General features: G+C 46.7%; 2 protein-coding genes across 5 annotated transcripts in view; one reads left to right on the forward strand and one right to left on the reverse strand.

Annotated features, from left to right (window-relative positions):
• LOC117731342 (semaphorin-3F-like) overlaps window positions 1-16,431 on the forward strand; it is an 18,434-nt gene extending 2,003 nt beyond the window's left edge. Inside the window, exons 4-17 of one of the 4 annotated variants that reach the window (XM_034533625.1) lie at window positions 196-285; window positions 2,006-2,099; window positions 4,080-4,199; window positions 4,417-4,556; window positions 5,468-5,582; window positions 9,960-10,029; window positions 10,152-10,296; window positions 10,503-10,725; window positions 11,814-11,902; window positions 12,110-12,151; window positions 12,856-13,013; window positions 13,320-13,402; window positions 13,657-13,790; window positions 15,924-16,431. In XM_034533625.1, coding sequence (XP_034389516.1) covers window positions 196-285; window positions 2,006-2,099; window positions 4,080-4,199; window positions 4,417-4,556; window positions 5,468-5,582; window positions 9,960-10,029; window positions 10,152-10,296; window positions 10,503-10,725; window positions 11,814-11,902; window positions 12,110-12,151; window positions 12,856-13,013; window positions 13,320-13,402; window positions 13,657-13,790; window positions 15,924-16,379 — 1,959 coding nt within the window. In that variant the 3' untranslated portion in view covers window positions 16,380-16,431. The remainder of the gene's footprint in view (window positions 1-195; window positions 286-2,005; window positions 2,100-4,079; window positions 4,200-4,416; window positions 4,557-5,467; window positions 5,583-9,959; window positions 10,030-10,151; window positions 10,297-10,502; window positions 10,726-11,813; window positions 11,903-12,109; window positions 12,152-12,855; window positions 13,014-13,319; window positions 13,403-13,656; window positions 13,791-15,923) is intronic. The other 3 variants (XM_034533626.1, XM_034533627.1, XM_034533628.1) reach the window with 3 other exon arrangements.
• Window positions 16,432-24,645: 8,214 nt separating this feature from the next.
• On the reverse strand, window positions 24,646-58,583 carry LOC117731175 (caM kinase-like vesicle-associated protein). The gene is made up of 11 exons (XM_034533351.1): window positions 58,457-58,583; window positions 34,336-34,433; window positions 34,044-34,175; window positions 33,101-33,175; window positions 32,436-32,574; window positions 30,560-30,680; window positions 30,374-30,449; window positions 30,091-30,227; window positions 29,851-29,929; window positions 28,240-28,327; window positions 24,646-28,062 (listed from the first exon to the last, which is right to left on the reverse strand). The coding sequence occupies exons 2-11, from the start codon at window positions 34,428-34,430 to the stop codon at window positions 27,673-27,675; spliced, it is 1,332 nt and encodes a 443-aa protein (XP_034389242.1). The 5' UTR covers window positions 34,431-34,433; window positions 58,457-58,583; the 3' UTR covers window positions 24,646-27,672.
• Window positions 58,584-60,948: the final 2,365 nt, after the last annotated feature.

Genomic DNA, 60,948 nt, shown 5'->3' on the forward strand with positions numbered 1-60,948 from the left:
TACACACACACCCACACACGTCTATATGTTCCTCATGCACTTCCATCCTATTAACATCAGCAATATTGGCTTTGAGGAGTTTCTCGCTCTGCCCTGAAGTTAGGACGGATTCAAGAGACCCACGTGGAGGTCAGGGAGGCCTGAACCTCTCCGGCGGCGTAACATCCAGCCTGTGCTACTGTCTCCTGTTTTTAGACGTCCATGTATCTGCAGATGGCCCAGGCCAGAGGAAGGGCTAGCCGCGCAGCTGAATCCATCGCGGTGCACGAGACACTCGGACTCAAGGTGCGATATGGCCCCCGCTCACTGCCCGGGCTCGCGGTCACCGGCGGCATGCTCACCAACTCTTTGTGTCCGTGCACATCACATGTCACCACCACCACCACCCTTAACTTGGCCACCACTCGCTTATCTCCGTAACATTTGGCATGCATCTTTTCCAGTCCGTGCACAACCTTAAAGTCTTGTGTAATGTAGGATTTGCATTTAATGTCATCTCATCTCATTTTTCCTTCCCCCCCCCCCCCCCGGACCCGTCATTGTCCATTTGTGCTTTGCATTTGTGTTAAATGACATATTTTGCATGAGAGCGGGGTTTTCAAGTGGAAATGGCTTCTCGGGGCTGCAAAGAAAATTAATTCTGTTGACTTTTGCTCAAATTCAATTAAAAAACGCTTTCACCGCTGCTCAATGCATGGCATATTCTTTTATCTTTTCTTTTTAAATGAAGCATATATTTAGCAGCGCTCACGAAACAACAGATAAGCGAGTCATTCATCCCGCTTATCTGAGACAATGCAGGATGTCCCACCCCATCAGCCTCCACCGCGGCGAGCCCTCCTCCACCTCCTCCACCTCCTCTAGGAATGTGGTGCAGTCTCTCCCACAGAGGCGGCAGGACTAGTCAGCATCTGATTTGACCCACTCCCACAGCGGGCTTTGTTAGCCCAGAGCAAACAGCAGCCATCTGTAGCCAACTAGCTGCGCGGCGAAGGAAATAAAGGAGCCGCATACTCCGACATGTCTGCGCTGTTTGAGCTCTCTGAAGAGACTCTTGTACGACATGAAGGTCGAAACCTTCGGTGATGTGCGGCAATTTTAAATGCTGTTGTTTTTTGTAAATCTTTTTATTACAAAATATGTCTATTTTATTTTTTTTACAGCGTGCTCCGGGTCACACGGTTCCCCTCTGGCGCACATCAGTGTTCGTGACCTTTTTTTTCTTTTACGCGTCAACATCTGCCGTGGCTTGGGAGTGAACTGCCGGCGCCTCCTTATTCGCACGAGCGGTATTTTTAATCAAAGACGAGTCGGGGATGGCACGAGGCCACGCGTGATCCAATGGAGTGGGGCTTTGGCACAGCGCCACATCGCGCTCTCCTGCTTTTCGTGCTGATAGACGGTGACAGAGAGATGTCTCCATCTCTGCACCCGTCGGGAGTTAAAAATATAGGGATTGGCCCGTGAGGCGTGGCTACAGGACATGTCATCGCATGCCACTGATTCACCCCCTCCCCCCCACCCCCCACCGCGCTCTCATTCGCATATTCCTGCCAATTACGTCTCCGGTGCGTGTGTGCATGTGTGCCACTAGCAGCGAGCGTCAGTCATCCAGCCACCGTCCCAGGTGTGTTGTTTCTGTGCTGGATTACAGGTGTCAGCAGTGCACAGCCACAGGCCCCACGAAGCTGAGAGATGTTTGGCATGCAGCTTGTTATGCCGAGCGAAGCGGCCCCGCGACACATTGTTCCCCCGCAGTAGAGCGCCGTACAGGAGGATTCCAATGTTCCTTGCTTTCCCCACCCGCATGTATTTTTCTGTATGAACGCACGCTCATTATTCTAATACTGCCATCTCCCATCAGGCCGCAGTAGGTCCCACGGGAGTCAGAGGGAGCACATTCTCTGCTTCACCCCCCCCCCCCCCACAAGGGAATCACAGCGACAAGATCAAAAGTGACGAATTTATTGCCGTCCTCCATGTGATTTCTTTTTTTCCATTTCAGGAAGAAATCTTTCATTTGGAGCCGGGCAAAGTGGAATCTGGGAAAGGAAAGTGCTCCTACGACCCGAATCTCAACAGCGTGTCAACTTTGATCAGTGAGTCTCTTCTGGGTTTGGTCACCTGAGGGTGTAGAACATATGGCTTGTTCATCTTTTGTTCCTCGTCCCTTCATACGGACTTCTCTCTGCTTCACATTTAGATTTTTGCCAAAGATTTTTATGGTCTGCCGTTGAAGAAGTCACGTAGTTCAGAGTCCTGTCCATCCTGAGCCTGTTTCCCACAGCGAGCTGCTTCAGCGTAATCATTAATATCCTCAGGAATATGTTTCTGTTTGGGCCGGAGATGCACATTAATATGTGGCTTCAAAACAAAATACTTTATATGTTGGGAAAGCTTTGATCTTCATTGCCATGTGTAAACAGTTTTATTTCCCACAGAGCCGGCGTTTTTTAATAGTCAAACAGTCATGCGCTCGCATAGTTTGCCATTTATATTTACAGACGGGTGACAAATGAAAGGGGGACATTTTTTTTTTTTAGGAATGCAGACTCTTCCGAATGAGTCTGATGGGTATAAAAATAATGTGGAAAAGAAAAGAAAAAAAACATTCATCGAGTTGAAAGAACGACGCTCGTTTCCCTCTCGGTGGAAAAATCGATGGCGAGGAGCAGCGAAGCAGAAAAAGTCATCGGACCCAAAATATCACGGCTCAGCCGAGCTTATCGCGTGTTGTTGGCGTTACCGAAGGCGGTGTCCTCTGGCCCTCCACCCAAGGGCACTCAGTGAGCCCCAGACCGCGCGGTGGGAGGCGATCTTCGGGGCAGCGGGGTGTAAATCACTGGCGACGCTTTCCCACATTAGCGCCCGTGAGCCGGCTGACCGGTATGGAACCGGTACTGTCACCCAAGATGGATTTGTCTCCCACTTCCACCAGTTATCGTCACACGAGGGGGACAGTGTAGTTAGTGTTGATAAGGATTGAGAACCCACGACAACAGAGAATAGCTCGGCTCTCCGCCGCATTAGACATCCCGTCGCCCGCGGACGTTTTAATGACGCCTCATCAATCTTCATGTAGCGCTGATGAGGACCATGACATTGACTGTCATGGTGGCGGGGACAGTGTTTTCTTGTTTCCTCCGGCTCACTCCTTCCCCCGGAGGCCTCTGACAGTCACACCTGCCGCCCGGTGGAGCCCTCACGGCAGCTGGAGGAGAAACACCTGACCTTCCTGTGGCTTAACAAGGCCGAGCACATGGATGTGCTCATATTTTACGTCTTTATGGAGCGCTGTTTTTTTTTTTGGCAAAGCTTCTTTTTTTTAAAACGTGTCCCTTAAATTCTTCGCGGTTTTCCCACAGAAACGTCCTGGAAAAAATGATATAATTTATTTCCAAAGACAAGGGGGATGTTTTCAGCTAACACAATGTGCTACATGAACATATTATGATTACGTTTTAGGATATACTGTATATATATATATTGGGATATTTAGCAGCGTATATCAGAGTTTAGAGCTTTGTCCAAACCAAACTTGGTTATTCTTCATCCTCAAATCCATTCTCTTGTAAAAACTGTTTGAATACAACTGTAATCAGGAATCTGTGTATAATACTGAGGCTAACTAGCTCTACCATGCAATATACCAACAATGCTCCAGATTATAATAGTCATCATTTGAAACGTGCTTCTGTTGACCTCTGTGTGAATAAACATTAATGTACCTCCGTTTTCATTGTAAGCTGCGTCATGTGACATTGACATACCAGAATGTGAAGAGCCTGACCGGGTCAGGATTAGTGAGCTTCCATTTTCACCTGTAATTATTAAAAAATGGCATCGTCCTTTTCCGGAAACCTTCCTAACAAATTACAGATGCACTATCAGTTCCTTTCTCGGACATTTTAAAGGAACATTAAATATAAATAAGTAGATGAAGACTTTGTCCCCCGTGAACCTTTGCGTTGTGGAAAAAGAGTCCCGAGAAGTCGTTTTGTAAATCTTCATCTCGAAATCAAAAAGTCGAGGGCGTCGGTGCGAAGTCATTTCACTGAACTGTTTCCTTTCTTTCTCAGATGGTGAACTGTACGCCGGCGTCTATGTTGACTTTATGGGGACGGACTCTGCCATCTTCCGTACGCTGGGGACAAAGACCGCCATGCGAACGGATCAGTACAACTCCAGATGGCTCAACGGTACGCGTCCTCCGGCTTGCGAAGCCTTCCGGCTCCGTATCCAAACGGGGGGGGGGAAATGAACAAGATGTGTTTAGAATCCCTCACCTAGTGATAAACAGGAAACGCTCCAGAGTTTATGAAAGATTTCAGCCAGATGTTTTCCCCCCCTCCGCCTGAACATCTCACCGCCTCTTCTCCCCCCCCCCCCCCCCCCCCCTCCCTCCCCCACCCACAGACCCCACTTTCATTCACGTTCACCTCATCCCCGACAGCGCGGAGAGAAACGACGACAAGCTGTATTTCTTCTTCCGGGAGAAGTCCTCCGAGATGGGCCAGAGTCCCGTGACCCAGTCCCGTATAGGACGCATCTGCCTGGTGTGTACACAGTGAGCAGCGTGTTTGTTTTTGGGGTGTAAACATAATGAATAGAAGAAAGAATACCCTGCAACAATATGAAAGAAAACAGGCCCGGAGGCTCCCGAGGCCAACGAGTGTTTGGCCAACGCTGACATGCTGGAATCCACATGTGTCTTTAACCTTCCTGTCTACAATGCATCCTTCTGTCTGGGGAGGTTGCCCTCTGACCTCTGACCCCGCGATCTTCTGACCTCTTCTCCCCCGGTAGTCCGATAACACTTTAAAGCTTTAAGTGTACATGGTGGCAAATAACTCACTGCCTTTTAAAATGCTCTCTTTTGGAGACTTCCTCCACACAAAAAGCGGAGCGACTGACGCTGTTCACTTATGGATTCCCGTGCATATGTGAGCATTGCGGTCGGGGTGCGTATGAGCTGTTCCTCCCTTGTGATTATTTGAGGGGGTCAGGTGCCCCCCTCTCAGTGGGCTCCGTCGGGCCTCCCGGGTCTTGTCGTTTCCTGCTTTGCCACACATCTGGACACCCTTACTGCCACTCACTGCACACAGAAATACACTGTACATCCACCCCCTTTAGAGTAGAATCATACAATATACACGCGCCCTCTAAAGACGCTGATTATGGAAGAGGAATCCAAAGCTCATACTGGTCCCAGCTTCTTTCTTACTGGGATAGATTCTGGCCTCGCTCCATCACACAGATGGAGGAGTCTGAAGAGGAGGAGACGGTGTTTACCATCTCGCCGCCCTTCCTCTTCGCTTCCCGGATATACAGTATAGTGTGTGTGTGTGTGTGTGTGTGTGTGTGTGTGTGTGTCTGTGTGTGGGTGGCTCCACCTGGGTTTGTTTGTCAGTAGGGAGGATGTGACTTCAAGTGAGTGACGGAGAAAACTGTGCTCTTCCAAATACAGAATGATGACGGAGGCCACTGCTGTCTGGTCAACAAGTGGAGCACCTTCCTGAAGGCCCGGCTCATCTGCTCGGTGCCGGGCGCCGACGGCATGGAGACGCACTTCGATGAGCTCCGTGAGTACAGAAGGGGGGGGGGGGGGGGGGGGGACAGACTGAGACTGCGCTGTGGTTCCTTTTTCCCCGTTTTCAGTTGAAGTCACGATCTACGGGTCACTCCGTGTGGGTTTATTCTGCGTGTCATTTGGTAAAATGTCAAATCGCTTTTACGACCGAAACGCATTTATATTCACGGAGGTTTCATGAATGCTCTTATCCTTGTTGTTGTTGTTGTTTTGTTTGTTTTCTTAGTCAAGAACTTTTGTCACGAGCTGAGAGAAACTGCATCTCTCCTTCGGGCAGTTAATCATTTTGACAGTATCGAGTGGCGAAGAGAGAAAAAAGACAAAAGTGACACGGCTGGATTTATTTTCAGACATATTCATTTTCAGGCTCCTGTCACGTATGATCACATCTGAAAATATTAAGTCGAGAATACTCCGCTCAGACTGCAGGGTCTGTTTCTACTGCAGCACCTGCCAAGAGTGTGCATGCACGCACGCACACACACACACACACACACACACACACACACACACACACACACACACACACACACCACAGCCCATATGGCAGCCCACTCCCATCCCTCGGCCCATACAGCGTACTGTAATGAGAATGACACACATGCTCCACCGTAGAAGTCTTTTTTCTTTCGAGACGTCTTAAACATCTTCTTTTTTTTTTGTTGGTGTGCGTAGAAGAAGGCGGCGGATCGGATGGCGTAGCAGGAATGTCTGTGAGTGTGAGACTATTAGCCTCTCCAGAGGGAAGCTCTTTCCCCCTTTCTGTCTCGCTGGTTTAAAATAGAGCCAAATAGTGATAGGGGACTGATGCGTGAGACAACTGTTGCTCTTGAACTAATCTCAAGAATGAAAAGTGCCATGCCCGTTTTTTTCTTCTTTTTTTCGGTGTCTCTTGATGTCTTGACACATTCATAGCTTTTATCTCAAACTGCCTGCGGTCCTAAAAAGCTTCTTTTTTTTTTTTTACTGGTGACATTTTATTTCATCCTGCTATGAAAAAACTGAAAAAGGGACAGGCTCCAAAGAAATGTGTTGTGTGTGTGTGTGTGTGTGTGTGTGTGCAACGAAATGATGTGAGAACGGGTCTGAGTGTGAATGGGCCCACTTTGGGGTTCTGCTGGCCAGGTCAGTGTTGACATGGGCGTGCTGTGAAGACTGGCTTTTGTGACGGACTTGGAGAGGCGTCAGTGTTTGGCACTGTTTGGCTGTGTGTGTGTGTGTGTGTGTGTGTGTGTACTAAGCTGGTGAAGGCCCAAGGACAGGCATGACAGGGTGGACATGCCCATAGAGAAGACAGCACATGTCAGTGTTGCAGAGCCAAGGACTCCCGGAGGGGACAGCGCATTTGGAAATGATTGAGTTTCATGCTAATGGCTTCAGAGTGTGTGTGTGCAGAGGGGATTTTAGGATTTCTCAAGGTCAAATTGGTCTTTAACTAGCACATTGATTGTTTGTCATTGAAGGAATAGTTGGACACTTGGAGAAATGTGTCTAAAGTTCACTCATTTTCACATCATATATGGATTATTTGATCACTGCAAAAATAACCTAAGGACAGTGCTATGCTATCTATTTGACCCCATTTCCTGTATCTATGCTAAGCTAACTGGCTGCTGGCTTTGGCTTCATATTGACCGTACGGATAAAGGGTGCATCAATCTTCTCGTCAAACTCTTGGCAAGAACGCTTATAGGCATCTTTCCCAAAATGTAAAACTTCTTCTACAGACTACATATGGCAAGTCGTCAGGAGGCAGTGTAGATGCATTACACTGCACAGCCAGTTCAGAAAGATCAGGTAGTCACGCTCCAGTGAATAGATTCATGCAACTTTCTTTAAGAGTTTTAATCAAATTACTCTACAAGTCAGCACTGGGAAGTTTGTTGAAATATCCAGGTGTTGAAGTCCTATGCAGAAAGGCATTATGGTAAAGCACGCCTGAGACCTGGGGAGTTTTTACAGTTGGAATAAAGCCCGATTGGCTCTACCTGAATGACCCACGGTGATTTAAAACACGTGTTGAAATGTTCTTTTTTTTCTTCTTTTTTGTTTTACTTGAAGAGACAAGAATGAAAAAAGCTCGTAAAACAAGAAGCTTTAAAACAAGTCAATAATCGATTAAAAGGCAGAGAGCAAGCAGAACATGAAACGGGATGTATGGCAGCTGAGATTTTATTGCCATTCAAACAGGAGAAACGCCGGCCGTGGAATATGGAACCTTTTTCTAGCTGTTATTACCACACAAGGTCCCCCGGAGCGAGTCATCGCCGCCCCGTCACAAACACTTTTATTGCAAAGCACATAGCTCCTTTTTTTCCACGTCTTCATGAAGCCTTGATCTGTTCTTAGCTGCCGTCCGGACGGCTCTATCTTGGCCTCGCCGGTACCTTGTCCGCACGCTCGCACGCTCACGTGTTCTTGCGTGCGGATCGCGTATTTTCTGCCGAACAACAGCTGTATGCCTTGACAAGGATCGTCTGTTGTGTGACACCCGTAGCAGCTCGTCGTGCCGCTTCCATGCTAACCCATGACCGTTCCACCGCTCCGGCTGTGGCAGCTGTGGAGGATGGCGTGGTGGTGGTGGTGGTGTGTGTGTGTGTGTGTGTGTGTGCATGTGTGAGTGTATATGGGTGTAGCTTCTGAGAAATAAGCACAATGTGCCTGCTATCTCTGAGCTTCATCCTTTTCCTCCAGCAATGAGATCAGGGCTGCAGACAGTCCCCAGAGGAAGGCTTGACTGAGCAGACTCTCTAATGTGGACATGGACCAGAACCCGGCAGCTCAGATTCAAAGGCAATGCTCACTCACTCCATGTATCATTCTATCTGCATAGCAGGCTGACAGATGATTTCTCATGGTGGTCGATATGGTACCGCGAGTGCATAAATCTTTTTTTGCGTGGATCGGTTCTCCTTCTGTTTCCACACTTCACACCAGCTCTAATAACCATATTTTTTAGCTTGATCCCTCCGGCTCTCGCTTGTTGACTCTCTCACAAGTCACGTCTTTCCTTGCGCAACTAGGCCGGGAGCGCATTCTCTGTTTCTCACCGACGGCCCTTGTCCTATTGTTGGCGGTGAACGACGCCTATTGGGACATGTATTTAGGTCAGGTACCGAACAGGGGAGAGACTTATCACCCATCACATTTAGCTCCTCTCCTTTGTTGCTATGGACCTCCCTTCAGTATCAGCAAAAAAAAAGGATTCTCGTCCAAATGTCAGAGCGTTGGTGATTTGGAGACCTCCAAGAACTGGCTTCGGAGCGTGCGATGCAGATGTCTTTTGGCAGAGAAGAGACGTTTCCGATGAGATGAACTGCGGGGGCAGCAAGAGGACAACCCCTGCACGTTTAAAATGTTCGTCTCCTCGGGCGCAGTCTCAGGTGTTTTCAGCGCTCACCTTTCGAGACTGACGGTAAATAGCGTCGCTCTGTGTCTGACGCTGTGATTGGTTGAGGTGACGCCAATAAAACCTTCGCCGTGCTAACTTTCCCGAGGCCACGGTTCAGTTTCGATCGCTGTGGTTTTACGCCGACTGTTTCCGTCTTCAGGGTATGAGAACGGCTGGAGGGCTGTTAGAAGGGGCTCACTTTTTTAAAATTTCTGTGATGCATATATTATATTATGCACAAAATGGCCGCGGATGTGATCTATATCTGTGTATTATTGGTTTTCTATTTAATCTTGACTTCAGGTCATGCTTAATTGAGCCGTTAGCATTGGCTGTAGAGTCTACAGCCATGCTAACGGCTCAATAGCAACAACGGCTAACGACCACAATAGCTCATAACAAGACTAACAGTCTACAGCCATGCTAATGGCTCAATAGCCACAACGGCTAACGGCCACAATAGCTCATAACAAGACTAACAGTCTACAGCCATGCTAATGGCTCAATAGCCACAACGGCTAACGGCCACAATAGCTCATAACAAGACTAACAGTCTACAGACTGTTAGTCTTGTTATGAGCTATTGTGGCCAAGCTGATGGCATTTAGTCGCCCACGTCCACGCAGATAAGCAGCACAATGCTCACATGACCTTTACTCTTTTGATGCAATTATGGATTTCTGGGACTCTCACAGAAGCATAAAGACATAACAAAAAGATCACACTTTGCTCAGTATCCAAAATCCAGATGGTGGTTTTCCATGTGTTTTCAACAAAGATGAAGTTTCAGCCTCTTTTTGTAGAGCATCAGTCCTTTCTGATGAGGTGTAACCTAAAGGTCTCCTCTGGCTAAGAGAGGGTTGGATTGACTGAAAGCTGTGTAAATATTAGTAAAGAAGTGCTTGTGCTGTGGAGCGTGATGTTTCCTTCACCCGGGTTCTGTTTGCACTGACATGATTTCTCTCGACTCTCTTACAGGAGATGTTTACATCCAGCCAACACAGGACACAAAGAATCCCGTGATATACGGCGTCTTCTCCGTCTCTGGGTTAGTGTGCTATACCGGATACTGTATATGAACAACACCTGTAACGGGCCTCTGTTATAAGTTGTTTTTTAAATATGTTAAACACTTCCTGACCTTTCTCTGCCCTGACTTTGCGCTCACAGCTCCGTCTTCAAAGGCTCAGCAGTGTGTGTCTACTCCATGGCTGACATCCGCATGGTCTTCAACGGACCATTCGCCCACAAGGAGGGTCCCAATTACCAGTGGGTGGCCTACTCCGGGAAGATCCCCTACCCCCGACCCGGCACGGTGAGTTTTCACATTCACGCTGACACGTGAATCCCACAGCAATCTGGCATAACACCAGTTTTTTTTCTGCTGACACAGACCTCGAACGGAAGCCATTTGAACCTGTTGCAGGCGTCAGCATCACCACGTGTGCTTTTCTTTTCTTCTGTGACGATGTCAATTATTATTTTTCATGGGTTTTTTGAACGCTTCTGTCTCTCTTTCAGTGCCCCGGGGGTACGTTCACCCCGAACATGAAGTCCACGAAGGACTATCCAGATGAAGTGATTAACTTCATGAGGAATCACCCCGCCATGTACAACGCCGTGTACCCGGTACACAAGCGCCCCCTGGTGGTTCGGACCAATGTGGACTATGAGTTCACCACCATCACTGTGGACCAAGTGACAGCTGCAGACGGCAACTATGAAGTGCTCTTCTTAGGAACGGGTGGGTGTTTTGTGGCACAATTGATTTTTGTTTGATGGAAACGAGGGGAAAGAGACAAATATTATATTACATTACAGCTTAGTTAGGTTTTTTTCCCCACATGAAGTCAGTCCGAACACATTACCCTTTGATCAGAGTCAGAAGGATGAATGACAGTGTCAGTGAGAAGCTGAATAATGAAGAAAGAAATCCCATGTAAGTGGAGGCCTTGTCTCCCCTGCAATCATTTATCATGACAAGAAAAGCATTCTTTCCCTTTTGTGCTCAAGTGGAAATGGAACCAATCAAAGGGTTTGTAGCTCACTCTCTTCATGTGAAGTAAACAACAGGAGATCTGTACCTGGAGGGCAGGGGTGGATCAGCAAGGGGGGGGGGGGGGGGGGGGGGGGGGGAGAAACAGGGGGTAAGGAGAGGAGAAGGAGGGGTGGGGGGGGGAGTACAGTTAGGACATCCATCACCCTCATCTCGCTCGCTGGTGTAAGATACATTATCTGTCTGTCTCTCTGCAAGGCCTTGAACCTTTAATAAGGCCCCAGTGTGTCGGCAGCAGCCACCACACAGGATGCAGCCCTCACGTGTTGCACTCGACGCCCTTTGTTCGTCCTCATGGGGAGGAGGGCGCTGGGGTTTGTGTGCCGCGGGAGGGCCGCCGTAGAGGAATGTCTGTCCTTTCAGCCGCTGTCAGAGGCAGCCATTCAGCTCAATGCAGAAGTCATAATAAATCTCAGAGGAATGCCGAAATCAAACATGCCAGGGAGGGGCCAGGGGGATGTCTTACGGCATCCAGATGAACGGCTCAAGGCGAGGGGGGGGCGGAGGATGACAGAAGGGGTTCGTCATAGTGGCGGCGGTGAATAACGCTAAGTGGAACGGAGCCTCGTCGTCATTGAGTAAAAAGGTTAAATCGGAGAGAGAGAGAGAGCCACGTCACGGAGGTGAAGAGTACAGTGGAGCCTGTTGATAGGTGGATTATCCCCTTGTTGGAGGCCGCTGAGAGAATCCGATGGGGCAGCCGAGGGGCTGTTGACAGGCGGAGGGGTTGTGAGGTTGCGGGTATGAGGCTGACGGGTGTACGTTGTGGTCCACAGACAAGGGAACAGTACAGAAAGTCATCGTTCTGCCCAGAGATGACCTGCAGACGGAGGAGCTGGTCCTTGAGGAGGTAGAGGTTTTCAAGGTGAGCTTCCAGACCTCCGCACTTCTATCCCTTCTTTCGACAATGCATCACACGGCCTTCTTTGCACAACCCATCTTTGTTTTCAAACTCACACCTTCCCCCTTTTGTCACGAGTCTCTTGTCCTTCCTGGTCGTCTGCATTTTGCTTATTGCTCTCTCCATACATATCTGTCGACGTCCTCACGCTGTGCTCTTTTCTCCATCAAGGTCCCGACTCCAATTACGACGATGAAGATCTCATCCAAAAGAGTAAGCGTGATTGTCTTAACCTTTTGCTCACGCAGAGAGAAAAGAAACCGTCTTCCAAAGAAAGGTCAACATGTGCAGCTGTGCTTCAGCGTCGCTTCCCGTCATAATTCATAGTAAAGCTGCCCGAGGGAGACAATGAAGAGAGGCATATGGGAAAGACGCTTTCAGGGTGTCTTGTTATCTTTCAGCGTGATTAAAATACGCGGCCTCGACTGCATGCTGTGACATCGTTCCTCAGACGGAGAGGTCGTGTTTCACACGGCGTGCCAGAGCGCCAGATTCCTAACCGCTGATCGTAGAGTTACGATGGCAACCCGATAGATATGAGCTGAATATTCTCCCAGGTTTACAGGTTTACACGTACTGCATGACATCCATCTGGGTCTGTGAACGTCTTTGTGTGGGAGCGAAAAATAATGGCCAAAAAGATTGTAATCTCATGAGCCACTGAAATCTATATTTTTAAGGTTTCACAAATGCAGAAGAAAGGGAGCTTCTTGAATTATCGCAATTACATATAGTTTTTGAATTTAAAATACATATGTCGCGTGGAAATAAAGATTCTGCACAACTTGCAAACTGACTTCTTGAAAGTTTCGATAAGGACCGTCATTTGCCGTCATTGGGCTCTGGTTGCCAGCCGTCCTTCCCGTGTCCTTCTTGTCTCGCGTCTAACGCCGTGTTCTCCGTCCTCCTCTCAACAGCAACAGCTGTACGTGTCCTCTGCCACCGGGCTGACCCAGCTGGCCCTCCACCGGTGTGACGTGTACGGCGAGGCCTGCGCCGACTGCTGTCTGGCCAGAGACCCTTACTGCGCCTGGGACGGCAAGTCCTGCTCGCGGTACTCCGCCTCGCAGAAGAGGTGAGCGCCGACTCGCCGTGAGCCACGCCGACCTCACCGCTAACCGCTGACTCAATCGGCTCGTTGGATGACGTGTTTTAAAATTGCACATAGTCTATGGGTAAAGTGTGGTTTAATAAATCATGCACTCGTGGTATTTTTACAAGTGTGACCGGCGAGCGATGTAAATGCACGGGCTTGTCATGACGTAATTGGCCGGCGGTTTAAACGGGACGCTTTAATGGCCGCTTGTACTGTCGAATGGCTTCGGATGGCTTTGCGGTGGCTTTATGTTGTTTTTTTCTCTCTCCTCATTCGGCAACACTGGTCTGACCCCTTTAGACGTAGCCGGCGGCAGGACGTCAAGTACGGGAACCCCATCCGCCAATGCCGAGGCTTCAACTCTAACAGTGAGACCACCTTTTTATTCTACAGTTTTCTTCCCGTTGCTTCTAATTGTTTATTAATAACGACACGTCCTATTACTGCTGCTGCTGTAATGACCATGTTCTGGCAGCTTCATGGTAATCGGTGACAGGACTTCGATTCGCCACAACTGATGTTCTGGTTGTAAGGAGCTCATGGTAATGAGTGTTTTGGTTGCTATGGAAATGAAATCCCACCCCTTACTCCCTCTCTCTCTGCCCCCACCCCCCCCCCGCAGCCAATAAGAACACTCTGGAGATGGTGCAGTACGGGGTGGAGGGGAGCAGCACCTTCCTGGAGTGTCAGGCCCGCTCTCCACACGCTCTCCTCAAATGGCATCTGCAGAGAGATAACAGCGACCGCAGGAAAGAGGTGACGCCTTGGGGTTGTTTTTTTACACCAAAGAGTTATGGAAGTGTCGTTTTACTCAAATTCGTATATATATTCATGCAATGAGAAGCACAATATAAACCCTCCTGAGCATTTCCACGGATGAACGGGACAAATGTTGGAGGGTTTTCCATCGGGCGGCGCCCGGCATTTCATTTCAGTTGAGATTGATGAGGTGGAGATTTAAAACGCAGTACGACACATTTGAGAAATGACCCCGGTGTCATTCTTCTTCTGATTCCCTGTTAACGAGATTAAGCGATTCAGGCTCTGATTGGACGACTGTCCTCGGGCCCAAGGGAAGGACACATATAGCCCTCTGCTTCGATCTATATCCCCGAGGCACTAGTTAAAGTTTTATTGTGACGCCGCGTAGTGGTGCCGCCTCTCTTTTATTGACCATTCTGGTGGATGGGCTCTATTCCCACAGGCAGGGCCGACTTAGCCGCTGCCTTGCTCTTCTGATTCTGAGCGGGTCCTTATCAGCTTCCTCGGTGTGGAGAGAGAGTGAATCCTCGAGTTACAGTTTGATCCCATTGAAATCTATAGTTTTGCTTAAGGATATTAATCCACCAGACTGACTGAGAAAGTAGGGATGTAACCAAATACCTTATGTTAAGTCTTTGTAGGAGTATCCCCACCCCTCCCCTTCACTGACTTTTCCCTTGATAGACTCACTTTTGGACACTCCCCATCCGTAGTGCTCACTCAGATTTAAACCCAGAGACGTCATGTACATGCACAGGTGTCAAGATCTGAGATGTCCTGTTAGGATGGACGCTCCGTATAACTTCTGATCTCGATAGTCAAAAAGAAGGTGCAGACGGTTTTAAGTTCAATACTCATTCACAAAACACTTTTTTAAAATCAGTTTTTACTCGCTGTTATTCATCTCATGATCAATATTGAAGCCAGGCAGCATGACAATAGGTACGCTGAAGTTAGGGAATCAATGTGTCAACAGTGTAATACAAATGATGCTTTATTATTTGATTAATTTAGGTGCATGGTTATAAACTTTAACCTGTGTGTTTTGTTACTGCGCACATATATTTATATATATATGCATTATTAGTAGGATAAACCATTCAACACAGAAAATTAAACAATATAGATGTTTAACAACTCTCTGCTCAGCCTCACCCACTTCCAGCATAAATCCATACAAATACAAATACAGATCTGTGTGTCACTGTACCCATGGTGCACAGGAGACTTTACCCAACTTTAGCCATGGTGCACAGGAGACTTTACCCAACTTTACCCATGGTGCACAGGAGACTTTACCCAACTTTAGCCATGGTGCACAGGAGACTTTACCCAACTTTACCCATGGTGCACAGGAGACTTTACCCAACTTTAGCCATGGTGCACAGGAGACTTTACCCAACTTTACCCATGGTGCACAGGTGACTTTACCCAACTTTAGCCATGGTGCACAGGAGACTTTACCCAACTTTAGCCATGGTGCACAGGAGACTTTACCCAACTTTAGCCATGGTGCACAGGAGACTTTACCCAACTTTAGCCATGGTGCACAGGAGACTTTACCCAACTTTAGCCATGGTGCACAGGTGACTTTACCCAACTTTAGCCATGGTGCACAGGTGACTTTACCCAACTTTAGCCATGGTGCACAGGTGACTTTACCCAACTTTAGCCATGGTGCACAGGAGACTTTACCCAACTTTAGCCATGGTGCACAGGAGACTTTACCCAACTTTAGCCATGGTGCACAGGTGACTTTACCCAACTTTACCCATGGTGCACAGGAGACTTTACCCAACTTTACCCATGGTGCACAGGAGACTTTACCCAACTTTAGCCATGATGCACAGGAGACTTTACCCAACTTTAGCCATGGTGCACAGGTGACTTTACCCAACTTTAGCCATGGTGCACAGGAGACTTTACCCAACTTTAGCCATGGTGCACAGGAGACTTTACCCAACTTTAGCCATGGTGCACAGGTGACTTTACCCAACTTTACCCATGGTGCACAGGTGACTTTACCCAACTTTATCCATGGTGCACAGGTGACTTTACCCAACTTTATCCATGGTGCACAGGGTGTCACATCACAGGTGTTTTCACGAGCTGTCTTTTTCTCCTCAGATGCGCTCCGACGGTCGCATTCTGAAGACGGAGCAGGGTCTCCTGCTGCGGTCTCTGCAGCCCTCTGACTCCGGCATGTACCAATGCACGGCCACGGAGAAGAACTTCAAACACACGCTGGTCAAGCTGCAGTTGGTGGTGCTGTCGAGCCGGGCCGTCAACAACGTGCTGGTGGAGGGCGGAGGAGGGCTGGCGCTGTCCTCCGCGCACTCCAGCAGCACCCAGTGGACCCCCAGCACGGGCCAGTACAAGGACCTGCTGACCATCCTGAGCCAGCCGGAGATGAGCCTGATCAATCAGTACTGCCAGGACTACTGGCAGTTCGGAGACCCGCTGCTGGGCGCCCTCAAGGCCAAAGACCTGAAGGAGCTCAAGGAGCAGAAGAAGCCTCGCAACCGCCGGCATCACGGGGAGGGGGAAGAGGAAGAGGAAGAGGAGGAGGAGGTAGAGACATGAGGAGCCCAGTTTTGTGTGTGAAACACCCTCAACCCCCCCCCCCACCCCCCACCCCCACCACCACCCCGTGAAAACGGGGAGAGACTCATTGAGAGTAGCGAAACGTGAAAATAAATCCACAAAACCCATTAAAAAAGCAAACTGAAAATAAAAAATTAAAGAGGCTTTCAAACAGAAAACCCCCACATCCATCAAAACAGTAAGATATATGATACACAGTATTTATTGTAGGTTGTATATAGTATCATTCTGTGGATTTCTTTGTACTTATAGAAAGAAAAAAAAAACATGCTCTTTGTGTATAGGTACCTTTGGGGGCAAATAGTATTGTTATTATTGATGTTGTTAATTTTATTGTTGCTGTTACTGTCATTACAGAACTCATCTGTCAGCATCATGTGACCTTGGCGACTGTTTTGGAATGTGTTATCAGGCGTGTAAGCTGTAACGGGGGGTGGGGGTGTGTGTGTGTGTGTGTGGGGGGGGGGGGGGGGTTGTGGACGAGGGGTGACGGGATCTCTGTTGTTTCTTTGCTCGCTTTGACTCGATGCCGAGGCTCTTTTTATTTCTGGAACGCCCCTGTGACGCAACTCCCTCACGGCTGCACGCGGACATGGACTTAAATATTGCAACGGGAGCATCGACACATGGTCCCAGTTACTGGGGGGGGGGGGGGGGGACCCAGATGTACAGATGAGTATTCAAATGTTCCCCACCTGGTGCGATCGGGCCTTTCAATAAGGAAAACGGGTGCTCCTCGCACCCATTCATTCTATTTCCTTCCTCGTTGGAGGACTGATTGTAAAAATTATCCAGCATTGTCGCTGCTATTCAGCCCGGATACTAATTTTGATTTTTTTTTTTTTGTGGAAAATCTCAATTGTTCTCCGGCTTCTTCTGGCCCCCTCAAAACACTCAAGTTTAAAGATACATAGTTGAAATAAGGAAGCATCAGATCAGGGTTTTGTTTTTAAATAATTTTTTTGGTTATCAAACCTACGAGGACACATAGTGGTTTTAAAATGCAAAACATCCTTTGAGCTGAGATTGAGGTGCAATAAAGGGTCACGTTTTGCACAAAAGGGCATTATTCTTTTACTTTGAGGGGACATCGGCCCGGGGGCCGAACGCAACAAGCACACTCGAGCAAGTTATAGTCGACTTCTGTGAGGAACAAAGAAAAAGAAGAAAAAACATTTAAAAAAATAAATAATAATCCAATTGAAGATGAAAGAGGTGCTCAGACCAGACAGCAGCCGTCTGAGCACCCGACACATCTGTCGTTCTTCCTTTTACAGTCACATGTGAAAAAAAAAAATGAAAAAAAAAAGATTTGCCCGTATACACAACAGAGCATTGTAACAATGTTGTGACACTAACCAAAATATTGGGAAGCTGGCTTTCATTGTGTGCATGAACCTTGTATTCGTACTGTAGTTCTGATACCGTGTGGTCCTCTTTTCTTTCTGTTTTTCATCTCTCTGGGTGTGCAGTGTGGGACGTTCTCAGTGCACGTGACGGGGAAAACAAACGCTTTAAAGAAGCCCTCGCTACAAATGTACCCCGTATTAAAAGCATGGTGCATCTTCTCATTGACAGGAATATAGATTTTTGATTTGGAGCGCTTGCATATGCGCGTGGACAGCACACAATGCCTCATTCCATGGCACATTAATGACATTTAATTTGATGAATGGGCTTTTATTACAAGATGTGTGACGGTTCTATTGATCAGAATTGTTGTGCTCTATTAAAAGCATTTCTCCAGCAAGCCATTTTGGATTTATACAAATATATGATGGGGAGGAAAAAAACATCTGGAATAAGGTGTATCATTGTGATATTTCAAGGCTTTTAATACGCCACGCCTGGCTCTGGTGTGCAGGCTGTTTTGAATGCCTTTGGGAAGATGCATCTATAATTCATACGGAGGTATCTCTATCTGCTCCTCAATGTGGGATGTATCTGTCTGCGTTCCCAGAAATCAATCACACTTCCTGGTTGTCTCCTCCAAAATGAGACCAGAGAAGAAGAACAAAAAAAAAAATGCAAAGACAGGTTGTACAATTTGTTGGTATTTTTCAAAAAAGAAAACAAACAAAAAAACGTGTCTGTAGTTTTTGAGTGTTTTTTTGTTGTTGTTTTATTTTTTGCATCATCAGACTTTATGGAGAGAAAAAAAGAAGAAAAAAAACTAAATGCACAACGGTGATGTTCTTGTCTACTTGTGTAAATGACTCTTTCTTCCCTTTCCATTGTTGTTGCTGACTAATAAATTAAAGCTCTATATTTTATAAGACTGGAATGCTCCCCCCCCTTCATTGTGATTGATAAAACTGAATGTTTTCCATTGTTCTGCCCAGAATCCCCCTGGATCCTTGGAATAAAGTTGTACCTGTTAAAGAGACATGTATGCACATTTGTATAAAATATACGCATTGTATTTGTATTTGTAATGAAGCTATTGGAAAGTAAAACACTTCTATCAGAGTGTCTTCATTACATTACATATTACACATTAAATATCCTTTATCTGTTTTTAGTTTCTAGAGACGTTCTGCTGACTAACCTCTAGGACTAATAGGACTAATATTGGTTATGCACGTTCCTAATCCGCAATCAGTTAATATATTCAGATGAAGCTCGATCGGTACTTAAAGGTTCATTAAGTTCAGTGCTTGGAGGTAATCAGACTATAGTTGTGGGAGATTGATCGGGCTGTAAATCAATACTAATTTCTCAACAAGTTGACCAGAGGCAGACATTCAATTATTTGAAAAATTACAATAAACACACCATTTTTTCCTTTAAAAAAAGAACAGAAAAACGGTGTCAAAAAGAAATGCTGCCGACAAAACGGTGTTATCATTATGTATTTTATGATGTATGCTGCGTTATACTTATCTCTGTCCTTTCCAGGCTACCATTAACTGAGCCGAATGGGAGTTCAATCAGGAGAGACGAGTCGGATAAAGAAAAGATCTTTGTTAATTATTAACAGATGCTCTGTGATGATAAAGTCTTGACAGAGTCGTTGGCGCTTGGACTCTCCGGGGAGATTCTGGGGATTCTGGGGGGGCGATCAAGGGGCGATTACTCCCCCCCCCCCCCCCCCCCCCCCCCCAAAGCATGATGTCATACATCACATCATGGTTTACATCACTGGGCCGCTTGAATAGAACAAAGCCATCATTTAGGATTTTGTTCCAGGGGCGGGGGGGGGGGGGGAGTGGCCCGGGAGTTACCGTCAGACCGGTCCACTCGATGCATCGCACGTATCGACCAGTCAGTGGCCGACTTCACGCATGTTTTTTTTTAATAACATTCGGATCCACCAATTTGCCTGGATGGTCACATGGGATCAAATGATCCCGGAGGTTCTACCGCCCAGTTCGTAGCATCTTCGCTCGTCCCTTTCGATCCTCGTTCCATATTTCCATGAAGACGTAGCGCCTTTACGCCATCCTTGCTTGCTTGCTACATTATGCCGCCATCACAGGGGCAGAATTGGGGGCGCGCGGCCGCGTGGAAGAGGCTCATGGCGGGCACAAATGTCTTTAGTGGGAGGCGTATATCGCAGTACTTCTTCAGACAGGAAGGTCAAAGGGTTAACCTCACGTCTGGGGATCCCGGCCACTGGGAGGAGAGGAGGCTCACTTCTGGAGTTTTCCTAAAAGCACCATATTTTCTCTCCACCTGATCCAAAAGGCTTTATTTTTTTTTAACGTTTATTTAGCTAACGAAGTAGGAGGCCCAATAAAGGAGCATCAACATCGTCACATCTGGAGATACGTGGTTTTCCCTGGACAGGAAAGATGAAAAACTGTCATCTGAAAAGTAACGAAGGCTTTATTCGTGGACCACATCCATACAACTGCTGGACCACCTCGATACATATGGCACTAAATCCTCGTCTTCATCCACATTGTGAACATATTTGTTTTGATCTGATCCAAAGATGTCACGCTCAGCTACAGATCTACTTTTTGGATTCAACAAAGTTGAAGATGTAAAACATGTCCAACCTATTGATGCATATCAGAATCAGCTTTATTGGCGAGTTTGACTCCGGTTACGCGTACGCTCTCGTCGTACATACCATATTTAAATATAAAAAGACATTAAAGACAACAGGGTAGCAACATGTATGTACAATATAAAAAACAACAACAGTGACAATGTCATGAATCCTCCTAGCTTCTCCCCATAAGATCCTTTAGTCTGTAGGTTCTCATCACGGTGTGACTTAAGGCCCACTTCTGATGGTTCAATGGAAATAAATCAAATGGTTGAATGCCAAGGAATGTGTGTTTTGGAGTGTGTGCAGAGCAGGTCTGGCTCCCCCCCCCCCCCCCCCCCCCCCCCTTCAGTTAAGCCCATCAGAGTCTCTGCACCTCATCAGAGCCTTGAAGACCCCTGAAGAGCCCATGAGTGACTCACGTCCTCCCACAACCATCTGGGTCAGGAAAGCAGACATGATTGGATATCAATGTGTAGCATGCAAAGAAAGTCTCTATTATGCCACAAAATCAATGGACTCTTAATGAGATTCGACTGATTTGGTTGATTTAGGCCACTTTTCCCATGGAAATGATCAGGAAATGTGGATCACGTCTCTTTCTCTTTCCATTAATCTTCATAATGGACTATAATGTAATACATAGCGTGATGTCTTGATGCTAAAATGGTTCTCGAGCGTGAACGTTTGGGCAGCAGAGAACAAACCGGGACGCGAAGGAGCAACGGGGGAATAAATGTTTGCTGGATTCTCGGCTGCTTCATAATTCATCTGAGTTGAAACACAATTTTTTTCAGTCTAAAAAACACGAAGAAGGCAGCGATGCAAAAAAAAAAAAAAAAACGTGTCGCGTTCTCGAATTCCGCTCGAACGAATTGTGAATAAAAAAAAAATAAAACAATCGGAGTGCAGCCGGCGTGCGTTTCCTGCGTTCCGGAGGCGTTCTTTTGGTTTTGGGGGCCTCTGAACGCGCTCTTCATGTAACATGAGCGTCACAGAGGTTATGCCGCAAAGAGATGTTCATCTGCCCGCTGACATATTGGAGATGTGGAGATGAGAGCAGGTTTTGGAGGCTCCTTTCCCCCCCGTAGCATGTGGCTTTGTTTCAGGGCAGAAGGAGGTCAGATGGTTGGGCAGAGCATCACAGGGCTTTCCAGGCATCAGATGACATTTGGGATTTAGAGAACTCTGTCGTCCCCTTTTTCTTTCCTCCCCATCATAGACAGAGCTCTGTTCCCCTTCTTATCTGATCCCTCTACCAAGGAGCGGCAGAGCCGACGATGGGAGTCAGGGTGGGACGGTCCTGGACGACCCCCCTGAATCATATCTGCATCATCACCCCGTCACTTCGAATCCAGCCTCCTCCGGATTCAACCAGATTGGTTTTCAGCCACTTTCCGAATCAAGAAAGTGGCTGAAAACCAAGAGGCTGATGAGCATTTAGGAAATTCCATGTACGACCCAGAACAAAAGGGTTGACCCCGGCCCGAATCGGATCACGTCGCCATTCTTCCCAGTGCAAACCGAGACGTGTGTTTCTCTGGGGCGTTGCCTCCACGGTGGGGGCAGGAGATGGTATCTGGCTTCTTCAGACGTGGGATCCAGCGCCGTCTTATCGTGGAGTCCGATCACGGTGTAGCTCAGAAGCAGCTCGTGGGACACTTGGTGCATTGTGGGAGAAGAGAGGCAGAAGTCTGGCACATGGAACTGGTTCACGGGCGTCCTTCTGAAAACGTGGCCCCCCCCCCCGGGTTAAAAATGCCGGACTCCTTTGAAGGCGTGATGAGCTGACATTATAATTCCATGCCCCCCCCCCCCCCCCCCCCCCCCGACCTTGGATCAGTCACAAACAGGCCTATACGAGTTATACAGGGGAAAGATGGGGACAACACTGCTCTCTGTTGCCGCGACGCACTCACAACAGGAGTCCTGCTGACAGCTGCAATACGCGTCGTCCACCAGCAGATGGCAGGATGCAACAGTGTCCACTGCACTGTTCCTCCTGTGCCCAATAAACAGGGCCATAGAAAATACTTATTATTCATAGTAGAAGGACTCCTGTGACTGATTGTGTTTTGCTGTTATCGCTGGTTGAGGTGGAGCTATATTATTCTTTTTATTCTTACTTTTTAACTAACTCACAGTTTAGTTTCATGGCTTTGGAGGGTAGTTTTACCTTTTTATTACTAAGGGTGTCATGAGATGATTTTGGTCTTGATAATAATAATTAGCGTACTAGTTTTACCTCTTTATGACGTTGGTTTCTTTGATAAGGGACAGTACACATTAATAAAAACATTTGCAAATAGGCTATTTTTTTCATCTTTGGGCCTGGAAACGTTACATAAAAGAAACCATTGGCTAATAATAATCAATAACCTTCTAAAACCTCATTCAGCTTCATCTGTTTCACAACACAAAACTTGATTACTGGAGGCCGATTTTGCTATCGATGCTTTTGGATTTTAATTTTATTTTTTGTTCTCCACACCGACCCTGACATTCACTACAGTGTATTTCCCCTGCTGGACTTCCGTGGCACGCAGAAGGCTGAGACAGTAAACCGATAAGGGGGAGCTGTTGCGATTGATTGTTTTATTAATCACTCGCCGATGAATCCATATGCTGCACACCGCACCCATTCATCACTATCACACGTTACCGGGAGCATCGTCATCAGTTTGATTCGGACGCATGAGAGTCACCAAAGATGGAAACGTCAATATCAATGCGCGGAAACACTTACTGCAAGCAGCGACGCTCAAACCCCGAATAACTTGTGCTTGTCGAGCATTTCTCTATCGATTTGGCAACCGAATATCTATATTGCTATATTGCTATATTTCCGGCGAGGACACACGCGCCCATCAGCAGCCTTTCATCTCTAGACCGCCGGTTGAAACCAACCGTTCTTAATGAAGTCCTCCAACGACACGGAGGCACAGTTAGGATCCCCCTGAGCCCCCGATGAGAGCACGGGTGGCTGCACGTCTTTGTACAGTGGGCATGAAGAAGACACTCCCCCCCCCCCCCCTCCCAGAGGGCCTAGAGAGTGAGCTCTCTTTATAATAAAGTGTCTTGGAAAGTGTCACCAAACGGCACCGCTGTGCCCGAACCCGAGTTCACACCCCACCAGGATGGCTGCTACAAGCGTGCTAATTGAGAGTGTGTAACACAGATGCTCTTCCCCGGTAGTGGGGGGGGGGGGGGGGGGGGTGACAAGCAGGCTGCTACCCACATTTCCTCCTTCTGTTTCATGGATTGGAGGTCTATTCATACATTGTTATATTCATGTAATGTGTTTATGTAACTCTGTAACTCTGTTCATCTCTACACATGACATCTATTCATCTGTCCATCTGAGGAGAGGGATCCTCCTCTGTTGCTCTCCTGAAGGTTTATTCCCTTTTTTCCCCCTGAAAGGTTTTTTTTCTGTTTTTTTTCCTGATCCAATGTGAGGTCAAAGGTCAGGGATGTCGTATGTACAGATTGTAAAGCCCTCTGAGGCAAATTTGTAATTTGTGATATTGGGCTGTACAAAATAAACTGAATTGAATTGAATTGAATTTCCTCGAGACGATCCTGCAGATCTGACAGAGCCATCCTCTTTTTTAAAAAAAAGAAGAAAATAATGTATGCACCCAAATGATGAGGATTGGCTATGAATAAACAGATGATGTTGAATTGTTTTAATTTTTTTTTAACCATCAAAGTCATCAACTCAGTCGAAGGAGTACAGTACAGAGCTCACGAATGCAAGACAGGACCTACAGGTGACCACTGGTCCTGGCGAACACCACATCTACAAATACACCTGTAAGTGCACGGCGAAAGGAACAGACATGGAATATTAAATACAGTGAGGAATGTATTGTGTTGGGGGGGGGCATTGCTTTAATCTGTGTAACAGTGTTTATTCGCCATCTAAACAAAGAAAACAGACGACATGAAATAATCTATTCACATAAAAATCAGATATTCTTCAGTGTAAGCCTCTATACTTATAATCTAAATATATATGTATGTATGTATATATATATATATATATATATATATATATATATATTAAACAATGTAAGAAATTATATTGTGTTATATTCTGAATGACTGGTCCGTCTACCAATCTACCTATAGCACAAATGGAAAGTAGATTCATGTATGAATAAAAAACAACAAAGTCAAAATTGAAATTCTACAGATTATAAATGTGAACAGTTTTATTCTTTCTTTCTTTCTTTTTTTAATCTAAAATGCACATTTTCATATAAATTCACAGGCGTTGACAGTCGACAACAGATTGGATGGAGTCAGAAAAAGTGGCCGTGCATATTATTATACTTTGATTATGTCATCCAATTATTGACACTGGGGCTGCTGCTTGGTGTGACCAGGGAGTGAGACCCCCATGGGGTCAGTGTGTGTCAGCTCAGGACCTCCAACACATTCTCACTCCCAAACTCGACCGGGGAGTGAGACCCCCATGGGGTCAGTGTGTGTCAGCTCAGGACCTCCAACACATTCTCACTCCCAAACTCGACCGGGGAGTGAGACCCCCATGGGGTCAGTGTGTGTCAGCTCAGGACCTCCAACACATTCTCACTCCCAAACTCAACCAGGGAGTGAGACCCCCATGGGGTCAGTGTGTGTCAGCTCAGGACGTCAAACACATTCTCACTCCCAAACTCGACCGGGGAGTGAGACCCCCATGGGGTCAGTGTGTGTAGCTCAGGACCTCCAACACATTCTCACTCCCAAACTCGACCAAGGAGTGAGACCCCCATGGGGTTAGTGTGTGTCAGCTCAGGACCTCCAACACATTCTCACTCCCAAACTCGACCGGGGAGTGAGACCCCCATGGGGTCAGTGTGTGTAGCTCAGGACGTCCAACACATTCTCACTCCCAAACTCGTCAAATATCGACACTTGGTCATGTGAGCCTCGAACTACGACCCTCCAGCGTCGGTTACGGACGTGTCAGTTGATGCTTGTTACATGCAGAGTTTTCCTTTTCAAAATAAACATCCAGTTTCCATCCGTTACATTACGCCGTCGTTTCAAAAATAAAACTAGTTTTACTCAAATAAGAACATTTGTTAACGTAACTTATAGAGTCGAATATGTGAGTTACGGGAGAAAAGTAAGGTCCAATATGTCAGCGTTGACGGGACACCAAGGTCAGTCTGTCTGTTGGACCCAATTGTCCACCCTGACCTTCACACCGATGACCTTTGTGAGTGAGTTGAAAGCCTGTTGGCTCCCATGCAGACACTAAAGGGGGCCTCGTTGCACTGTCATCAGACCCCCCAGGGGGCACTGATGGCGTCGGTATTTGACGAGTTATCACACTCACATGACAGCCGCCATGTGTTAGTTTAAGGGACTTCACCACCCCCCAAAAAATACATATTTTTCCTCTACAAAAAAGGTCTGTAGATTATCTTGAGTAACCAGATTCTGAGACTCTGAGCATCACAAGCCGAGTGCCACGTAGAGCCGATATAGTGAAGAGAAGGCAGACGTCTCTACAGCCGATATCTCCAAAACAATCTGGATTGATGAATAGCCCTCCAGGTAGGAGGCAAAATATGTATTTTTTGATTTTGGGGTGCACTGTCCCTTTAAAAGGACCCTGCTGGGTATCAAGGACTATAGACTTCTACTTACAGGTACATGGACTTTATCGAAAGGACACCAGGAATCACAGTTTCTGCAGCCGTTCGTATATATTGCTAAATTTCCCTCTAGAGTGATGACAGAGAACTCCTTCTGTAGCTCATTATTAGTGCTTGAGAGGACCACGTGGGGACAAGAAAGGAAAATATTGTTATTACTGTTTATCAAGTATAAGGAGAAAAAATGCTATCAAATACATGACTGAAAGAGTTGAAAAAAAACGACGACAAAAAGAAAGAAAGAAAAAAGAGAGATATGGCAATACAAATATAAATAAATAAACAATGTGTTCAGAAATGCCCAATAAATTATTCACATATTTCTTTAAGTACAATACAGGTCAGTTGGTGAAGATGACCGTCATCACCGGAAAGTCAAAATGTTGCGACCTTTGAAAGCCGCATGTGGTCAGTTAATGCACATTTCGATTTACAGTTACAACCAAATATTAAGACATATGAGTGAATATCCTAACACAATCAAACCAAAGCAAATAGCAACAAATAAAATTAAAAGTACACTTTCGTTGAAAAGCTACACATTAATTTGGATGCATAGAGCTCACATGTAATGAAGACTGTTTTTTTTTCCCGTTTTTTTTTTTTTTTTTCTTCATGTAACTTACATTGACAGCAGGGGTGCTAAAGGAACAGTCGCAATAGAGAGCATAATGTAAAGTGTGCTTTTGAAAAGAGCGTTTGGCTTCGGCGTGGCCGGAGGCGAGAGGCGAAGGTTCTGCGGCCGGCGATAAGACGAGAGCTCGGCGGCGGCGGCGGCGCATCTTGATCCACCGAGTGGTCAGAAATGTCAAATGAACAGCAAAAAGTGAGAATGCATGCTGTTTTGGCTACTTCTACAAAGGTCTCTATGTACAGGATCTTTACACTTAGAGCGATGAGGTTCTTTCCTGAGCAGGAAGTTAGCAAAGGAACATCGTGTGTGCGTGTGTGTGTGTGTGTGTGTGTGTGTGTGTGTGTGTGTGCGTGTGTGAAGCTGCCGAGTTCAAAATGCAGTACTGGGCATGATAACTCCCAGTCACCAATCGCAGTCATTGTTCAACGTGCAATGACCGGTTGGGCGTAGACGAGAACAATTAAGAAAGATAACAATGACAGGAACATGTGATCTTCTCCGTGTGTGAGGACCAGCTGAGTATCACGGTTTACGAGGTCTAAACATTTCAGAAACAATAATTTTTCTACCGATTCTAAGAACAAAAAGCTGTAATTACAAGAACGGCAGAGAGAAGTTCCCCAAGATGGCTCGTTAAAAAGGAATCAAAAGCCGTTTTTCAGCACAACTACGGGCTCCTGTATTCTCTTATCACGGAGAGAAAGAAGAATTAAAGCTGCGAGCTCGACAGCAAATCTGTTTGCCCCTAAAGATTTACACAATCGGACAAAAACACCGGATGGTCAGTGAAAAAAGACACACGGCGGGGTCAAAAGTAAGCAAAGATGATGCTAATGCTGCAAGTGAGAGAGAAGCAGAGTCCGTGTCACCATGCTAGCAGCTGGTGTACAGTGTGCGGGAGGACCAGAGGTCACGGAGGGGGGAGTTTGGGGAAGCGGGGCTGGGGGATGAGGGGAGGTTGGTGGGGGTCTAACCCTGCTCGTCCCCGGCCTCGGCGGCTGCACGGAGCGCGGCCGAAGCCTCCCCGTTGCACCGCGTCGTGGGCTCGGCCTCCCGCGGCGCCGGGCTCGGATGCTGCGGCTCCGCGGGGGCGGCGGCCTCCGCGGCGCCAGCCTGCGGTGCCGGTTGGCTCGTCTCCGCCCCGGCAGCAGGGAGCTCTGTGACGGGGAGCTCTGTGACGGGAGCGGGAGCCGGGGCCCCCTCGGCCTCCGCGGCGGAAGACGAAGGCGCGGAGGGGTCGGTGGCAGCCGGCGGGGCCGCGACGTCCGCCGGGGCCCCGGCCGCGGGGCCGGTTGCCTTCGAGTCGCTCTGCTCTGGTGCTCTCAGCCTCTTCATGATGGTCGTGACCCGCACAGCTTTCTGTAAGGAGGAGGGACCACAAGCTGAACTCAGACGGGTGCTGTGACCTGAGAACACCGACCGCTCCACCGTTATACAACCGCGGCACCACTGAACGCTCGCTCCGCGTTGGAGGGTCGCACAACCTCCTGTCGGCGTGAAGGAGACTTCCCTGGGAGAGACGACTGAAGGGCTTACCTTCCATTTGGCTCTGGCGAAGTTCTTCTCAATTTGTGCGCACACGTTTTCCTTGATGTTCTTATCTGAAGCTGCACCACCGGAGATCCTGTAGTAGAAAATGGGAAAGAACAGAGGGTTTTATGCTATCTTTGGATGCTTCGGGCTGCTGCACACAGTATCACTCAATTTGTTGTTCATTTTTCAAACTGTCAAACTGCCTTTAAGGATTATTGTTGATTATGTGTCAGCTTGAGCCTTCTTCTCCTAGTTTTTGTCCCCGTGACCATCGACTTGTGTTCAACATGCATACTTAACTGGAAGTGCCTCTATCAGAAAAACTAAAAATAGATGAATAGATAGTGTTCTCGACACAATAATATGAAACGTCTGGCTAACGGGCGCATTTGAACCACCTCAAAACTCAATGAGGTGTCCCTATATAAGAAAAGGGTTTTTCCTTTTGCCAAAGGAATGATTGTCTCTACTGGAATGCATTATTGTGGTCACACCGATGCCACTTGAAAAACAGCACTGTGCGGCTGTGTGTGGCCGTACACGAGCAAAACATCCGCCTGCTAACATGCTCACAATTAAAAGATGAACATCGTGATGTTTACCAATTATGATGTTTGCCATGTTTCAGCAACGCGGAGAACTGTCATCAGCCTGGAGCTTCACATTCCCTCAGCTTTGTGTAGCTTTATAGCTTTGTGTAGCTTTATGTAGCTTTGTGTAGCTTTATAGCTTTGTGTAGCTTTATGTAGCTTTATAGTTTTGTGTAGCTTTATGTAGCTTTATAGCTTTGTGTAGCTTTATGTAGCTTTATGTAGCTATATAGCTTTGTGTAGCTTTATGTAGCTTTACAGCTTTGTGTAGCTTTATAGCTTTGTCTAGCACAAAGCTATAAAGCTACACAAAGCTGAGGGAATGTGAAATTTCAGCGGTATCGGCCGCCGTTTCCTGCCTAAAAGGTCTATAAACCTACCGTGCACTAAAAGCCCCGACACCACACGGCAGACACACGCAGTGAGTAACTAACTTGTGAACACGGCAGAGCACTCGGCGGCTAAAGAGCCAGCTACTTCCTGCGTTGGCAGAGACCAAAAACAGAGCTAAAAGAAAGTGAATATTACACTAACATTCATCAGGCAGAAAGAAGTCGTGATGATAGGTCAATGCTGTTTATTGTTGTTGTTGCACGTGTGTTAGCATACTAGCATTAGCTAATTAGCACTTAACACTGAATGTCATGGGAATTTGAATATTTGGTAATACATTTAAAATATACATTTTGAACTGATGATGTCACTGGTTAAAGTGTAAAGGGATCATTTTTTATGGCAATCCGTCCAATATTTATTTTCAGAAATTCGAGGCATTTCCATCTCTGGAGCCACACGAGGTAAGCCGCTTTGGCTTATTGTTTAATAAAGTATAAATATTGATATGTTGTGGTAAGTTGCCGGGCAGATAAATGCTCATTAAGAAGAGCGAGTAGCCTTTTTAGAGGCCTTTTTCTTCTCAAAGCGATTTCAAGGGACCAAAGAGAAAGAAAGCAAGAACGCAGTCTGATCACACTGCTCTGGATTAAAAATGGTCTGCACAATATATCAAAGCTCTGCCGCCTACCACTCGTGGTTTATAGCCTCCTGGGCTGTCAGTCTCAGGTCTTGATCCACCTCCATCAGGCGAGCAACCAGACTCTTAGCTGTCAGAGACAAAGAAATCACACAGAAGCATCTCAAGGGTTTGTTCTCCTGATGGACATGAAAAGAAATTACTTGTGTTTCGGCCACTCTACGGTCACAAAAGGAGAATTCGACATGTTTACCCGGCGCGAGTCGTTCACTGTGTTTGTCCTGAAGGTACCTGAGTCTGAGATGTCATCCCAGTACGGAGAGTCAAACTCATAATCGCCTGCCAGGATCTTTCGGAACAGGTTCTTGTCGTGGTTTTCAAAATCGTCGTCGTCGGTTTCATCGTAGAAAGGAGGGTTGCCCGACAGCCTGAGGTTGAACGACAAGAATCAGGAGTCAAAAAACATCTATGCACCATATTTAAAAGAAGCGTATTCGATAACGTCTCACGATGTGCGATCTCGATCCATATCAACTGAGTCCCGGTGACTTTAAATGAGGTGTAGATGACTTACAGTATGTACATGATGACGCCTGTCGCCCAGCAGTCCACAGGCTGGCCGTATCGCTGTCTGCCAACCACCTCCGGAGCTGCAACCAGAGTACGGAAAAAAAACCATCGTCAAAGGCGAGTTGGAAAAAGCCGCATCGCGTTCTCCACGACGTGTTTATCTGCCACATTTGTCGATTTACATTCTCACCCAGGTACTCTGGTGTCCCACAGGGGTCTTTGATGAGTCCGTTCTCCAGCTTGGCGAGATGGAAGTCGCTGATGACTATTTTAGAGTGCTTCAGGCGGTTGTAGTAAACCAAGTTCTCCAACTAAAAAAAAAAAAAAAGAAAGAAATTGCGTATTATAGTATCGACTTTCAGTTGTGAGATCATTTTTGTTAACAGAACTATGATGAGGAGACTGGAAGCATCTAAAAGTTTATTTATCTGATTAAAAAAAAGAGAGACATTCAGTAAAGCTAAATGCCTCCACCAGGTTTGATGTATTTCCACATAAGACATGTATTGATTTTCTTTTGAGCTGACATCCCCATACAGAGAGGAAGCGAGGTACAGGAGCTTATCCAGGTTTTTTTTTTTTTTTTTTTTTTTTTCAATGAATAGTAATCACATCGCCGCCACCTTTTTATCTTTTACTCAATTATAGCCTTGAATCAAGCTCACTTTTGGGATTTACGTTGAACGCGTTTTCAAATCATACGGATATCCCTTTTCATAATAATATTGTGCGATTGTGTTCGTCATCACAAACATCTGCCGCTTACATTTCCCGTATATCCAGTATAGGCTGCGATGATAAAATGCGGCCAGTTCTTTTACGTTCTTTTATTCATGAAATGACTTTTCGCTCAGTAACATTTCGCTGTTTTTACATTCATAAATAATTGCTGACGACCTGGGAACATAGTTGCCTTTTTAATCTTCATATTGCGACATAAACACGATCCTGGTAATGATCCATAAATACATATGGATCTTTGAGAGAGAGGAAACAAACACTATTTTTGTTTGTTTGTGGTGCGAGAGGAAAGCGCATGAATGTATGTATGAACTCGAATGGAAAGCCATCCAATAGTTTTTTTTAAGTGGTAAACCCATCCTCATCGCCATCATGAAACATTAAAATGAGCTCAGATAGAATGTAATAAAACAATCTTCTGTCTTAACTTCACTAAAAGTGCTGTGTGGCCGGCATTTTCTACTAGTTTATGATCGGAAATTATCAAACCTGCGGCCCATAATCCCATTTTGTTCCTTTGGTTACAGTTTTATTAACAGTGAGGTTCCTATTACCTTGAGGTTCCTATTACCTTGAGGTTCCTATACCTTGAGGTTCCTGCTACCTTGAGGTTCCTGTTACCTTGAGGTTCATGTTACATTGAGGTCCCCGTTACCTTCAGGTTTCTGCTACCTTGAGGTTCCCGCTACCTTGAGGTTCCTGCTACCTTTAGGTTCCTGCTACCTTGAGGTTCATGTTACATTGAGGTTCCTGCTACCTTTAGGTTCCTGCTACCTGTTACCTTGAGGTTCCCGTTACCTTGAGGTTCCTGCTACCTTTAGGTTCCTGCTACCTTTAGGTTCCTGTTACCTTGAGGTTCCCGCTACCTTGAGGTTCCTGCTACCTTTAGGTTCCTGCTACCTTTAGGTTCCTGTTACCTTGAGGTTCCCGCTACCTTGAGGTTCCCGCTACCTTGAGGTTCCTGCTACCTTTAGGTTCCTGCTACCTTTAGGTTCCTGTTACCTTGAGGTTCCCGCTACCTTGAGGTTCCTGCTACCTTTAGGTTCCTGCTACCTTTAGGTTCCTGTTACCTTGAGGTTCCCGCTACCTTGAGGTTCCTGCTACCTTGAGGTTCATGTTACCTTGAGGTTCCTGCTACCTTTAGGTTCCTGTTACCTTGAGGTTCCCGTTACCTTGAGGTTCCCGTTACCTTGAGGTTCCCGCTAACTTGAGGTTCCCGTTACCTTGAGGTTCCCGTTACCTTGAGTTTCCCGTTACCTTGAGGTTCCCGTTACCTTGAGGTTCCCGCTAACTTGAGGTTCCTGCTACCTTTAGGTTCCTGTTACCTTGAGGTTCCTGTGGACAATGTGCAGGGAGTGGAGGTAGGCGACGGCCTCCAACACCTGGCGCACCACGTTGCTGGTGTCTCGCTCCGAGTAGTAGCCCTGGTCCAGGATCCAGTCAAACACCTCTCTGCCCGTTGCACTGTGGGAAAAGGAAGGCGTTACCTGTCTGTTGTTGAGTCATAAATGGCACATTTATCAGTTTGGAAACCCTCCTGCCATCCTCCATTTTTTCTCTCATTGTAATTTTACCATGTATCTCTATAGCGAAATAACAATAACAGTTTTTGACACTATTACACAACACACTCCACCTAATGAAGGAAAATGGTTTTAATCACTTCCCCATGGTATGTTTATTTATTTATTTTCAAACCCAGAATTCCCACAAATCAAGTGGAGTATCGCGTATATTTACTACATCTATGGAAATGCATAAAATTCCCCCGAAACGCACGCTGATGAGAATGGAGCAGCTTGCGAGCAATCGTATCTGAATATCAAATGAGTGGAGTTCAGAGCTCTTTCTCGTATCTACAGGGCCTCCGGCTACAACAGCTCATTCCCCATGAGCGTATCATCAATGCATATACAGTTGGCCGGGCCCCGGCTACCAAGAAGGCGAGCAGAGAGCCGTCCCCCCCCCCCAGACAGACATCTGAACTCACAGCTCGAGGAAGAGGAAGTACTCTTTTTTGGTCTCAAAGACGTCCACGAGCTGCAGAATATTGGGATGCTTCACCCTGAGGAGATGTGTCACAAGAGAGAGAGAGAGAGAGAGAGAGAGAGAGAGGAGTCACACAGGAGATGACGTCTCCATCGTAATGTAAAGACCTGCTCTAACGCTCGTGAGTGACACGCCGCAGTCGTCACGGCGATACAGAGAGAGGGAGCACCGCTGACTATGCCTTGGGAAACATAATGGTGAATTTGGCCCCTAAACGGTGCGATGGTTCAGGCTCAACGGGGGTTTGTTCCTGCACGGGAATCCCCCAGGAAGGCAAAAGGCTCCCAGAAGAAGTGTCTGACATCACTTCCTCAATCATACACAACTCAAGAGGTTCGTCAGTAAAACGCATTGCATTGTGGGACTCGTGCACGTCCTTTCGAATCTTTGGACATGCAGTAGCTTGGCTTACTTATTAGTAATAATAGTACTGTGTTCCTCTACAACCTGTTTTAATTCCATAAGGAGGAGGGGAGCAGTTTGTCAATAAGTTAATGTAGAAAACATGCACACTTTTAAAGACCCTCTACAGACATATTTCAAAACATAAAGAAATCCTCTGCCTGGGTTTGTAAAAATATTATTATTATTATATTATATAAATTCTATTATATAAATATAATAATTTTAATTGTTTAATAAGGCCGAGGTTATGCTAATATGGGCGTTACCTGAAAAGTTACATCGTCACAGGGAAACTGAGATAAACAACAACAGTTTGAGTGTCATCACTCAACGGCGTTTGTTTTCTCTCTTTTGTTTTCCTTTTCTGGAAATTGATCCCTGTGAAATTAATATTTAGGAAGATGAAAGAAAAAAAAATTATTATCGCAAAAACCAGTCATGCACTATCGAGAGAACATTAACCACGATGCATAACTTACATCTTTAAGATGAGGATCTCGTTCTTCGCGGCCTTCCGGACTTTCCGTCCGTCCTTCTTCAGGAACTTTTTACACGTGTACATTTTCATCGTCGTCTTGTCCTTGGCCCTGAAGATCTCACAGAACTCCTCCCTGAGAAGAAGCAATTTCCTTTATGGCATTTACAGGGTTATAAACACACACACACACACATATATATATATATATATATATATATATATATATATATATATATATATATATATCCTGAAGGTTTTCTCCATACAATGCATGCAGTTGTTGAGATACTCACGATTTAACGATCTGACCCAGGTCATATTTATCTGTCACTTCCGAAGGATTGTTATAATCCTTCTTTTCCCCGATGGTTATACAGCCAAACGGCATGACCTGAGGGGAGAGGGGGAGGGGGGGGGGGGGGAAAAGACAGCGGATTGAGAGAATAAAACGAATATCTACACTTCCAATCAAATTAATCAAATCAGGACTTACCCCCCCCCCCGACACCCCACCTGGCTGATCATTTCTCCCCTATCGGGCCTCACGCAGCATAATATGACACCGGATGATGACTTGGCAGAAAGGAAATGTAAATACAGTCCAGTAATGCTGAGAAAGCGTTTCAGAAGAGAGAGCCAAAGAGCCAAAGAGGCAAAGAGCCAAAGAGGCAAAGCAGTGGATTGTGTGACTGAGCCGTTCATGATCCGGACTGAATTCAGGGCAGAGCCACAGAGGGAGGCTGAGCTCTAGAGCCCACGCTTATATAAGTGGAATACAACGGCGAGGGGAATGGTTTCGGTTAGCGGGGAAGCTTCAACCCTTCGGGGGTCAGGGAGCCGGAGGAGAGCGAGCTGATGTGAGCGAGGCCACAAGTGAAGCATTTCCAAAGGGATGGGAACCGGCAATTAAGAGGCGCGGCACCCCGGGACTCCGGTGGGGGTTTAAAGCACACATGGAACACCTAATTGCGGTGCAGCGCTCTCTGCGCCTCTCTTAAATAGCATGGAGTGGAATTTGAGACCAGCCTGAGGCAACTTAACTGCAGGTTTTGTTTGTTTTTTTGTTGTTGTTTTTTTTTGGGTTACCGGGAATTAAAGGTTTCATTGTCAGCTTCGCTGGAGTCGTTATTTTAGTGTTTGGAGGGACGAGGAGGGGGTTCTTCTTTTGTGTTCCTGTCCCCCCCCCATCCCTAAAGGAAGTCAGGAGGAGAGGAACCACAATACATTCATTGTGTGTGTGTGTGTGTGTGTGTGTGTGCATTGTGTCTATTATATGCTATGACTCGATGGATAAATCCACAGGTGGATCGATGATCATTTGGATCATTTTGAATAGCCGGTTAAGGAAATAGCACATGTGACTCCAGGAAGTTCCTGCTCCCAGCCGACAAAACAAAAGAGCCGGCATAACCGTCCAGAAAATGTGTGTTTATATTTGTTGGTAATTGTACGTATTTGAAAGAAATGAGACGTAATGGTAATAAGTGAGCTTTAGAGGTGCTGGGAGGCATATCAGACAGAGTTTCCAGTGTCTGGACTGACATGAGACTGGGATTCATCCTCTCATCTATTCTCTGCCAGAATGCGAATAAGAATACATTTGGCTTCAAATTCAAAAGGAACTTCCCGAAACACAGACGCGAGAACCACAAAAAGAGATAGAACATCGTGTTTTATTACCTTCAACATCTATGCGATGCACTTCCAGTCGGGTTCTTTTATATTCATGATTTACTTTCATCCACTGAGAGATTTAAGTAAGATCTCAAACACATGATTTGTTTTACTGTAGAACTGAACACACACGGCCGTCATTAGGGATGCGAGTGAATAAATGTGTAAAACAAAGAAAAAAGAAAAAAGTATTTTGCTCTCCACACAACATCCATCTGCGGCAACAGTCAGCGTGACGGATGTTCACATGTGAATGAGAGCGGCCGGCACGAGACGTATAGCGCGAAGGGCGCGAAGGCCGATCCGAACGGACTCGAGGTCCGATCCAAATGAACGAGGCTCGGCAACCGAGACGTCTCACATTACCAGGAAAAACTTCCTTCTTCTCACCGCGGTCTGTCGTGTCGTCCTGGTCAAGGGGGGGCTGGCCTCTCCCACTCTCAGTATACTGTATAGAGGACACGTCTCTCTAAATGCTCTGGTCTCAGCGACGTTATGAAGGGAACGTTCTGCAGGGCCAAGTGGCTTAAATGGAAGTCATTCTTAGTGAGTCTTGGCAGAAGCAACACAAAAGAAGAAGAAAAAACACACATAAAAAAGAAAACAGTATTATGCTAGAAATGCATTAATATTCTGCAAGTGGCTATAGCAGTCCACAAGGGAGTCGTTGCATTGGAAAAGAGAGCGAAAAGAGCCTGATGGTGATGATGAAATCTAATAAATCTGCTGAAAAGAATCCAGATGATACAAAGAGCCTTTGTGGTTTTGGAAAAGCTTCTTTAAAAAAAAAAAAGGTGAACCTGTGGACTACGGAGACACGAACACTCACAGACATCCAAAAAGAGGATCTGCGTCAGCGTCTTTAGAGAAAGGAAAGCGAGGCTTTCTGTGATGGATGGAAGGAGCAGCTACGCTGGCAGTACCATACAGCGGAGGAGGCATTAATGGGCCCATTTGGACCATCAGCACCGCACCGGGCCTGCCTGCCAGAGCCGGGTCAGCTCGGGCCACCCGGCTCCATCGCCACTGATTTTCTGCAGACGCGGCGAAACATTCACAGGTCGGAGAAAAGAAAGAGAGATGGATGGCGATAAAGATCTCGGGCTCGTTTGACCTGCTGCTGGGGTACGGTACGCCTCGGGGGGAGATGGGCTTGGTATCTGTTTGGCACCGGTAAGCCCCCCCCCCCCCCCTGGCTCAGCAGCCACTAGATGAGGATGCATAGCAGATCAACCCCGGGCCACTGCAGATTTACTGAAGTGAGCCTAAGCGGCGCTGAGCCTCATCCGTTACGTACAAACTGTAGACGGCGCAACGCGAGATGAACGATGGGAATAAAACGTGCCGTATCAACCGTATAGGTCGTTTTACCCCACATGGTCTTCATCCTAGTCGGAGCGTTAACTGGAGACAGATATGAGGCACACAGATCCGTGGCGACACGTTTTCTAATCATTTTTCAGTGCATTCACAGATCGTATGACAATGAACTGTGAGGTTGAGATTTAGGATTACAGCCATATTGGGTTTGAGCTCCTGAAACACTCGTCACGGTGGGTTCAGGGACTAGAGATGCAAATTAGCCGTAGATACAATCTGCTGCAGTGCATCATTTGTGTTTTAACTGGTCCCTTTTTAAATAAAGATTTTTAAATCCTGTGTCCCCCCCGCATTAATACTTGTTCTCGTTATGTTTAAACAGGACACGATCTGAGCTGCGTTACTGTGTGTGAATGGCGTTTTTTTTAAAGAGACGGTTGTTTGTGTGAAAGCACTTTTATTGGTCCGGCGCGCCCACAAAAACCTCGAGTATTCAATTTAAAGCTTCGCTAATCCATATTTTTATATGAACGATGAATCAAATCACAACGAGTAATGTTTCACTTGTAGCGAGTTGTGGGGAAAACGTTGCTGATTAAAGTGATAGAAGTTATTGTTGGTCTTGACTTGAAAGCCCTGAACTGAGGCGCCACGTTCATATAATAAGAGATGTCAAATACATTTCATATACATGTGAGAGGTCAGACTGAGCAGCGATGTCAGAGGTGCGATGTGCACGCCGATTGAGACCCGAACGTGTACGTGGATGTTGTTAAACGACTTGATTTCATCTGAAAAATCACATAAAAAAAAAAAAGGAAGTATGAACTTGGCATTTCCAAGGTGACGGTTTTAAAGACACCGTTGACGCACAACACTTCAGAAAAGGTGAAGGCTGTGCCGGTGTATTTAAATAAAAACGAGAACACGGCCATCAGATTCATATTCATGTGCACAGTTAATAATAGTCGCATTGCACGAATTAAGGGCACGACAACGCTGCGCTGTTAGCCCAACATCTTCTCTAAATTCAGAGGAAACGGGCTCCGGAGACCAAATCAAAAGCCCTTTGCATGTATATTATTTCACAGTGTACAGAATTCAATGAATTCATGGAAGCTCAGTTCTGCAGCGTCACCCCGCTGCCTCATTACTGCAGCTTACGAGGGCGGTGTCTTTTTACATTTGACTTTCAGGGGAAATGGCTCCTTGGAAATGTGGACATAAAAGTTTGCTTGCACCGTCTGGGGTGTGTGTGTGTGTGTGTGTGTGTGTGGGGGGGGGGGGGGGGGGGGTTACCGGCCTAATTAAAGTTGCTACGCAGCTTCAACCCTTTTGCAGGGCCAGAGAGGTCTGCGACGACGGGGATGCAAAGTTGCATCAATCAGCAGCTTGAATGGCGGCAACGCTTTTTAAAAAGTTGGCGCACACACACACAATTGAATGAATTATTCATGGTTTAAAGGATTCTTTCTTTCCCCACTGTGTGTCGAGGAATCTGTGAGTCCCGGGGGGGGGGAGAGGTAGGGGGGGGGCTTGCTGAACAGTGCGCTGAGAGCGGAAGCAGAGGAAATAGAAAACTGACTCCTCTCCCGGCCCTCGTCCAATCACGGTCGAGTGCGCTGAACTGCTGGTCGGCGCACGCATTTTTTTACACACATACATATATATATATATTTATTTATTTTTACACACATACATATATACATATTTATTATTATTTATATTTTTTTACACATATATATATGTGTAAAGAAAATAGAAATAATAAATATATATCATTATTATTTATTTAGGCTGTCAAGGCCTGGGATCATAATCATTCAAATCTCTCTCTTTCTCTCGCTCTCTCTCTCTCTCTCTCTCTCTATCTCTCTCTTTCTCTCTCTCTCTCTCTCTCTCTCTTTCTCTCTCTCTCCCGTTCTGTTAATTTAACCTGCGAATATGAGATGCCGAGGTTTTGTCACATCAATTATTCATCCGATCCACGCTGACGCTGCTCCTCGTGTGAATGATAATCGTGGGCTTGGCTTGCCAGCGGGGGGGAAGTCTTCCTTTCCCACGCGTCCAAAATGTTCCTTTATGGAGACTTTTGATATACGACTCAAATCCTTTCGCTCGTGATGTGTGCTCATTAATAAAACGTGTTTAACGCCATGCGTCAATCAACAAATGAATGAACAAGGCAAGAAGGGAAAAAGCCCAATAAACGTCCACGTTTGATAAACGTGCAGCAATTTGAATATATTAATATATTTTCATTACTTTACTTTTGTCGCTCTGCCCAGCTTCCTCAAATGTTCCCTTTAATTTTTTTCACACAACATTTCTAATGACCGGGTAATGACCTCACGGGCTAATATAACCACGCAGCTGATCATAATCATACAGCAATGGCATCTACAATCTACTGCGAGCTAATTGTGTTTCCGACAAGACGGTCGACACGTTGACGGCAAACCGTTCCAGTATATTAAGCATATAACTAACAAGCAATGGGATTCATTTAAATACTTTACAGTTACCCAGCAAGAAGCAGGACACAAAAACAAATAAACAGTAATCACTGTGACAGCTGAATCCTGCTGAGGGCGCCACATTGCATGCAATCCAGCCACGACTGCGTGGCCACCGCTGACCTCCGATATGGCGTCTGAGGGGGGCTTCAGGGGGGCTCAGGGGGGCTCAGGGGGGCTGAGGGGGGCTGAGGGGGGGCTGAGGGGGGCTTCAGAGTGGCCTGGACAGCCTGTATGTACTGCGCATCGCTCTTCAGGTAAGTGCCTTCCCTATAGAGACGCGATGCGAGCACCAATGCCAGCTTGTTTTAATAAAACAGCTGCAGGCAATCCAACCTGAGGGAGAGCAGTGTGTGTGTGTGTGTGTGTGTGTGTGTGTGTGTGAATCCGTACGCCGCACTGTACGAAGGAAACAATGAGGAAGTGTGGAAGATTCTCCGCTCAATATCCGTGGAATAAAGTTTCAAATTGAATGCAGGGCCATTAGTTTAATTTAATAGAAGCTATAAACAGAAACTTTATTATTTGCAGCGCATTTAAAAATGGGCATTCGCATGAAACGTCATCGTCCATGGCGGGCCCGGGATGAATGAAGCGGCCTCCTCGGTCCGAGCGGCGTGCTCGCGCTAATTGAAAGTTCCCCTCAGAGTGCTGACGGTGACATCGACGGGCGGTAAATAGACAAGAAGAAGAAAGAAAGAAGAAGCCCATTAATGAAACCGACTGGGAGGCACTGTAAATTGATAACGTTGTCACGAAGCAGCACATTTCTGTATTGTTAGACACAGCATTTGACTCACTTTACAATAAATTACATTTTAATGAACCCGAGTCCAAGCTTAATAGTGTGTGTGTGTGTGTGTGTGTGTGTGGGAGTTATGGAGGCTATTAAGCCAGCTACATTTCCAGATGCTAGTTTTACAAAAGACGGGAGTCATTCAAATCCATCCCCTGGGCCATACGGACATCTTCCTGCATTTTGTATTTCATGACCGCTGATGAGACATTTTCATGAGGAATATGATTCCCAGATAATGGCGACACTAAAGGAACCTTCAGGGGGTTCGTCCTCTGGGAACCTGGAATTGTTATTACTTATGGTATTACTTATGGTATATTTATGGTATTACTTATGGTATTACTTATGGTATATTTATGGTATTACTTATGGTATTACTTATGGTATACTTATGGTATTACTTATAGTATTACTTATGGCATACTTATGGTATTACTTATGGTATTTTTGTAGTTTGGCTTTCTTGAAGAAACATTACTTTCTTGATTCTTGTTTGTACTCATCGTTGAATGCACTTATTATAAGTCGCTTTGGATAAAAGCGTCAGCTAAATGATATGTAATCTAACGTGTAATCTAACGTGTAATATAACGTGTAATCTAACGTGTAATGTAACATGTAATGTAACATGTAATCTAACGTGTAATATGACATGTAATCTAACGTGTAATATGACATGTAATCTAACGTGTAATATGACATGTAATCTAACGTGTAATATGACGTGTAATCTAACGTGTAATCTAACGTGTAATGTAACGTGTAATGTAATGTGTAATGTAACATGTAATCTAACGTGTAATCTAACGTGTAATCTAACGTGTAATCTAACGTGTAATGGAACGTGTAATGTAACATGTAATCTAACATGTAATAAAACATGTAATCTAACGTGTAATGTAACATGTAATCTAACGTGTAATAAAACATGTAATCTAACGTGTAATATGACATGTAATCTAACGTGTAATATGACATGTAATCTAACGTGTAATATGACATGTAATCTAACGTGTAATGTAACATGTAATCTAACGTGTACTGTAACGTGTAATCTAACGTGTAATGTAACATGTAATCTAACGTGTACTGTAACGTGTAATCTAACGTGTAATGTAACATGTAATGTAACATGTAATATAACATGTAATCTAACGTGTAATGTAACATGTAATGTAACATGTAATCTAACGTGTAATGTAACGTGTAATCTAACGTGTAATATAACATGTAATCTAACGTGTAATGTAACGTGTAATATAACGTGTAATGTAACATGTAATGTAACATGTAATCTAACGTGTAATATGACATGTAATCTAACGTGTAATCTAACGTGTAATCTAACGTGTAATATAACGTGTAATCTAACGTGTAATGTAACATGTAATGTAACATGTAATCTAACGTGTAATATGACATGTAATCTAACGTGTAATATGACATGTAATCTAACGTGTAATATGACATGTAATCTAACGTGTAATATGACATGTAATCTAACGTGTAATATGACGTGTAATGTAACGTGTAATGTAATGTGTAATGTAACATGTAATCTAACGTGTAATCTAACGTGTAATCTAACGTGTAATCTAACGTGTAATGGAACGTGTAATGTAACATGTAATCTAACATGTAATAAAACATGTAATCTAACGTGTAATGTAACATGTAATCTAACGTGTAATAAAACATGTAATCTAACGTGTAATATGACATGTAATCTAACGTGTAATATGACATGTAATCTAACGTGTAATGTAACATGTAATCTAACGTGTACTGTAACGTGTAATCTAACGTGTAATGTAACATGTAATCTAACGTGTACTGTAACGTGTAATCTAACGTGTAATGTAACATGTAATGTAACATGTAATATAACATGTAATCTAACGTGTAATGTAACATGTAATGTAACATGTAATCTAACGTGTAATGTAACGTGTAATCTAACGTGTAATATAACATGTAATCTAACGTGTAATGTAACGTGTAATATAACGTGTAATGTAACATGTAATATAACATGTAATCTAACGTGTAATGTAACGTGTAATCTAACGTGTAATATAACGTGTAATCTAACGTGTAATGTAACATGTAATGTAACATGTAATATGACATGTAATCTAACGTGTAATGTAACATGTAATCTAACGTGTAATCTAACGTGTAATGTAACATGTAATCTAACGTGTAATGTAACGTGTAATGTAACATGTAATCTAACGTGTAATCTAACATGTAATCTAACATGTAATATAACGTGTAATCTAACGTGTAATGTAACGTGTAATGTAACATGTAATCTAACGTGTAATCTAACGTGTAATCTAACGTGTAATCTAACGTGTAATGTAACATGTAATATAACATGTAATATAACGTGTAATGTAACGTGTAATGTAACATGTAATGTAACATGTAATATAACGTGTAATGTAACGTGTAATCTAACGTGTAATCTAACGTGTAATCTAACGTGTAATGTAACATGTAATCTAACGTGTAATCTAACGTGTAATCTAACGTGTAATGTAACATGTAATCTAACGTGTAATCTAACGTGTAATCTAACATGTAATATAACGTGTAATGTAACATGTAATCTAACGTGTAATCTAACGTGTAATCTAACATGTAATATAACGTGTAATGTAACATGTAATATAACGTGTAATGTAACGTGTAATGTAACATGTAATCTAACGTGTAATGGAACGTGTAATCTAACGTGTAATCTAACGTGTAATGTAATGTGTAATGTAACGTGTAATCTAACGTGTAATCTAACGTGTAATCTAACGTGTAATGTAACGTGTAATGTAATGTGTAATGTAACATGTAATATAACGTGTAATCTAACGTGTAATCTAACGTGTAATCTAACGTGTAATGGAACGTGTAATGTAACATGTAATCTAACATGTAATAAAACATGTAATCTAACGTGTAATCTAACGTGTAATCTAACGTGTAATCTAACGTGTAATGGAACGTGTAATGTAACATGTAATCTAACGTGTAATAAAACATGTAATATAACGTGTAATAAAACATGTAATCTAACGTGTAATGTAACGTGTAATGTAACATGATAAATATATATGTATATATATATATATTTATACAGACAAATAAATATATATATATATATACTTATAAATATATATGTATATATATTTATACATATATAGACAAATATATATTGTGGCATCACAAGGGGACAGGTAGTGGAGGGACGCTACAGAGTGGCCACCAGTGCAAGAACTACATCTCCCAGCCTGCCTCACCGCTCACCCAGCTGCAGCTGCTTAAGGCACCTGATTGAGGCAGGGCTGGGAGACTTAAGAGAGAGCACCTGGGAAGGAGAAGGGAGAGCGGAAGGTGAACCCACGAGCACCTGGAAGAGGACAACAAGGGAGAGGACCTCGTAGCCTGGATTCACCAGGATTGAGTTTTTGTTTGGTTAATTAACCACTTTCTCCTCCGGGATGTTTTGTGTTACCTAACTGGACCTTTTTTTTGATACTTTGTTGTTTTTGGATGTTACCTTGCTGGTGGGATGGGAAATAAACCTGGACTTTTTGTTAAATACCCTCGGACGTGCCTGTGTTCATCTCTCTCTTTGCACCGCCCCAGGCTAGCCTGTCCTAGCGACAGCCCGTGACACTACAATATGTATAAATATACTTATATATATAGATATATATTTATACATTTATATCTGTACAATTGTTCTGTATTTCTTTCTGGCAAAGAGACCAAGGACAGAAATAGAGCACATTTTCTAACTCTTCTATGACAACACATTCTTCCCAGCACCAGCCTCCCCGTGTTGCACTTGTCTCCGTGTAAAGTAAATAGATTGTGTCTATTGCTCTCATTAGTTTCCTCCGTAGCTCAATGCGTATCAATGCGTGCCGACTCCATCTTTTATCCTCTCTTCTCATTCAGTTTGAAACAGCTCTGTTCTCCAGCGGGGGAGAGGAGGCTTCTTATATCATCGTTTCACTGAACTGAAAATAGGATGCTTGAGAGCATGAGGGAGGGGGGGGAGGGGGGGGGCTGAGGCTGCATGATGTTTAAAACGAGGAAGATCTGGAGGGTTTTTGGTCTGAAGTCCGGCACAACTGATGAACGCGCTGCTCAAAGGCAAAGGCAACGCGTGTGGGATGAAGATGTGGGCATCGGGCACACGGCTCAGATTCATCCCATGTGACTGTCTAATGAAACAGACTCGATCTACGGGGAGCGGCGCAGTGCAAAGGCTGCACTTTGTTTAGCAAAAAAAATAAAAATTCAAAACATTCAAAACATGCTTCGTAGAAAAAGATCCGAAGACTTCACAAGAACACGGATGAGACAAAGCGAGCGAAACCAGAAACGTGTCATTGTGGGAAATGCAAAGTCAATAATAAGCAAAATGTTTTAATGTGCCGTTCTCAGCCCCGTCACTGACGACCATAACTCGAAGCTCTGGTGGCGTAGATGATGATATTCAGCTAAACCGGTGAGTCGGCAGAAACAGGAACACTGCAGTGGAAGGCCGGGCGACCCTCACGTGTCATACATTGACCTGCTGGCTCTTCTCCTTCCAGATGGAGACCGACATGGCGTCAGCACAATGCCCGTGGAACAGACGAAAAACCAGTCGGGAGGCGGTGGTCCGACACACACGCACACACACACAAACACACACACACACACACACACACAGGGGCCTCCTCGTTTTCATCCAATCCTGAATGCCATCCTTTTATTCTGAGAGAGCAAACAAAGCACAAGAACCTGACAAGTGTGTCGTGAGGTTCTTCTCGGAGGGGAGAGAGGCCGATGGGTCGGACCTCTGCGGCGCCGTTGTCGTCTGCGAGCTCGGAGAGAAACGCTTGAGCCTTTGGAAAGAAAGGAACCGCGATATTATGTCAGTCCGTGTCACTTAGTGTGACGCTTGTCTCGACACGTTCTGCTGGGGTTTGTTGTGTGAACGACGACAATCTCAAGATATTGTTTTGAAATTTTGTTCCACTCGGATGAGAAAATCTGTAAAGAAAAAAGCAAATTGAAAAAAAAAGTGTGTGTGTATGAATTCTCCTGCCAATTCAGTGTAATAATAGTCGGTGATGTTTTTTTTTACGTTGTGTGTCGTTATCGCTGCTTCTCAAAGGTTGCCGAGAGAGTTCATATCTTTTTATTTTAAAAAAACCTTTCCAGTACATTAGTTTTGGTAGAAATGCTGCACGGTGGAGCAGCTCATTTATGTTTCATGGGTCGGTTTGGATCGGCACTGTAAAACCTCGGAGTGAACATTTCTCTACTGTGATGAATAAAATATGAACGAACGTTGTCGGGAAGAATGAATGAAGAGGCTCAGTGCCAGTCAATGATATTAGATTAATTAGCTAAAGGAAATGAGTGGGCGTGCAACAAACAACAATGGTCTGCATTGTTAACAGTGGATCACAAAGCCAAAACTCAACTGAAGAGAAGTGCAGGAGAACGCGAGAACGTCATCTTTAAAAGTCAGGACCGATATCTTCAGAATAGAGATGGCCAAAGGGTAAAAAAATAACCTTAGGGCAGCACGGTGGTGCAGCGGTTAGCACTGTCACCTCACATTAAGAGGGGCCGGGGGTTCGAGGGTCCTTCTGTGTGGGGTGTGCATGTTCTCCCCCGTGGCAGCGTGGGTTCCCTCCAGGGTTCCTCCCACAGTCCAAAGACATGCAGCTCAGGTTATTTGGAGATTGCCCGCAGGTTGCCCTGCGATAAATGGCCGCCGTCACACACTCCACGTGTTTACTGAACTCGCCTGTCATTTCAGATCCTCCATCAGCTCTTATTCTTGAGTCCAAGTGCGGATTTAAAGACGTTCCTTCCAGGCGTTCCTGAGAAAACCACGACCCGAAAACCAAACACCAGAGCAGAGGGCATCGTAAGCATGTCTTCCACGTCCCTGTTGTTGAAGGGATTCTCTTAGTTGGGACTGTAGGAAGTGCATCCTGGAGGCTGTTTGTAATAACCGACTCCAGTACTGTACCTTAATCTGACAGCCACGCTCTCACCTGGCGCAACCGGGAGCGTTGGGGGGGGGGGGGGGGGGGCTGGGGGACGACGACTACCTCCGTGGATGTATTTCCAGAATAGTAAATAAATAAACACGCAGAATAACCGTGTGTGATTCAACTGAAGCAAAACAACGGAGTTCGGCGTTCCACCTCAACAGTCGAGGAGCTCACGTGCACGCTTGGGGGGTGGGGGGGGGGGGGGGGGGGGGGGGGGGGGGGGGGGGGGGGGGGGGGGGGGGGGGGGGGGGTTCGGCCAAGTCGTTAATTAGATCAGAAGCGACTTGACAGACGCAGAGAGAACACTGCAGGCACAAATATCCAGGTCTCTAAAACACTGTCGTACCTTGATGATTGACACCTCCCCGTCATACGGCGGCGGTAGTGTTCATACACACAGATATATAAAATATATAGGAGGTCACCGTGACAGAAGCTTATTGTAAGTCTCATTGGGGGGGAACACAGCAGGGTGAGGGGTGCTTAATCTCTCCTGACAGAATGTTCATGAGAGTTAGCTTTGTGTCGCCGCCGCGTGCCTTTGGATGCTCGGCGAAGAGAAGCCCGTTTCTAGCTGCTTCCTAGATTACAGCACCTGTAGTCCTGCTCTCTGTGCGCAGGTAGCCAGATGGAGGAGAACACTGCAAGTCTCAAATGGGTGGAGATGCAAGACAAACAGCCCGGTCTCCATGGATACGCAGCGGTCACGCTCCGTCTGTGAGAGAGGCGACATCATTCTGGTCGGGCGCACGTGTTGCCGTCCCGCCTGTAAGACCCAGCGAGGGGCAGCGATGGTTCCCGGTGGAGTCACAGCACCGCCCCCCCCCCCGCCCACCAGTCTGGCCGGCCTGCTCCTCGGCGGAGCCAAGAGACCCCCCCCCCCCCCCACACACACACACACACACACACACACAATCCACCACGCTGGCTACGTTTCCTGTTGCACGCACGCACGAAAAAAAAAAAAAAAAACACCCAGCGGCTCTGAAGGAAATAAATGAAAAATGAAGAGAGAGAAACATTTTTTTTTAAAACGTCATTGGCGCTTCAGCCAATGCTTAAATAGTTTTGGCCGTTCATGCATGTTTTACACCCTCAGTGATCACATGTGTCGTTCTCAAGGGCCAAATCTCTACTGGTCCGGCACGCAGCTCCGCTTACTGTACGGTAGCCGAGGGCTCTGTCATAAATGCATGCGGTAAAATATTATACTTATAATTAAGGAGGGGGGGGGGGGGGGTGATGCCTGCCTCCCAACTATTGTATATCCACTCAGAAAAAGGCTCAGAACTCATACACACTTCACCAGATTATCATCTGATCCCAAAACACATTTTAGTCCCCTGCCTCCATATGGAAAGTGTGTTGTTCTAAATGGCTTTTCATACCAACATATCTTGTATGTTTTCTGATGTTTTGTATATTTTGACATCCGATCGATATCGTATTGACATCGTGAGATCGAGACTAGATGTCGTCTTAGATCTCTGATATCCTAATATTGGCATAATTGTTGTCTTTTGCTGGTTTTAAAGGATGTTCTCATTAATATTTTGGTGAAAGCACCAAAAGTCGACTAAAATACCGTTAGAAGTGGAATATTATACATAACATATGTTGTATCTACGCACATCGCCCAGTTTTATCCTCGGAGAATGATGCCATTGACTTTGACTTCTCGTGCCTGAAGTTCTGTCTGGTGCCAACATGAGGAAGATACTTTTGGGTTTTGAGTGAACAACATTTCGACTGATTCTTTCAAACTGCGTCAGTCCGTCAGCTGTTTTGTCGATAACATGTGACACGTGTGGCTGTTCCTGTTTCATCTCCATGACGACAGCAGTCCTGGCAGACACACCGTGCAACTGTGCCCGGAGGAGCTGGTCCTGCTCTGGTCCTGTTCTGGTCCTGTTCTGGTCCTGCTCTGGTCCTGTTCTGGTCCTGCTCTGGTCCTGTTCTGGTCCTGCTCTGGTCCTGCTCTGGTCCTGTTCTGGTCCTGCTCTGGTCCTGTTCTGGTCCTGCTCTGGTCCTGCTCTGGTCCTGTTCTGGTCCTGCTCTGGTCCTGTTCTGGTCCTGCTCTGGTCCTGCTCTGGTCCTGCTCTGGTCCTGCTCGGCCTTATGTGTCTGGAGGACCAGGCCGCTCTACGAAAACCTGCTATACACCACAGAGCTGCACTCGTGGTCCTTTTCATCCCACGAGAACGGAAAAGAAGAAGAAGAAGGAGCCAGAAAGCCCATCTGAGGCCTTTTCTCCAGTCAATAGGAGCAGTCTGTGCCTAAATATAAACTTCCCTCTGTTTCCTTGCTTTGTGTCGGTAGCCGAGGGCTCTGGAATAAATGATGCCGTTAATCTGCTCTGGGTGTGTGCCGGGAAAGAGAGAGAGAGAGAGAGAGAGACTCACGTACTTTAACACGCTGAGAGGGTGAGCAAGGAGGAGGAGTGGCAACGTTCCAGGTGACGCAGAACATGTGACACACTGGGATGGGGGGTGGGGCAGTGGGAGGGGGTGAGATGAATGACTGAGGTGTGAATCCTTGTCGCTAATGGAGGCATCCACCTCCACCGAGCTCCTTTCCCGGAGCGTGTGATGAGCTCTTCTTCTCCATCCTGGAGCGTGTGATGAGCTCTTCTTCTCCACCCTGAAGCGTGTGATGAGCTCTTCTTCTCCATCCTGGAGCGTGTGATGAGCTCTTCTTCTCCATCCTGAAGCGTGTGATGAGCTCTTCTTCTCTATCCTGAAGCGTGTGATGAGCTCTTCTTCTCTATCCTGAAGCGTGTGATGAGCTCTTCTTCTCCATCCTGAAGCGTGTGATGAGCTCTTCTTCTCCATCCTGGAGCGTGTGATGAGCTCTTCTTCTCCACCCTGAAGCGTGTGATGAGCTCTTCTTCTCCATCCTGGAGCGTGTGATGAGCTCTTCTTCTCCATCCTGAAGCGTGTGATGAGCTCTTCTTCTCCATCCTGAAGCGTGTGATGAGCTCTTCTTCTCTATCCTGAAGCGTGTGATGAGCTCTTCTCCATCCTGAAGCGTGTGATGAGCTCTTCTTCTCCATCCTGAAGTGTGTGATGAGCTCTTCTCCATCCTGAAGCGTGTGATGAGCTCTTCTTCTCCACCCTGAAGGACGTGATGAGCTCTTCTTCTCCACCCTGAAGGACGTGATGAGCTCTTCTTCTCCACCCTGAAGCGTGTGATGAGCTCTTCTCCACCCTGAAGCGTGTGATGAGCACTTCTCCATCCTGAAGCGTGTGATGAGCACTTCTCCATCCTGAAGCGTGTGATGAGCTCTTCTACTCCACCCTGAAGGACGTGATGAGCTCTTCTTCTCCACCCTGAAGCGTGTGATGAGCTCTTCTTCTCCACCCTGAAGGACGTGATGAGCTCTTCTTCTCCACCCTGAAGCGTGTGATGAGCTCTTCTCCACCCTGAAGCGTGTGATGAGCACTTCTCCATCCTGAAGCGTGTGATGAGCTCTTCTCCACCCTGAAGGACGTGATGAGCTCTTCTTCTCCACCCTGAAGCGTGTGATGAGCACTTCTCCACCCTGAAGCGTGTGATGAGCTCTTCTACTCCACCCTGAAGGACGTGATGAGCACTTCTTTTCCATCCTGAAGCGTGTGATGAGCTCTTCTCCACCCTGAAGGACATGATGAGCTCTTTTCCATCCTGAAGCGTGTGATGAGCTCTTCTTCTCCACCCTGAAGCGTGTGATGAGCTCTTCTTCTCCACCCTGAAGCGTGTGATGAGCTCTTCTTCTCCACCCTGAAGCGTGTGATGAGCTCTTCTCCATCCCTGGTGCTCAGCTCCGTGCCTTCAGCCCTTTGAGCGCCTGTGTTTCAATCGTCCTCGGGGACTTTGTCCTCGTCACCATAACCACGGCGTGTGACACCAGTAACGCCGCTCTCAACGCGCCTCCATGTGAGGCGGCTCGGCTCTTCTTTTTTTTGGGGGCTTCATGTGAAAAAAATGTTAAACGCTTCCTCTTCACACTTCACCGGATAATCCCACCATTCTCTGCGCCCGTTGTTAGTTGCCGTGGTTACAAAGTCCTTCAGTGTGGCATCGTAGTACAGTAGCGGGGGTTTTTTCGGGCTCAACGCGGAGACAGGGGAGGAGGGTTTTATGTCGTAAGCTGCGTGTTGCTAACTTTAGAAGGCTTTTGGTCCAAAGAGGTTTGTTTATGTCTTCGAAACGAGATAAAACGTTGTTATATTGTCATTATTGGATGAGCTCATCGAGCGTCTGCCACCTGTTCCCTCGACACGTGAGGATTCTCATTCAGTGGGAAATTGCTGCGCCTCATTAAAGCCACTGTTTCCCTTCTATTTGGTCTAATTAATGACTCGTCATCGGGGGGAATGTAACCTTGTTTCTGGGCTCTCGTAAACAATATCTTCCCCTCAGTCACAACACGGGGGGCAGACGCCCGGGGGCTTCAGAACGACTGAACGCCGCTCGGGTTGTGACAAAAGGTCAAAAACCTCGTGAGCAAAAAAAGGTCCGACAACACTGTTTCGGTGGAATATATGAAAAGCCATAAAGATAACCTGAAAGTAGCTATAATCTCTTCTCTTTTTTTTTTACATGAATGCAGGTTCCCCTTTATAACAATGCCTCGGTTCACTCTCACTGCTCTTACAGCGACATTTTCAACGGCAGCCGGCAACTTCATTTATCTTTCTTTTTTTTTTATAGAATAAGCTCTATGAATCCGTGAGCAGGCAGACCCAGTTATGAGACAGTTAGCAGCTGCAGAGACGGATGTTTTGGCAGCGACAATAAAAGAGAGAGAATATTACCCTCCAGATGAACGATAATGCCGCTGCCGGATGAGCAGAAACAAGCGGCCGCGCAACAACCTCACCGGCGTCGACGTGTCAAATGTGGCCAAAGGAAATAATGAATTGTGGTTTTAATGTCCGTTTTTTTTTTACTGCGGCAATAAAGATCCTGGCGGAGGCCCGTGGCCGTTCTTTTGGGGTGCACAAAATTAAACAGTTAAATCATCTGTTTTTTATTCGCAGAGAACGATAACGCGGCGCACTGTGAGCGATGGAGCACACCGGATTCATTCGCCTTCTTTGTAAGAAGAACTCCATTTTGCTCCCTCCGGTGACGCAGGCCGGACAGATTTTGGATTTCTTTGCGTCCCGTCGGTACAGAAGTTGCCGGCTGTGTTGCCGAGCCCGTCCTCTCCCCATCCTGCTCCCCGTTCGGCCAGAGGCCGAACCTGCTGCACCGTTGGAGCTTTTTCAAATTGCAAACGAGCAAAGCTGAGCTTGTCATCTTGCTTAAAGTCCAGAAAACACAAAGGGCTGGAGAGGTACCTCCAAACGAGCGCTCTCGTTTATCTCGTGCAGATGGTATTGTTGTTGTGCGCATGCGTGTCGTTCATTTATCACAGGTCCTCGTTCTATAACGCAGGCCCCCCCAATATATATATAAACATGGCATATATAATAATAACCATGCCATATATAATAACCATGCCATACATAATAACAATGCCATATATAATAATAGCCATGCCATATATATAATAACCCTGCCATATATATATATATATATATATATATATATATATATATATATATATATATATATATACCGGTTTAATTATCTTCAATTGTCATTGCCGAACATCCTGAATGCACGCAGTGAACACCCCGGGAACACACACACACACACACACACACACACACACACACACACACACACACAGATCATGAAGCCCGTTCTTCCCCGTCAACGTGTCCATAAAACAATGCCGGAGCGCCATTAAGTTCGCGATCCGAGGGTCAACCCAAAGCACATCTCCACCTGCGTCGCCACGGTGACCGAACCACCGAGAGCACCGAGGGAGCGGCATCGATTGTCGTCATCCAGCTGACGGGGGATTGTCTTCAAGGTGCTGGTCTTCATGCAACTTTAATGGAGGAATAAGATTTCCCCATGTCCTTCACCTGCGCCGCATGGAAGGCCGGTACGACGCGTAGAGGAGATATTAAACAAGACGGAGAATTCAATAACGGGACCGACACACATGAAAACATGACAAACAGAAACCTGGGAGCTCTCATTTCTACACACACACCCCCTCAGAAAATAATCTCATTTCCTACATGACATCTGCAGGAGCGAGCGTGTGTGTGTGTGTGTGTGTGTGTGTGTGTGTGTGTGTGTGTGTGTGTGTGTGTGTGTGTTGCTCTGCTAGTAACGGAAGGTGTCACGGAATGTCACCGGGAAAGAAATGACCTCACACACTCAAATCTCACGGAGGCAAATGCCATCTTATTGCTCCGGGCGCACAAATCAATAATGATACCTCCCGTGTCCGTCGGCAGCCTTCATCGCGTCAGAGGTGAAATATTAATCCACTTGCATTTCAAATTCCCCTTCACGTGTTGTGTTCGTGGATGAGGGCAGAAAACGGGAGCGTTGGATTTCGTTGTTTTTTTTATTTTATTTTTCCTTTCTAGTGGACGTTTCTAATCTCTTAATCCAGATTGATGCCGTTTGACTTGATTTCTTTTTAACTGACACTAATGGCTGCACTAGTGCCACATGTCATTACGACACAACTGCCGTCGCACAACCCTCAATGACTGACGACTGTCGTTCCCAGAAGCCGATGACGGGAAGCGCCCAGCCGGGGGCGTTACGCAACCTAATAAATGTCACTTTTGGTCACAACCTGGGGGAACGAAGCTAGCTTACAGCAGACATCTGCAGCGCGCTCATTAACGCGAGCAGCTCGAGGGCGACATTCGCCGCTATTAGCATCGCGTCATCGTTTCTGTCACACCCGGAACCATGAAATATTGAAACATTACGATAAAAACATTGGATTCTGCAAAAAAACATGACAACCGTTAACGTTAGCGGAGGTTGCAGTGGGTTACGTCGAGGTGCGTTCAAACTCCATTCAGTGAATAGGTGTAATTGTTAAGCTATCACGATGAGTTCAAGTGTAATTGTTTGTGTGATCTTAAAATGTTTGTCGAAGCCCACGGGATTTATTGTTTTTGGTTTTCAGCCGCGGTATCAGATTGGGTGTCGAGAATCTGCTATTGCGACATCGCTAACTGACACCTGCAGAGAACCACTCACTCATAATGAATGAGCCCTCATAAGGAGGTTGACAATCCACCACGCGTGTGTGTGGTGTGTGTGTGTGCGGTGTGTGGTGTGTGTGTGGTGTGTGCGTGTGTGGTGTGTGTGGTGTGTGCGGTGTGTGTGTGCGGTGTGTGCGTGTGTGCTGTGTGTGTGCGGTGTGTGCGTGTGCGGGTGTGTGCAGTGTGTGCGGTGTGTGCGGTGTGTGTGTGGTGTGTGCGGTGTGTGTGTGGTGTGTGCGGTGTGTGTGTGTGTGTGGTGTGTGCGGTGTGTGTGTGCGGTGTGTGCGTGTGTGCTGTGTGTGTGCGGTGTGTGCGTGTGCGGGTGTGTGCAGTGTGTGTGTGGTGTGTGCGGTGTGTGTGTGCGGTGTGTGCGTGTGTGCTGTGTGTGCGGGTGTGTGCGGTGTGTGTGTGCGGTGTGTGCGTGTGTGCTGTGTGTGTGCGGTGTGTGCGTGTGCGGGTGTGTGGTGTGTGCGGTGTGTGTGTGTGCGGTGTGTGTGTGTGTGTGCGGTGTGTGCGTGTGTGCAGTGTGTGTGTGGTGTGTGCGGTGTGTGTGTGTGCGGTGTGTGCGTGTGTGCTGTGTGTGTGCGGTGTGTGCGTGTGCGGGTGTGTGCAGTGTGTGTGTGGTGTGTGCGGTGTGTGTGTGCGGTGTGTGCGTGTGTGCTGTGTGTGCGGGTGTGTGCAGTGTGTGCGGTGTGTGCGGTGTGTCTGTGTGCGGTGTGTGTGCGGTGTGTCTGTGTGGTGTGTGCGGTGTGTGTGTGCGGTGTGCGGTGTGTGTGTGTGCGGTGTGTGTGTGTGTGTGTGTGTGCGGTGTGTGCGTGTGTGCATGTGTGTGTGTGTGCGGGTGTGTGTGTGTGCATGTGTGTGTGAGTGCGGGTGTGTGTGTGTGTGTGCATGTGTGTGTGTGTGCGGGTGTGTGTGGTGTTCACCTGCACCGCGTCCATCGAAACGGGAGCATTTCCTCTTTGGTGTTGAGATTAGCGACTTAATGTCACAGCAGGATTCATTCACTGTACCCCCCCCCCCCCCCCCCCCCCCCCTTGCTCTCACTCACAGCACGGTATTGATCCACTGACTGTAAATGGAGTGAGCGCACACACACACACACACACACACACACACACAGCTGTAAATGTGTTGCTGCAGTTAAGTCGGACTTTGTTTCATCACTCATTTCTGCTCGGTGGCTTCAGTGAAGCGAGGAGGACGCCGTTGGCCCGGGTTCAAAGTAGGGAGGAGTCAAGAGGAGGCGTCAGGAGGAGGCGTCAGGAGGAGGTATCAAGAGGAGGCGTCAGGAGGAGACATCAAGAGGAGGTGTCAGGAGGAGGAGGCGTCAGGAGGAGGCGTTAGGAGGAGGTGTCAGAAGGCGTCAGGAGGAGGCGTCAGGAGGAGGCGTCAGGAGGAGGCGTCAGGAGGAGGCGTCAGGAGAAGGTGTCAGAAGGCGTCAGGAGGAGGCGTCAGGAGGAGGTTGTCAGGATGAGGTTGTCAGGAGGAGGCATCAGGAGGAGGTTGTCAGGAGGAGGAGGCGTCAGGAGGAGGCGTCAGGAGGAGGTGTCAGAAGGCGTCAGGAGGAGGCGTCAGGAGGAGGTATCAGGAGGAGGCATCAGAAAGCGTCAGGAGGAGGTATCAAGAGGAGGCGTCAGGAGGAGACATCAAGAGGAGATGTCAGGAGGAGGAGGCGTCAGAAGGAGGCGTCAGGAGGAGGTGTCAGAAGGCGTCAGGAGGAGGTGTCAGGAGGAGGTTGTCAGGAGGAGGTATCAGGAGGAGGAGGCGTCAGGAGGAGGCATCAGGAGAAGGTGTCAGAAGGCGTCAGGAGGAGGCGTCAGGAGGAGGTTGTCAGGAGGAGGCATCAGGAGGAGGTTGTCAGGAGGAGGAGGCGTCAGGAGGAGGCGTCAGGAGGAGGTGTCAGAAGGCGTCAGGAGGAGGCGTCAGGAGGAGGTATCAGGAGGAGGCATCAGAAGGCGTCAGGAGGAGGTATCAAGAGGAGGCGTCAGGAGGAGACATCAAGAGGAGATGTCAGGAGGAGGCGTCAGGAGAAGGTGTCAGAAGGCGTCAGGAGGAGGCGTCAGGAGAAGGTGTCAGAAGGCGTCAGGAGGAGGCGTCAGGAGGAGGTGTCAGAAGGCGTCAGGAGGAGGTTGTCAGGAGGAGGCATCAGGAGGAGGTTGTCAGGAGGAGACATCAGGAGGAGGTTGTCAGGAGGAGGCATCAGGAGGAGGTTGTCAGGAGGAGACATCAGGAGGAGGTTGTCAGGAGGAGGCATCAGGAGGAGGTTGTCAGGAGGAGGCATCAGGAGGAGGCATCAGGAGGAGGTTGTCAGGAGGAGGCATCAGGAGGAGGTTGTCAGGAGGAGGCATCAGGAGGAGGTTGTCAGGAGGAGGCATCAGGAGGAGGCATCAGGAGGAGGCATCAGGAGGAGGTTGTCAGGAGGAGGCATCAGGAGGAGGTTGTCAGGAGGAGGTTGTCAGGAGGAGGCATCAGAAGGCGTCAGGAGGAGGTGTCAGGAGGAGGAGGCGTCAGGAGGAGGCGTCATTAACCAAAACCACCCAGCACTGATATGGTGGTAGCTCTCCTTTAGCCTTCAACACGTTTGCTCAGCAAGAACCAATATTTAAGGTTTCGTATTTATTTGCTCGACATTTCCAATTATGAATCTGCAGGCTGTTATTTCATTTTAGCTATAGATTTATGTTTGGCTAATTGTTGAGTAAAGAAAAAGTATAAAATATAATATTAAACATAATATTAAATATTAAAGATAAAATATTAAATATTAATATATATATATATATATATATATATATATATATATATATAAAAATGAGCAAAACGGTTTGAGTTAAGTCAATACAACAGTCAGATTCTGCAGTGCTTGATTCTTCAAAGCGGGACGCTCCGCACTACAGAGCTCATAAAAGGAGTCCTATCCCACATTCCAGGGACGTGGTCTCTGGCTCAAGTCATTAAGCTCCCCTCTCTCAGAGTACAGGGTCCTCACTCACACCCAAAGGCCAGCTGCTCTTATTTTCACACAACTCCACGACACTATGATGAAACGCCCCATCGGGAGCATCCTCTGGCTCTCTAATCACAACGTCAGCACTCCGGTGACAACACGTGTACTTTGCTCTGCACGTATAAAAATGACTCCGTCCTCTCAGGTATTGGATAATCTATAGATCTATAATCTATCAACATGACACCCGCGCTGCAGTATTTACCAATTTATGCCCCGATATTGCCGCTCTGTGTGTTATGATGGAGTGCGTGCACTCGGCGTAGTGTGCACACGACTGCCTATAAGAGCGTTGCACTCTCGAAGGTCCCGCAACATTTTGAATGAGCACAAAGGAAGACACATGCGAGGAAGAGGAAGAAACAGACAAGGGGTGCTTGCGCAGTGCAATGTGCACCACAGGACCGGTGCAGGCAGGGAGCAATGAAAACACATTAATTGGTGCAATACATCTAGAAGAAGCAGGAATTGATCCCTCGGCTCATTCAAACCGGAGTAACTTCTTTTCCGTTCACTTCCAACGTCACCGTCACCGTTATCGTTGATCCGGCGTCGACACGTTTTTTTTGTACGCCTGTGTGCAATTTGCGAGGCTATACGAGGCAGTTCTGCTGCAGGCCTCTGGAGCACCTGGGGGTCTGAACAAACCCCTCCCCCCCCCCCCCCCCACCCCCCAGTGCATCCCTCATCTTAAAGACGGGACATACGGATGACTGGCATCGACCCAGACGGGAGAAATGCTCCCCTGTGTACATCTGAGTGTGTGGCTCAGCTGCTACGTATACACACATGAACGTTAATAATAATGAAAGTCAAGAGGCCGATGGAGACTCGATTAGGGCCGGTCTAAGTCTTATTAAATCCTTGAACTGAATGTCAGAGTGCCCGCTCTCAAATGTCCCTCTGAGGCGCGGATCATGCAGGAGTTCAGAGAGATTAGTGTCAGCGTCTCGCAGGCTGTTACAGTAAAAAGCCTTTTCTGCTCACTGCACGCCGGCAGCAGGAGTTCTTCCCCACGAACGTATGCAAAACACTGCATATGTGGCACATCTCCAAAAAGGTGTCAAAAGGTTGCAATGTTTGATGGGCGTTGAACCTCGGAGGAAATCGCGATGGAAATGACACATTACAGGAGGAGTGAGAAGGGTATTCGATGTCCATTAAGGTCAATATTAGATGTCTTGGGCTTGTATTTTAAAGTCTTGTATCATCCACAACAAACAACAAACACAACACAATGTCAGAGAACATTACGGACCTTTTACTATGATATCGTGCCTGTATGGTTTTTCACATTAAAAGGCTTCCCTGCGGGCGGCTCAGCATTCTGGACCCGATGGTTGTGCGTTTGAACGTTGTGTGGCATCAGCATCCACACAGGAGGCGAGACGTGAAAACCACGAGACTCGTATCGCTGGAGGAACTCGGGACGATGTTTCTTCTTCATTCTCGCGTTCACGCTGCAACTATAAAGTTTTGCCAAAGTACCAATTAAAAATAAATTACAAAAATAACTCACTGCTGTCAATTTGTCTCGAATTCAACAAATGCTTCTGGTCTTGAGTTTAGAAGGCAGGGCGATGCAATGGAGTGCACCTCTAACACATCTATATCTAAAAGATGTGTCTTTATCCATATGTTTGTTTTAGGCGTCGTTGATTGACGACAGGCATAATCCATTTGGTCTTCATTCTGCACAATATTATGTAACAAACTTCATTTGATAAGCGTGATGAATATAGAATTAGATGCATGATAACGGAAGGGGGGGGGGGCATATGAAGTCATTCCGTTTAGTGCTTCTTCTTCTTCTTCTTCTTCTTCTTTTTTTTTTATTTTTATCCGCATTCTTCTGGCGAGTTGCTTCTCTAAATCTGATCTTCTCTCCAGAAGAAGAACAAACATCCAAACTTACCGTGACAGCAGATTCCGCCTCCGAACGTCGGATCCAGCGGCGGTCCAAGTCCGGTTGGTCCTCCGTGAAGCCCCCTCAGACCCGGTGCACTAGACGTCCCCGTGTGAAGTTGAGAGCAACACAAAGTACTTCTGGGACCGGAATGCGTGCGCTCCTGCAGCCCCGGAGTGCTGGACCATCTGTTGTGCCTGCGCGCGCGTCGAGCTGTGCGCGCGTAGAGGAGGAGGAGGAGGAGGAGGAGCACGAAGAGGAGGAGGAGCAGGAGGAAGAGGAGCAGGAGGAGCAGGAGGAGACGTGAGGGAGTCCGGTGTGCGGGGCGCGCGCAGCGGAGAACAGGAGCAGGACCAGAGACAATCTGAGCCCCCTGCACGCGCGCTGCGTGTTATCCTTCTGCAGAATCGGCGCGCGACGTGCAGCCCCGTGCAGGGCTCGCGCCGACACCGGAGGGCGCACCTGTACGCGCGCGCTCGCATCTGCCCCCCCCCCCCCCCCCCCCCCCCCCCACACCCGTTTGAACCTGTGCGGTAAACACGTGGATCAGAGATGGATCCGAACTCTTCCGTTCACGAGTTGAACTTGATGCTGCAATAGTTAGATGGAAGATGGAGAGAGGCGTTCTGAATAGTGACAGCAATGGCACCCCGAAGAGCGACAGAGTGCATGCTGGGAGGAGGTCGTGGTGGACCAGGGGGTCAAACGTATGAGAAGTTCCACCGAGAAGCCAGTTTTCTGACTTTTCATATTTTAATTTCATTTAAGATTTGTAGTGTTCAGTCAAAGTTTGGTTAAAACTACTTGTTTTAAGTATATACAAATAGTATACAAATAGTACACAAATAGTACACAAATAGTAATGTGTGTAAAAAAGAAGAATTTGAACGTGAAAGTTTGCACATACTGGACATTATTTTGTCTGATTTCATATTTACCCGCACACACTAAGAGGCTGCCTGCACTTCTATATGACTCACTCCACTCCAGCGTGTTAGGTGACTGTAGCCCTGGAGGTTGACCGCAGCAGCTCAACATGTTGGAACCGTTGTTCTTCTCACAGCTCTGCAGGTAGGACTAGAAGAATTCATTTATCTATTTGTCCAATGTAATAATGAGATGAGAAACGCGTTTGTTGGACAGTTCTAGGTAAGAAATCTCTCATGGATGGATATCTCAAAACCTGAGCAAATAAAACCAAAATCAGCTTTAAGTCCCAGCTGTACATGAGAATATATATATATATATATATATATATATATATTTATATATATTTATATATATATATATATTGTGTGAATCAACCCTTTTCAGCATCTGCAGCCGGCTTCAGATTGTCCCCCGGAGATGAAATGACGCTCGAGTGTCCTGCGATTTATTTTCCGAAGCCCTCGAGGGTCCACGTGTCCACTCACATCGTAAATGAAGCATGAGGGGAACCGTATAGAAGACACTCGGAAGAGAAGTGGATGCTCATTGATTTAGACGCTCGGGGAGCAGATGGTTTTCCCTCAATGTGACAGATACTGTACGATGCCCCACATATGTTCAGAGGGATCGTATCTCAAGATAATTCACTTGCTACTATAGTAACCGTGGTTACACGCTGAGCTTTTACAACAATAGATCCGAACGCGTTATAAGTTGTCAAATTGCGTCCCCAACAAGCTGAGAATAGCTCTAAAGTCATAAAACCGGCTCCGTTCCAAACAGAAGTGCACCCCTCCTCTTCACCCACATGTGCTGAGATCTGCTGAGAGATGGGGGGGGGGGGGGGGGGGGGGGGGGGGGGGGGGGGGGGGGGGGGCACAACGTTGACCCCGGTGTCGCCGGGTGCCATCTGCAACCGGCCGAGAGAAGCCGAGCTGCTCCAACCGGGATCACGCTGGTTCAAGCTGCTCACGGAGGGCTCGCCAGGCTCGGAGGAGAGCATCACGCGGCACGATCCAACCACAGAGGGGGGGGGGGTCGAGGGGTCGCGCTCCAATCAGAGGATCGGCGGTTCGATACCTTCGCGTGGTAGCCCATCAGTGTGTGAGCGGGTGTGAATGATGACGTGACGCGTCGGAGCGCTTAGAGCGGTGGAAAGACGAGAAAAAGGGCTAATCTGTAGCGCTTGCGGTGTGTGAACTTGCCCCATACTGATGCTATCCAGCTTTAAGCACATGAGCTTGTGTTGAACGCCGATGATGGAGTCCACGTTCGTCTTTGTCAAAAGTCGTTCCTGAACTCACACGTTTTAAAGAGTCGCCGTACCGACCTTCGGTTTGTTTGCATGAATCAGAACAGTGACCTTGACCTTTTAAACGGGGGCTCATGATGCTGCAGTAAACGCAGCTCTCCAGACCCTCTTTACCCCCCCTGAGACGAGCTCGAATGTACAGCAGACTGTCAGAACCGCGACGAGCGTGAAACGAGGCGGGATGAGCGGCGCCCGAGTGCTCGTGGAGCCGCTTGGAAAGTGTTCACAGAGCGACGCGTGACGAGCTCGGCGCTCGCAG

The sequence above is a fragment of the Cyclopterus lumpus genome, chromosome 5, assembly GCF_009769545.1.
Source record: "Cyclopterus lumpus isolate fCycLum1 chromosome 5, fCycLum1.pri, whole genome shotgun sequence".
Lineage (NCBI taxonomy): Eukaryota > Metazoa > Chordata > Actinopteri > Perciformes > Cyclopteridae > Cyclopterus > Cyclopterus lumpus.

Bases quoted from the DNA above. Each gene is read 5' to 3' on its own strand.
- LOC117731175 (XM_034533351.1), bottom strand. From the start codon at position 34,430: ATGCCGTTTGGCTGTATAACCATCGGGGAAAAGAAGGATTATAACAAT. The intron at 32,575-33,100 runs GTGAGTTCAGAT...CTTTTCCCACAG, and splicing joins TACTTCCTCTTCCTCGAGCT to TGCAACGGGCAGAGAGGTGT. The intron at 30,450-30,559 runs GTGAGAATGTAA...CTCTGGTTGCAG, and splicing joins TGGGACACCAGAGTACCTGG to CTCCGGAGGTGGTTGGCAGA.